The sequence below is a fragment of the Dipodomys merriami genome, unplaced genomic scaffold (assembly GCF_024711535.1).
Source record: "Dipodomys merriami isolate MVZ:Mamm:240054 unplaced genomic scaffold, mDipMer1.0.p SCAF_249, whole genome shotgun sequence".
Lineage (NCBI taxonomy): Eukaryota > Metazoa > Chordata > Mammalia > Rodentia > Heteromyidae > Dipodomys > Dipodomys merriami.
In genome coordinates this window covers 671,324-743,412 of record NW_027203926.1, presented here as the reverse complement: position 1 = coordinate 743,412, position 72,089 = coordinate 671,324, and the positions used below count along the sequence as shown (strand labels likewise).

The window sequence follows — 72,089 nt, the reverse complement described above, 5'->3', positions numbered from 1 at the left end:
TGCAGGTCACATAGACTATTATACTCTAGGCTGTATCAATGTTGAAAAATTAATGGAATTCTAAATGAACAAAAATCGAATGATTCCATGTCATGGACTAAAACACTAATTTTATCTCATATGCTATCATCATGCAGGAGAAGTTAATACTACTAAGTTAAATAAAAGAGAAGAGAGTCTGTCATGAACAGATCTACCATACAAGAAGTCCTAAGGGGAATCAGCTTTCAAGTAGAAACTAAAGCATATTCAACAATAAATTCACACCAAGTCAAGAAATACATATCCTTGTTAAGTATAACCAAACAGAAAATATGAATGTTAATTATACTATTTTTTTAGTCAACCTATTTTTAGATTATATACATTTTTGGGGGGTTCTGTTGTGGGGCTTGAACTCTGGGCTTGGGCGCTGTCCTTGTGCTCTTCAGCTCAAGGCGAGCGATCTACCGCTTGAGCCACAGCACCACTTCTGGTTTTCTAGCGGTTTATTGGAGATAGGAGTCTCACAAACTTTCCAGCCTGGGCTGCCTTTGAACTTCGGTCCTCAGATCTCAGCCTCCTGAGTAGCTAGGATTACAGGGGTGATCCACTGGCGCCCAACTACATATTTTTTAAGGGAAATTTAGGAGGCAATAATCATAGATCAATTCTGTGGATGCCCAATATATTAAAGATGTAATCTGTGACAAAAACAACCAGAGAAGGATGCAATTGGAGGGGGGAGGATTAAAATTATAGTCAGTCAATAATGCACTCTAATTTCACACTAGACTGTCATAAGTGTGTTATAATAATCCAATGGTACATTATAAGGATTCAAACTTTGCTTAGTTGATTGCAGTATATTATATGTATATGATATCTATATTATCTATGCATTATCTATATGTATTTTATATATATGTTACATATATAACATACTCATTATATGTTTATGTGATGAAACATAAGGAAAACCTCTAAAATCTACATAAAGAAGATGAATTAGTAAACAAACAGAAGAGGTGAATTTGATTAAATTACATTATATGCATCTGTTACATATCACAATAGAAGCCTTTGCACAATAAATTTGTTAATAAAAATGTGAAAAGCATAATAAAATGATATTGTGATATATATTTTTTAAATACCACAACTGAAAATCCTTTATAAGGAAGATTAACTATGACCAATTAAGGATAATTCCAGAATTATTTCTTCAAAACCAATTCTGACTTACAGAAATTACAAAATATTCACATATTCTATTCTATACATTATATAATAATGAAACCCATCTTTACATAATGACACATATTTAGCAGGAAAATTGTTTCTATTCACCTGCCATGTGCATTCTGCTTCTCTTTATTATATTATTTTATATAAAAAGAGTAAATGTATCCTAATTATTTGAGAAATTAATTTTAAGTTTCCCAGGATGCTTAGTGTAGCTTTCTTTATATATAAACGGATAATTTACTTTTTCAAGCACTGCTGCTCTGTTTAAACATCTCCAGTAACAAAGACTAATTAATATTTCACAGAATGCTCAAGGATTCAAATAAATGCGATTTTTATCATTTTACCTGTTTCTTTTTAATAAGGAAACAATCAATCAAGTCTCTTGGATTGTTAACATCCAATGATTCTTCATGGTCATTTATTTTCTTCAAAATGTAATTATTTATATCATCAAAATTTTTTAGTAATGTTTTGTGACTTCCTGGTAGATAATCAATGAGACCAGGGAAAAGGTTGTAGATCTAAAAGCAAAAGTAATAACTTATTAAATATATTTGCATATACATACTATATACATATCATAGAAAACTTGGCTGCAAATAAAAATGACACATGCCTTCCATCTTGAAGGGAAATTCAAATGGAACATATAAATCAGAGGGGTTAAAGGATACCCTAAAATTCAGTCTCATGATAGAGTATCTAACCTCTCTGTGATCATATAGTTATTAACTTTTACAGAGTTTAAGCCATGCCAACTCTATAAAACATTCTGAAGAATTTTATAGTTCAATTTTGTCATTTCTCCCCAGGCTACTTCATCATCTAGGATCACAGTGGAATCAGCAAACACTCTGACTCTACTCAGTGATTCCTAGTAGTTCCTATTGTTGCAAATATGCTTCCTTTCTGAGGAAAAATACTTTGGCTCAGTAATAGCATGAATATGAGATGACTGATTGGAAAACAAACCTGTAGGAAATGTAAGCTTTCAGTAAGCACCAGGATATCCCCTGATCCACTGGGCATCTATCAGGACCTGAACAAAGCAATTTATAGGAAAATCCGTTTGGCATTTAATGGGAAATATCAAATTAATTGCTTGAGTTCATTAGCTTGAGTAAATCCTAAAGATTTAAACATCTTTCTCAGCTGATTACTTTATATTGTTTTTCTTCCATTTCTATTATTGTAGGTTAGCTGTCAAAGGTCTCATTTTGACATGTCCCTATATAAATAAAATGCATTTTTCCTTTTGGTGCCAGGAGCAGGGTTTGAACTCAGAGCCCCAGTCTTTTGCTTGGTTTTCTTGGTCATGACTGATTTTTGCTGACTATTTGGAAGATGGATTCTGTCAGACTTCTCTGCCCTGGCTGGCTCAAATCCTTGATCTTCCAGGTCTCACTCTCCTGAGTAACTAATGTTTATCTATGAGCCAACAAGGCCCAGCTATACAAAACATCTAGATGAGACAATAAATCTAGACTCCTCTGCTATTCTCTCATCATTTCCTTCCCTGCTTCCAAAACCAATTTCAACATGCTTCATTTTGGAACTGCAGAAAATGAACTAGACCTTATCTATTTTCCTGAAGTAATATCAATTGCAAATTGATCAAGGACCTTAATATAAAACCAGAAACTTTGGAGTTACTACAAAAATAGAGTAGAGAAAATGCTAGAATATGTGGCCATGGCAGTAACTACCTGAATGGCACTCTACCATTCTTTAGGTAGCATTGTTGGGTCCAAGTATTCACCTTACTAGTGGCTCTTTATTTAATTTGGGTCTGTTGAAAAAAAAAAAAAGACAAGTGTTTTCTTAGGAAGAAAAGATCTTGGCTTCACCTGTATCCATGGTGAACTCGCAATCCCAACATTGTCATTGAATTTGTCCATCAAGTTCATGAAGTTCTGGTCTTTATATTCAAAACGATTCTGGAAAACAATGGAGCAGATGACATTGCAGGGGGCACAGCCCAGGATGAAGGTCGGGTCACAGGGTGAGCCTGAAGAGTTAGAAACAAATGAAATATACATATGAAATACTGTACTCAGCCTTTGTCATCTTTACCATTTTATTACTATTTTACTTGTAAATTCCTCTAACAACCTAATATCCCATTTGTCTTAAACCTGCTTATCTTTTACCTGGAGCTTGAGTTGGCCAGTACCCCAATTATAGCATAAAACAAACAAACAAAAAAAACAAAAACCCTACAGTCCTGATTTTTGATTGGAAAACATCCCATTTCTGAAACAGAAGGGACTTAATGGAGCCTTTAATATCCCCCTCTAAAATTGTGATATAGGGCTGGGAAAGTGGCTCAGTGGTAGAGTGCTTGCCTTGCATGCCTGAGGCCCTGGGTTCGATTCCTCAGCACCACATAAACAAAAAGAAAAAAGCCGAAAGTGGCACTGTGGCTCAAGTGGTAGAGCGCTGGCCTTGAGCTGAAGAGCTGAGGGACAGAGCCCAGGCCCAGAGTTCAGGCCCCACTACCGGACCCAAAAAATATATAAACAAATAAATAAAAATAGTGATATACAGCAGCTCCCACCCTTGGTTTTCCTCAACTCCTCCACGAGGCAGCATGCTTCCTCTTGAACACGCTCTTCAATGCTCCTCTTCCCCATCCCCAAATTCCGCAAGGTCATGAGTGAGAAGCGCCTCATCTCTCTCCATCTGTGTCCATTGCTGAAAACAATTCCTAAATGAAGGGAAGCAGAAACATGGATAAAGTCAAGCAAGGAAAAGGAAGCTGACAGATGGCAGGTACAGGGATGGCCAAGCTTTGGCTCTTTTCCCATCCTACTTATCTACACATCCTCTGCCCACACACAAATATACACACACATGGATATGTACACTTACCAAGGCCTCTGTTAGCTTTTTCAGCCCATGGGAGCCTGCCTCTTCCAGAGAACTCCTCCCCATGGTCAATCAGAGCTTCCTTCACTGCTTCATAGCCATACAACACCACAGTGGGCTTCATGCCCAAATACAGAGTGAACACAGGGCCATAGACTTTTGAGAACTGGAAAATGAAAAGAAAAAAAAATACTAGTGAAAGAAGTCATTATTTGTTCCTCAGAGTGAGCCTGAGCAAAACTGATATCATCTTTGTATTTTTTATGCTTCTTTATTTTGGCAAATACTGTTATACCCAAGTCCCAGAGACCCTCCGACGACCACCGAGAGACCAGGGAACCCAAACTGCAAAATGCAAGGCTTATTTAACAAGCCAAGGCTCAGGCCTCCTCCCGTACCCCCGACACAGCAGAGGAAGGAAGGGGGCCCCGAGTAACAGTATAGCTGTGCTTATAAAGGAAAAAACCCACAAAATTACAGCAATGATATGATTAAGGACAAGTTCGATTCTAATTGGTCAGGAACCAGATGTCTGCTTGAGCCATCAAGGCTGACATCTCCTGTGGTTAATCTTCTACTGACTGGGTTTCGAAACCATCTTGTTCTGGGGTGTTCTGCAAACTTTAAATAAAAGTTCCCAAAAATATTGCACAGACATGTTATTGTTTCACTCATTTTTGCAACCTTTGCAACATTAACTTAGAACAGGAATTAGGGACTGACACAAGTTAACTTTTAGAAGCTGTCATAAATTGGCTTTAGTTTGGTTCTTACAACATAACTTAAAATATTGCAAAGATCATATGTTATAAAGGAGGTTTATTATAGCTGTCACTTAGAAATGGCCTATAATTGGCCATGCAATGGATGAGGCAGTTGATGCACCATTGTCATTCATCCTCACATCAAAACACACAGAAGGCTTGTCATGATTCACAAAGAACAAAACAAAGGTCTGTGGATTCTAAATTCATTTCTAGGGCCCCATTGATAAGGCTTATTGGACATTCCATGCTTAAGATATGTTTAATTCTCATTTGTACTCCTAACCAGTGTCAGATTACTGCTTTCAGATAGCCTCTGAAGCTCTTACTGGTGAGAATATTACTTCCTTTGACAAACAAGAGAAACTGCAGTTTTAAGTCATCACAGGTGTTTCTATAGGCAAGTGCAGTTTGGGATCTACCGGTATTAGAAGCAGAGGGTGGGCCCCGCAGAGGCTGCCCTAGTACATGAAACATCCTCCCAAACAATTTCTCACCCAGCAGCATTTTTTACTCCAGACAAAGTTTTATGCAAAAATCCAGGTGGACTCTGATACCATCAGTATCCCCTAAATGGTCTCGTGTCTTTATGTTCTCAAATCCTAACAGATAGTTCCTTTCATTCACTCACAGCTTCTCAGAGAAGTTAGTTTTCATGATTTAAAAAAAAATCAATGTCTAATATGCTATCTGAGTTTTTCAATCGAACTTTTATTCACAGAACTTTCCTAACCATGTAACTTCAGAAAAAAAAAACATCATAAATTTGACTGTCTAACTGAGATGGGGAGAACCATCCATAACATTTGCAACTTTGTAGCTGAGATTAAAATAGACAGTAACCCACTCACATAATACATTACTTTATTCCATGATTAATATACAAACTGGAAAAGTCAGAAGCATGTTACAATTTTTACAAGAATTTTGTTTTATGATAACAAATCATGCTATTCTACTTTCAGCTACATTTAAAATATGGTTTCATTCATATCTGTCAGAGAACACTGGCCAAACATGAAGAGTACTTACTTTGGTTAAAGATTTAGTGATGTCTTTAATATCAACCTGCAGTATATTTCCAATAATTGGGAAAGGAGTGGGACCTGGAGGGAGCTTCCTTCTCCCAGAGTTCTGTCTCCATACTGAAAAGAGAAGCAGACAGGAGAGACCCAGCACCAAGACAACTACTGGACCCATTGAGGTCTTCTCTTCTTCTGAGAGTACTGTGAGCTTGCACGGCAGACATTTTATAATGCTCCCTGAGACTGTAGGTGTGCCTCTTCAATGTTTTAGTCATGATTAGGTAGAAGTTTACTTTAACCTCTCTTCTGATTAGACTTTGTCCTGATGATAGACATAAAAGTAGAATGACCCGAGGGCACATAGGCAATTGTGATTTGGTTGCACTTGTTAGTGATCAAATACTGGTACTTAAAATACAAACCTCCCTGCTTTCAATGTTCAGTTATGGTTAAGAAGTATTAAAGTCAACAACTTAAACATTTTTCAAATATGGCATTCCTTTTTTATAAAAATTGTTGCTATTCTAAGGTAGATGTACAGAAGGGTTACAATTACATAAGTCAAAGAAAGAGTATTTTTCTTGATTCTCAGATTAGTGACACGTTGGGAAGTTTTGGAAATTAGGGTATTCTGTATTTTCCAGGAAATGTGTATTTAAACTTGTTTTTTTTTTTTTTTTGCTCTATACAACACTTCCAGATGTACTGTCACTACTGAGACTCTTCAACAAGTTGGTAGACTTGTCCATTGTTATTTCTAACTCAATGTAAAATACCTAGCATCAGTCATGAATTTTGAAAAGCCAAATATATATTGAGTACTGACCAAAAGTTGCAGGTCCTTGACCATTATACAACGGAAAAATGGAAAGCTAAGATCTTTATTATTTTTCTTTTTCTAGTGAGGTAAGGGAGGAGCAGGAGTACAGAACTGTAGATGCCACATGGCTCATAGGTGGAAGAGCAAGGGTTTCAGGGAGATGTCTCATGGCCATTGCCATGCACCATGGCTTCCTGAAGAACAGTCCTGGAATTCTCTTCCCACCACTGCAGCATTGAAACTTGCTCAGTAAACTGAAGGGAAAGCCTTTGTCATGTGATTTAGTGGTGCGGTAAGAGGAATGACAACTTTTCTATTTTTCATTCAAAACCAGAAAAGCTGTTATGCTGATTTTGTTCTTTTTAAGGAAAAGAAAATAAAACAAGATACAATGTTTGCATAAATGAACATGTCAATATGAAAGTCTCTTGTATAACTCATTGATGCCAATAAATAATACACAGTAAAGAAGGGACAGTATAGAGAGTAATAGTTACTGAATTATGTGGATATAATTGAGTCATCATGGATCATAAGGACATCTAAACTCAAGTAAAATACAACCACAGGATGCAACACTGAAAGACTCAAATACTACTAAATTAACATATAATGTTCCAAAAGTAATGCTTAAGTAAAGGTATGTTTGTAAGGATATCATATTTGTTCTAAATTGACTAGAGCAGGTAGTTTTAATTTTAATTTTTGGTGGCACTGCGATTGAAACTCAGGCCTTGCACTTACAAGTACAAAGTGCTATAACACTTAAGACACACCTCTATCCTTGCTTTAGTTATTTATTTTAAATATAGAATATTATATTTATGCTCACTCAAGCTATCCTGGACTATAATCTTCCTACCTAGCCCTCCACCAAAGCTAAAACTACAAGCACACACCCCCATGCCTGAGGCAGGGTTTTGCTATTTGTGCAAGTTGGCTCATTGCAGTCCTCTGAATCTTTGCTTCCTAAATGGCAGTTGCGCCTAATGGGATTACAGGCCTGAGCCACTGTACTTGGTCTCTTATCTTCCTTTGTATGGAAAATTAAAACTTGTTAAAATCCAGATGCCTATCATTTTTTCAGCCTTGTATATAGGGATTTTGAGATCTTACGTAGTTATCATAACCATTTTTATTGTCTCATTTTTCCTAGCCTGCCATTAAATTGTTCCCTTTTAGTGCTTAGACACTGAATATTAGATATTGAGGACATTGGTCAAAGTCATAAATACCAGTTAGTTGAACTGAGCCTAAAACACACATTTCCTTAGATTCTATTTCTGTCTTACATTAGCTATGATGTCTACATTCCCTTCCTCCAGAGGAAGACATTCAGTTCAATTGTGTTTACAAAAAATTCTTGACTTTGTTCTTAATCAGTGACATTCCAATAAATACACCTTTAGTTAATAATTAACAGAGTTCAGAAAAGTACGCATTTATAACCTTTAAAGTTTGAGTGACACCAGAGGCTGGAAAGCATGTTATGTAGAAAGACGAAGTGGTACTTGCTTGAACTACATAGCTATGGAAGAAAAAAGTATCACACCACCTTATTCTACATAAAACAAGCTCAAAAGTTTTGATGCATCTTTTTATACTGTGAGAAATAGATGCCCCTTCTTTGTTTGGTCTTCTTTCTGGTGAAATGAGGATCCCACATGACCCTTTTCCTCTTACAATAATATGAACAATCTTTGAGACCAACTAGTCAGAATTTTATTTTAAAAAAAAACATTTTTTTTTCCCAAAGATTGAGCACATGGTGACAAGGTAAGAATAGAACCAAATATCTGGGGCTGAGAAGGTGGCTTAGTGGTAGAGGGCTTGCCTTGTATGCCTGAGACCCTGGGTTTGATTTCTCAGCACCACATAAGCAGAAAAAAAAAGCTGGTAGTGGTGCTATGGCTCAAGTGGTAGCAGGCTAGCCTTGAGCTGAAGAGCTGAGGGGCAGCGCCCAGACCCAGAGTTCAGGCCCCATGACCAGACCAGAAAAAAAAAAAGAACCAAATGACTGGGTGGCTTTGCCACAGATCACTTTCACCTATTTGTGAAAATCTTCTCTTGGCCTTTATTCATTAACACTTCTCTATTCTACCATTATGACAAATACTTGAGTATGGTATATAAGACTTGAAGATAATTCCAGCCCTCTGACTTTCCTCTCCCTCAGTACACACACTCTGCCAGCCACAGGCTCAGTGCTTTGGATCTACTGTGACTTAGGGCTTCTGACCACTGCACCCTTCACTACTTGAGCCACTGAAACTTCACTATGGGTCCATGTCAGGCCTTCTTCCTGTCCACCACCAACTCTTGTATTCATATTTCACCTAAACACTGTTGCAAGCTATCCCAGGATTCCCTGAGCTATGACTGTTTTCAAGCTTGCAACAAACTCATTCTCAGCAGATTGCCCTTTGCTAGAAACCCCTGAGACAAGATTAGCAATGACACATTTTTCTTTAGAGAGGCCAGCCTTATACCTCAAGGTAGTCATTATTTCCTTAAATCCCCACCCTGGCTTTAAGGTTTGTGGAAGAGGTGTATTTAGTATGCTGGTAGAATTGTCAGTCTTGCCAGTGCCATCTGACTTACCTTGTGATTGTTTCTTGGGATTCATCTAACCCTCCTTTTGGATTGTTAACAGTTTCCAGAACTGTTTTCTAATTGTTTCTATTGAGACTGCCTCTCTGTGCTTCTCTTTTGTCAGTGAAAATGTGAACTCATGCCCCTAGTCTTCTACTTTTTATTTTCTCTCTTTGACTTGATCTTCCCTATTGGTAGGGCTTTCAACCAAGTATTTTCTTTTATTTGATCTATTGTTCTCTTCGCTTTTCAAACCCCCAATTAATTTTTTACCAGATTGCATCTCTTGAGTCATTCTTTGTGTCATAAATTGGCTTCTTAATATTATGTAGCTGCCTATTTTATTCTGTTTGATCTCATTCAAGTATTCCTAGTCCCTTGGATTTCATTGACAATAGTTACAATCATTTTCATTATGTTCAAATAGTTGTACAAAGGAGTTTTCATGAAACCTGTCCCTCTATGTATGTGATGCATTTGATCAGCTACCCATTCCTTCATTCTATCTCTCTTATCTGTCCAATTCCCATGATTCTTCTCCATCTTCCTGGTTCGACTCTCAGTGAATGATGTGACTTCATTCACTGGACATTCCTCTCTCCACATGACTGCTCCTCCACTTAGATTGTACCCTGGCTCAGACCAGCCAGGTTTCAGGTTCCTAGTATTCACTTCATTGAACTATTAAATGTGTTCAAGGAGTTAAACCATGAAAACCAGGTTTTTTCAGTTTGACTGTGTATATACTCCTGTGTGTGCCGTAATATATGTTTATATTTTAAATGTAACTTCCATATATTAGATAAGTCATGCATTCCATCTCTCTCAGGCTGATTTAACTCAATATGAATTTTTTCTAGCTCCATCCATTTCTCTGTAAATGATGCAGTAGTATTATTCCTGATAGATTAATAATACATATATAATACATATGTGTGTCTATGTAAAGTGTACGTGTATGTTACATTAAGTCATTGTGGGCTCTTATGTATGCATTGTCTATTTTCTGCTGATTCTCTTGCTGGTTTCTGTACTGATTTAGAGGTGTCCAGGCTTGGAATGTTCTCAGGCTTCAGTGTCCACTGTGAGTTCCTTGGGCTTCTACTTCTACAGTCTATGGATCTGCATTTCCCTCAGTTTGCCCTCACCACTCTTGATGAAATCAAAATTACTTTTCCATCGCACTCACTTTCATAGCAGTTTTGTCTAGAATTAGGTGTGAGAATATAGAGCGTATATTGAGTGTGTCTCTAGGAAGAATAGTTAGCAATCACCCATCATCATCTTATCTCTTTTTTCTATATTTATCTTGTGCTAGCTCTGGGGCTGTAACTAGGACTTGCATGCTGTCACTGACTAATTGTGATCAAGGTTAGTGCCCTACCTGAAGACAAAGCTCTAGTTCCATTTTTTATTAGGAGATAGAGATAAGAGTCTAAGAGAATTTCCTTCCTAAGTTTTGAACAATAATTCTCAGATCTCAGCCTCCTAAGATATATATATATATATGTATATAGATAGATAGATAGATAGATAGATAGATAGATAGATAGATAGATAGATAGATAGATAGATGTATATATATACTAACACTGGCTAGTGATCCATATACTCAATCCTCTTTAGATTTAGTTTTGAAACTAGGTCCTATAAGAGCTAATCCAAACAACAAAGATAATACCTTATCCTCCACCTAAGAATTGTTGATCACAATCAGAAAATAGATAACAAATGCTGGTGGTACTGTGGGTTAACTAGAGCTCTTGTGCATACTGGTGTAAATCTGAAGTAGTATAGACATTATGGAATATTGTCTGTGAGCTCTGCAAATTTTTTTTTAAAAACTATAGTAGGATCAATCAATACCAATGCTCCTAAATTTCCACAGAAAATTTAAACATTATGTTGATGACAAAACTGTAGCACATTTTACTACACCTAAGGCACAGACATGTTGCACAAGCACCCAAAAGGTAAAAAGGTAAACAATAGGCTACATGTTTACACTATAATACTAAACAGATACACAAATATAATCTTTTTTGTAAAACATGTTAAAGTAGAAATATTACACTATTGAAATAGTCCAACTATAAACATAATTATTGGATTATTGAACTCCTTGAAATTGAGCATAGAACAGATATTATCAGGCTTTGAGAAGAGTTTTGTCTAATGAGAATTTGGGAAGTTTGATTGATGCTATTAAGTTACAATTAGAGAGGAATCAAAGTATATGATGCTATCTGGGAGCCAGTGGTTCATACCTGTAATCCTAGCTACTCAGGATGTTGAGATCTGAGCATCATGGTTTCAAGTTAGCACAGGCAGGAAAGTCTGTCAGACTATTAACTGCAATTAACTACCAAAATCCCAGAAGTGGGCTCTGGTTCAAGTGGTAGAGCACTATCTGTGAGGAAAAAAATAAACTCCAGAAAAGCACCTAGGCCCTGAGTTCAAGCCCCTGGACCAGTACCAAAACAGAACAGATAAAACCCCATAATGTCTAATGTATAGAAGAGGAACTGGGTTATGATAATGTGTTATGCCAAGGTCGCAGGACTCCCTGCAAGATGACCACCGAGAGTCAGACTCTACAGCTGTTTTATTTAAACAGGCTTCAGTTCGGGCCTCATCCTACACTTTGACACAGCGGAGCCCAGGAGGAGAGCCCTGAGCTAGGATTTGTAGGTCTTATATAGGCACACAATCAACCAGGTGTTTTGATTACCACCACATGTTGCTTTGCTAGACAGAAACAAACAACAAGTGGTGGTCACTGCTTCAAACTTTAACCTTTCATTTTCCCCCCTTGACTTATGGTCCTGAGCCACAATCTTGTGGCTCTGGCCCAAAACTAAACTCCTACAGTTCTTGATGTTGAACAAGTATACCAATAACAATCAGTCCATTTTTCTTTTCTTGAGGCATATGCGGAGTGGTTGGGTTGGGTAGGATGCTTGGAGACTTCCCATGTTTCCCCACAGTCATCCAGGGCAAAGGGGTCAGCTGGTCTGGTGTGGGAGCAGTGGATCCAAGCAGCAATGCCATCCATCTTAAGGGCAGTGGGTGTAGCCAGTAGCACCATGTAAGATTCCTTCCACCGTGGTTCCAGAGATCTCAAGTTGTGCCTTCAAACGTAACACCCCGTCCCCTGGTTGAAACAAATGGGGGGTAGGAATAGAAGCTGGGGCCACATACTCTTATGTACCAGCTGTAAATAGTAAAGCTTACACAGAAATTCAGTATCATCCAAATCAGCAAGCAATTTAGTCTGAAGGCTAGGGATAATGGGTGGAGGATGTCCATACATTATTTCAAAAGGAGTAAAGCCAAGCTGATAGGGTGAATTTCTTACTCTAAACAAGGCAAAAGGAAGGAGTGATACCCAGTCTGCGCCAGTCTCCAAGGCCAATTTAGTTAAGGTCTCTTTTAGAGCCTGATTCATTCTTTTGACCTGCCCTGAACGATGGGGTCTATAAGTACAGTGCAATTTCCAATCCATCCCAGTGCTGTGGCTATTCCCTGACTTACTTTTGAGACAAAGGCCGGTCCATTGTTCGACCCGATGGTGGATGGGAAGCCATACCTGGGTAGGATTTCTTCCAGGAGCTTCTTAGCCACAACGTTCGTGGTCTCATGCTTTGTTGGGTAGGCTTCAACCCATCCTGAAAAAGTGTCTACAATAACTAGCAAATATTTATATCCAAATTTTCCAGTTTTAATTTCTGTGAAGTGTACTTCCCAATACATACCTGGCCTATCTCTACAGAGTCAAGCTCCTTTTGTCACTGGTTGATTGGGGCATTGGTGAGGTGACAGGCTTTACAATTTTTAACAATGTCCTCAATGAGTTGATTTCCTTGCCTAATTTTTACTTCTGAGTGTGGGAGCAAGTCTTGCATTCTTCGGATTCCCATGTGAGAGACCCAGTGGATTCTCTTAAGAATCCCCTTGCCCAATCTTTGTGGCAAGATAAGTTTCCCCTCACCAGTTTTCTACCAGTCTTTGTTTCCTTCTCTGTCCAGGGGTTTATAGGCCATGGGAATTTTCTTTATCCACTCCAAGTCTTCTTGGGAGTACTGAGGCTTAGGAGGCAAAGCTCCAGAGCTGTTTTACCTTTGGAGTCTGAGGTCTCGGGGGGTCTTTGGGGGGTATCCCGGATGAGCCCCCACTAATATGTTATCCAAAGTCGCAGGAACCCCACAAAAGGACCACCAAGAGTCAGAGAGTACAGCTGTTTTATTTAAATGGGCTGCAGCTTGGGCCTCGTCTTACAATCCGACACAGGGGAGCCTAGGAGGAGAGCCCTGAGTTAAACATTTGCAGGACTTATATAGGCACACAATCAACCAGGTGTATTGATTACCACCAGAAACAAGCAACAAGTGGCGGTCACTGCTTCAAACTTTCACCTTTCAAATAGTGTACACTATCATGGGATAATGACTTTAGATTCTTGCTATACTCATTTAGATTGAATGTAAAACTACATGGAAGGTAGAAAAATAATAGGAAAGGAGATGTTTTCTAGGACTTTTGTCTTGGGGAGAAAGAAGAAGACTCAACTCATATGAATAACACCCACAAATATGGAAACACACATTCCCACATGGATCTAGGTAGTCTAAATAGTATTTTAAGTTTTCTTATTTGTTCACAGTAACATCAAAACAAGATCATGATTTTTAACCTTAATTTATTTTCCTAAGTATGATTCATTCCCATTCTATTTCCCTATAGGCCAGATATGCTTTTAAGAATTGCCCATCTGTTTTTTGAAATAAAAGCTCTAGAAACACGGAGTGACACTCAGTTGACTCTGTTTTCTACCATCCTCCCCTTAAATTCTTTAGTTTTACATTGAGTGGAAAAGGAGCCTCTTTGCATTTCTGTTTTCTTTCATCTTACTTGACACAGAAAAGGAGATATAAGAATGGTCAGAACAATCAAGAATATTTGTATCAAGAACATACAGAGGAGAAATGGCTCCAAAATATCATCTGTGAATCATTTTGTCATTTTTCAGTGATAGCGTATGAACCACACAGATGCAGCTGTGCACTAGAAATTGGCATGGTCAAAACAACTGCAATAAAACACAAGGAATAGCAGGTGTGTTTGTGCAATGACACCCTTCCTCCCCACCCCCCCACTCTCACCCCCACCTTCCACTCAATGTACAAAGTGATGAATGTGTTTCCTGGATCTTGAGCACAGCAGGTGAAATGAGCATTGAGTGGAGGGAAGGCATCCTGCACAGGGAAAGAAGGAGCCAGGGTCTCAGAAGAAGTGCTGTCACAGTGCATCTACTCAGACAAGAATGAATCAGAGCTGGTAAGTGGGTGGAAAGACAGCAAATACATTGTCCCCTCACTGACATGATTGTCATACTATGCCATCTTCATTATGAATTATATCTGGAATCTAAACCATCAAAAACAATGACACAAAATCACCCTTTGGAACTTTGGAAATGCTGCTAGTTTGCTTCTTTGGGAAGGTCGAGATACCGAAAGAAACACTGAAAGATTCCTAATTTAGGAAAATAAAAAGTAGAAACATCAATCGGGGGCTGATGGCTCCTGCCTGTAATCCTAGCTACTCAGGGAGCTGAGATGTGAGGATGCCAGTTCAAAGCCAGATATTGAAGGAAAGTCTGTATATACTTTTCTCCCATAAGCTATCAAAAGAAAAGTCACATGTAGAGCTATGGCTCAAGTGGTAAAGCACAAGCTTTACTAAAAGAAGCTCAGGGATAGAGCCCAAAACCTGAGCTCCAACCCCATGGCTGGCACACAAACACAGAAACAAACAAACAAGTAAAGATATCTATAGTCAGTCAAAGATGGAAGCCTATAAAGTGTCTGAGGCAAGAGGACAGCTACTGGGGATCTGCTGGAATGAAGACTTTTGCATCACCCTTCTGTCAACTCCTTCCCAGATAGTTACATTACAAGCATGAGCCACCATTTTAATGACAAAATAACCCACAAATTTATCTCACATATTCCAGGCACCAGTGGCGCATGACTGTAATCCTAGCTACTCAGGAGGCTGAGATGTGAAGATCCAGGTTCAAAGCCAGCCCAGGTAGGAAAGTCGCTCAGACTCTTCAGCTAACCACCAGAAACCCAGAAGTGGCACTGTGGCTCAAGTGGTAGAGTGCTAGCCTTGAGCTGAAGAGGTCAGGGATAGTGCCCAGGCCCAGAGTTCAAACCCCACAACTGAGAAAAATACAAATTATCTGACTTTCATTTTCTGTCCTTAACCATTTTTCATAATTATTTGTGTCATATAGTAAATGATTTCTTACTTAGCCCTTGATACAAGGTTCACAAAGAAGTGAGATCATTCACATTCTAACACATCAACTTTTTTGACCTTTATTTTTGGACTTCAACTGTTTCTATAATTATATGAGTGATGCTGCAATTTACTGCTTACTTTGCCCTATAATCAAGGCTCAAAAATACTTGGGATTACTCAAGCTCTAATCTTATCAAACAAAACTTTCCTGACCTCCATTTTACTCACTGCTTCTATAACTATTAACTATGCTCATGTTTTTGCTAATTCACTGGTGAAGATGAATCACAAAATGTCGAACAACAATATTAAAGTTTATTTATTATTTGCAGCAAAGAATAGTGAATATGGAAGAAATTATTCTTTCAGGAGATGCTTCCTTTCCTGAGGCTGCCTGGGGGGGAGGGACACTTCCGTGTTTGTCATATCATTATACTCCAAAATTATCTGGGCAGTAAAAGTCACCTGTTGTAGCAAGCCTTGAGCAAAAAGAAGTCAGGGAGGTTGCCCAGGCACAAAGCTGAAGCACAAGACCCTCCCCCTACCCTCCCAAAAAGAATACAATCAAAACACTCAGTATTTTGAAAAAGTGTATGAAAATGGTCAGTAGTGGGAAATCTGAGACTCTTGGCCATGTCTCCTTCATTCTCAGTGTCTCCTCTGCCTCCTTGCATCACTGGTTTCTGCTTTGTTTTGATGTGGGTGTTTCCTAAGTTGAGTTTCTAGCAGCCTCAGTGACAGTCTCAGAGAACCCCATGACTTTTCTGTCCCTGTTTCTGGAGTCCATAATTTTCTTTGTCTTGGCTTTAGCTAACTGAATGAAATATGTTATATGGTATTTTGTGAAAAAAGAGAAAATGGGGTATGACTATTGTGTCTGATGTGGAAGTCTAATTCTTCCACCTTTTCTCACCAATACATAGGTAGTGGTTACGCTTAAGAATTCTGATGCAGTCTCCATCTTCTCTTTACATATGACTTAATTGTGTCTTTCTGGAAGTGGTGATGATCTTTCTTATCCTGGTATTCTGGAATGGTACAACCTTATAATGAGTGAATGTTCTTATTCCATCTATTCTTCTGGGTACTTGGAGAAAATTTTCTATCAAACTGGTAAAACATGAAGGTTCTTAATGTTCTTCACTCTGGAAGAATTCCAGGAAACAAGAGAGATAGAAAGCTGTGCATCACAAACAACGAGAGGGTTTTTTCTGACCTCTCTTTTTGTACTTCACTGTCTTTACTCAAATTTTCTGAGTACAGAGTTTTCCAGGTTCAAATTTCTCTGTAGAGAGAGCCTTTCTTTTCACCTGATGAGTGGAGGTGTGGGGAGAATTTGTGCATAGAGAATCTGTTTGCTAAGTTCTTTTTCTATCTTCTTTCACACTTGCTATTTCTAAATAGTAAACTCTATGGGAGCTTGGGAGACATAGCTTGTTTTTTCTTCCTTCAGAATTTTTTCTGTTGCCACATTTAGGTGAAAACATCATGTGTCTGGTTCCGTTATTTTTTTTTTTATCACAAGTATATCTAATCTGAGGGTCGGATTTTTGGTAAACAATTCTTATCTGTTTACTATTCTCTCCTTTTTTCCCTTAGAGGACTAATTCTCATTTAAAATTATTTTATCATTATTTATTAAATCTTAACACAGTGTTTTCAAAAGTACAACTCTTTAAATATAAAATAACATTGTAAAGGATAAAAATTATGACTGTCCTTGTAAAATTCTTTTTTTTATTGTGAAAATACGATACAAATGGGTTACAAACACCTGGGCAAGATAAGCAGGGGGAAAAATAGCCAGAAGTGGCTCTGTGACTTCTGTGGTAGAGCGCTAGCCTTGAGCTGAAGAGCTGAGGGACAACACCCTGCCAGAGTTCAGGCCCCACGACCTGACCCCGCCCCCCCCCAAAAAATCACAAACATATTGTGATTATCATGGTCTATACAGTTTGTGAATTCTATGAGCTTTCACAATACAAATTATTTTTTCTACATCAGGTGATGTTTACCTTTCTTTCCTCTTGCTTAGTGTAAGCTGTTCCCTCTTTCCCTCTTCTTCCTTCCTTCCCATGGCTGTCTTTTGGTTGCTTAGTCCTTTTTCTTCTATGTCCGGTGCAGCTGATGGGCCCCTTTGAGTATGTTGTTCCCTTTCCCACTTATTCAGTGACCTCATCCCGGCTTCCCTCCATTGGGTGCATATATCTACCATATATATTTTCAAAAACATGGGGTCATTTAGTAATGATATGACAAAATGAGTGGCTGTCCTTTGTTTCTCAAATCCTGTTTACTTTGTCATATCCTCTTGCATTTGGCTTTACCACCACATATCAGGGAGACTGTGAGCCATTTGTCTCTTTGTTGTTGTCTTAACTCACTCAAAATAATTTCCTTTAGTTCCATCCATTTCCCTGCAAATGCCATTATTTTGTCCTTTCTAATGTCAGCCATTATTTCTTCAAATATATTCTGCCCTTTGCCTTCTCTCTGTCTGGCACTCTAGTGACAAGATATTGTTGTCCTTCTGTTCTGTCATATATTTGTTGCTAGTGTCTGCTGGTAATTTTTCTCCTTTCATTTATTCTATTTTTGTTGGCAAGCCATACATCCATGCATTCCTAGGAAAAAGACAATAAACAGTCACAATTTACTTATGAAAACTTGGTAATCTGTGCTACTGATCTGTTTGCAGCTGGCACAGAGACCACAAGCATGGCCCTCAGGTACGGTCTGCTACTCCTGATGAAACACCTGCAGGTTGCAGGTACAACCACAGATGAGAATTAAGTGATTTCCAGAAAACAAATGTTGTCAAGACACTGCTAATATCCTTCATTTTATTTGTTAACAACAGCTTACTGTTTAACCATCTGTGCCACCAACTAAAGATAACTGGGGAAGACAGCTGAGAGAAGGAAGGATAGCAGGGCGGTAAGAAAGGCAGGGCAATACACTCTGTTGCTGTAACTGTTTTTCTTGGAAGGTGATTTTTGGCAGGAGTTGTGACAAACTGGATCACATACTGGTCTTAATACCAAAAGCCAAGTTGAGGATGCATATAAAGTCTCACCCCTGTAATTCTAGTTACTAAGGACTTGGAGATCAGGAGGTTGATAGTTCAAGACCAGCCCAGGCAGAAAATTTGCAAAATGCCATCTGATGGACAGGCCATCAGATGTCATGTTACAAATCTATAATTATAGCTAACCAGATGGCTATGATGAGGAAGATGGCAGTGTTTGCCCAACTGCCAAAATTGCAAGATGCTACCTGTAAAATAAAAAGTAAATAAGAATGGGAGCCAAGGCTTGAGTGGAAGAGCAGCTGTCAAGCTATAGCAAGGCTCTGAGTTCCAAACACAGTACCACAAAAAGTAAAATTCATTTGAATAATAAGTCTATTGTGGATTGATATCTTTTCAGATAATTCTAATGAGGAGAAAGAGAGGGAGACAGAGATAGGCGATCTGTTTTCCTTCAAGATCTAACAAATTTTTGTTTTTACATAACAGATGTCAGAGAAGATACGGCACAAGGCTGACAATGGAGGCTGCCCTTCCCAACCTTCCTCCGTGTCTCCATTCATCAGGGAACTGGTTTTCCTCCACAAGGAGAGGGTCACTTAGGAGAGGACCTGAGCCTGAAAAGTCCTGCACACTAGATTTTGGCTAGCAGAGAAAGTTGTACATTGGGCTATATAGGAATGTTTGTTACTTACCTTCAATTTTGACAAATCATCTCTTTTTCCCTCACTCCTAACTCCTGAATGTAGCAACCAGATATATTTCTATATAGTTTAAAAAAACAAGCAGGAATCCCTCTATATTTTTATCGTCTAACTTAAAACTTTTCTCCAAGAATGAGGGAGAGTAACAGAGGAGGTGAGTCTCATCTAGATATATTGCACAGCTGGGCCCTGTTGGCTCATGCCTAAAATGCTAGTTACCCGGGAGACAGACCTGGAAGATCAAGGATTGGAGCTAGGCAGGACAGAGAAGTCTGACATAATCCATCTCCCAAATAGTCACCAAAATCAGGGCAGGAAATATGGCTCAAATAGCAGAGCACCAGCCATGAGCAAGAAAGCCAAGCAAGAGCCTGAAGCCTTGAGTTCAAACCCCAGTACTGGCACTAATAGGAAAAAAGCATTCCATTTGTATGTGGACATGTCATAATGAAAGCCTTTGAGAGCTAACTGATGCTAATAGAAAGGATAGAAACCAAGTATACAGTAATCAGCTGAGAAAGATATCTAAGCCTATAGGATTGACTCAAGCTAATGAACTCAAGCAACTACTTTGATATTTCCCATTAAATCCCAAAGGATTTGCTTCTAAATTGCATTGTTCAGTTCCAGAGAGATGCCTAATGGATCAGTGGATATCCAGGTCCTTAGTGAAGCTTTACATTTCCCACAGGTTTGTTTTCCACTAAGACATCTCATATTCATGCTATTCTGAGTAGAAGTATTTTTTCTTACAGAAGAAGCATATTTGGGACAATGGAAGCTGCTAGAAATCACTGAGTAGAGTCAGTGTGTTTGCTGATTCCACTGTGATCCTAGATGATGAAGTATCCTGGGGAGAAATGAGAAAACTGAACTATAAAAGTTCCTCAAAATGTCTTCCTTTGTACTAATTTGGCAAGCCCTAAACTCTATAAAAAGTAATAATTATGTGATCATGGAGAAGTCAGTTAGATGGTCTGGCCTGAGGCTGAGTGTTAGAGCATCCTTGAACCCCTCCCACTTTTTATGTTCTATCAAACTTCCCTTCAAACTGGGCACCAGTGACTTATGCCTGTAATCCTAGCTACTTAGGAGGTGAAGATCTGGGGCTTCCAGTTCAAAGATAGCCCAGGCATAAAATTTTGTGAAACTATGATCTCCTAAAGAAACTACTCAGAAAAAGCCAGAAGTGGACTGTGGCTCAAGTGGTAGAGCACTAGACTTGAGCACAGAGAGGCTCAGAGACAGAGGCTAGGCCATGAGTTCAAGCCCCAGGAAAGGCCAAAGAAAAAAATTTTCCTTCAAGATGGTTGCCATATAACATTGCTATTTACAGCCTACTTTTATATAATATGTATAGTATCACTATACAAATGAAATTTCTTTAGTAAATTATTGTTTTTACTTTTAGATCTATAATATATCCCCTGATCTCACTTATTATGTACCAGGGAGTCATAACACAGCAATGAAAAATGTTGCTTATATACAAAATTATTTTTTGGAGAACGTAAAAGACCATGAAGTATCACTGGGTGTTAAAAATCCAAGAGATTAAACGAAACAGGTAAAATGTTAAAATATCTGCACAGTTATTGAATCCTTGAGCATTTTATGATACAATGAGTAGTTGGTGTTATGAGAGATGTTTAAACTATCAGACCAGCAGTGCTTGAAAAACTAAATAGCAATTAAGTAAACTACACTATTCATCCTAGGAAACTTAAAATTAATTTATTAAATAATTAGAATACATATGTTGTTTTTCTTCATATAAAAATCTAATTAAGGGGGCTGGGAAAGTGGCTCAGTGGTAGAGTGCTTGCCTTGCATCCATGAGGCCTTGGGTTTGATTCCTCAGCACCACATAAGCAGAAGAGGCTGGAAGTGGGGCTGTGGCTCAAGTGGTAGAGTGTTAGCCTTGAGCTGAAGAGCTGAGGGACACATCCAGGCCCAGAGTTCAGGCCCTACAACCGACAAAAAAAATCTAATTAAGGAGAAGCAGAATCTGAGGGCAGGTGAAATAAAAACAATTGCCATGCAAACAATAGTGTCATTATATAAAGATGTGTGTCATTATTTCACATTGTATAGAATAGAAGACCTAATCAGTGTGCATTTATCATCTTTTACAATGATTTATTGTGATATTTTATAGATGCACATAATTTATTTCAGTCAATTTCACCTCTTATATTATGTTTCCTAATCCCTCTTCTCTCCTTGTATATAAATTTCAGTGGGTTTAATTATGATGCATTCACATGAATATATACCTAATATATATGTAGCATATATGTTCAATAAACATAGATAATGCATAGATTATATATGTATATATAATTTATAATGTGCTGCAATCAACTAAGCATAGTTGACTCCTTATAGGGTACCATTGGGATTACTGTAACAAACATATGGCAGTCTAGTGTGAAATTACAGCAAATTAGCTTCTGACTACACATTTAATCCTCCTCCCCTCCAATTACATCCTACTTCAGTTGTTTTGGTTACAAAGTACATCTTTAATATATTGGTACCCATAGCATTCATCCATGATTATTGCCTCATGTATTATCTTTAAAAAGTGCATATAAACTAAATAGAGGTTGCATATAAAAATATAGTATTAACATTCCTGTTCATCTGTAGGGTGATATATAACAAGGATATGTATTTCTTCATATGGCATGGATTTGTTGTTCAATATGTTTTAGTTTCTACTCAAAACCTGATTCAGCTTAGCACTTCTTGTATTATAAATCTATTCGTGACAGACTCTGTTTTGTTTATCTTAGGATTATTAATTTCTCTTGCATGATAGCAGGATATGATATGAAATTGTTTTAGTCCATGACATGGAATCATTTCCACCTCTTAGATTTTTATTAATTTTTTCAACATTTATACAGCTTTGATTATAATAGGCTATTTGCTCTGTGACTATTAAATCTTCAAATTCATTTAAACAAATGGAAATTTTAGTATTGGTGTTTGAGCACACTATCTAGAGTAATTTTACCGTAAGAGTAGAGTAATTGTAATTTGATGATCATAGAAAGGTACATAAAGTGGATATTACTTAGGTTGGTTTCACTTGATGAGCTTAGAAAGCACATGAAGTTGATATAGTCAAAGGAAATAGCTCTTTTCCTAGCAAGTACAAATGTTGAGAGGTTTTGTATATTTTAATTATTTTAATTACATATTATTAGACACATTACAAGTCATCTGTAGAATATAAAAGCGTAATGGATTTAATGTTGGCCCAAGACCAGCTAGAATATGATGTATTTTAACCACTTAATGATTTCCTCATTCAACATTTAAAACTACAACCTTGTTGACAACTTAGTTTCGCACCATCTTCTCAATCCTTGGCACTGCTTTATGCATCCTCTCTCCTTCGTACCAATGACAAGTTAATGTGAACACTTTTTGTCTTCATGATTACTGTCTCTTCACCTCATGCATTCCTAATCATTCCTTCTCAGGTTCCCTAGACCACCTGACTTGGTGCTTCCCATCTGCTGGACCATCTTGTTTTGATGAACCCATTCTGAATCCTTGTGACTCCTAAGTTTTGCTGCCTTTTAGCATTTTCACATGAAATATTTAGCATGTGCAAATTTTTGATACAAGAAGTTAAATTGGAACAAGAAGCTCAGTCCTATAATCCTACTACTCATGAGAATGTGATCTGAGGATCGAAGTTTGAAGCCAGCCTGGGCACAAAAGGCTTTGAGACTTTTATATCCACTTACCAGCAAAAGTGGGAAGTGGAGTTCTGGTTCTAGTGGTATCACACTAGTCTTGAGCAAAAATGCTCAATGACCACACCCAGGCCCTGAGTTCAAGCCCTAGGACCAACAACAGCATCAATAAGAAAGAAGATTGCAGAATTTTCTTTGGACTTGTAATAGCCATGTCCCTAATTTTCCTACTTGTTTTGTTGTTGTTGTTATTGTTGTTGTTGGACATAGGGCTTGAACTCTGGGCCTTGGCATGATCCCTGAGCTCTTCAGCTCAAGACAAACAGACTTCCACTTGAGCCACAGCAACATTAACAGTTTTCTTGTGGTTAATTGGAATCTCATGGACTTTCCCACCCAGCCTGGCTTCAAACTGCACTCCTCAGATCTCAGCCTCAAGATTAGGTAGGATTAAAGTTGTGAGCCACCAGCGCCTGGCTAATTTTCCTACTTCTATTACTCAATTTTCTTACCCATTAAAAAATTAGAGAAAATATAGTTATTAGTGGCTTAAATGAGTGGTGAGTTTCATGGTTTCAAATACAGAGTCACAGTATCATATCAGTTGGAGTAGAGACAACACAGTAGCCCTAAAGCCTTGGACTCAACTAGGGTCACCCCTGCAATGACATTGTGCTCTTAGTGCTTTACTCTCCAGGTTTATGTAAGATAGTGTAGATTCACTACAATCACTTCTACTGGTAAATAATGTATCAGATAATTATAATAATCCTAAGAGCAGGAAAATCAGAAGTAGCCGCTGGAACTTAGTAATGAAAGTTTGATTGCATACTGAAAGTTGCATCTGCTTTATTTGGTGCTGAGACAGAAATGAAAAACAAAACACTGAGATACTCCCTGCTACTTCTGATGAATCACTCCTACATCACAAGTAGTCACATTTCAGGAAAACATGGGTAAGATGCTGCTAGAGATTTGCAGATATGTCTCACAATTCAGCATCCTGTGCCACCAACTGTAATCAAAGAGAAATGATGAGAAAAAGCAGTAGGAAAAGCAAAGAGATTCTCCTCTGGTGTCTGGATTTTATGGAATGTAATTATTGGAAAACTGCCCCAGCACGATATACAATTTTACGTGAATTTTACACCAAAAATGCCAGTTTTTATAATAGGTAAGTTCTTCTATATACCTTTCCTCATTCTAACGCTGCCATAAGCCAAGATAATTCTTGTCATCAATGCATAAATAGAAGACCTAGAAATTAATGAGGATGTCTGAGATAAAGTCCATTCTTGGACATGTTCTAAAAACAGAGACTCATTAGAAAGGTACTATTGAGGCAGGAGGCATACATGAAGGAATTATAAAATTTCAGAAGTCAATTTCCATAAAACTTACATTGGATAAAGTGAGAATTTTATGGAAAGACATAGAAAAAATTATATTAGGTGAAGTCATCCAGGCCCAAAGAAACATAGGCCCATGGTTTCCCTTATTTGTAATAACTGGTATATGTCTGAGACAAGCAGAAAAAGTCAGATAAGTTGATGTTAGGTGAAATGAACCCCAAGATAAGTATTCAAATGTTCTTGCTTTCATGCAATTGTTTCTAACATATATATATATATATATATATATATATATATATATATATATGATGATTTCTTTGTTGCTTTGTATGTCCCTCCCCCACAGTTTAACCCCTGCTTTCACTGTATGTGATGTTGGTATAATTTGTAGAGGGGAAGGGAAGAACAAATCATTTAAATAGGGATAGAGGTGGACCCATTGCAACAATGAGATGTACAAATCATTATGTGGAAAAACGAACTTTACTACTTTTGAGGGGCCTTTGCACAGCCGGTGGTGAGAGAACAGACTTTCATTCAATAAGATCCTGCTGACAGCTGAGAGCAGAACAGTGAATTATGTACCCTTAAGATAATATAATTTCTGAGATGCAATTGGTCTTACTTTCTATGGTGGTAATCAATCTGTGATTGGCATGTCTACTTAGAAGTCTTGGTATGTACAACATGATAGCATTCTATCACAGCATTATAGCCTAAAATAATTTTTAGCAACAGTAAAAGAGAAACATAATATTTTTATAGATAATTCAATTTACCTTGCTGCCAGTATTCCTTGCATGAAGGAATGGTATTATTCGGGGTAGAATATCACCGCTGGATGTATGAATATACTGCTCTATTGGTTTTATGGTATCTCCCAAGACCTCAGTATTTCTGCTGTAATTATTTGATGATTTTTCAAATTGGTAAAGATAGATTATTGTTTGTGTATATTTTTATTATATTCATTACACCATGTATTTTAAGCAGACAGATTTATGTTTTGATGAAAACATTTTTTTCTGCTCCTTTTTCCAACAGAGGTAATTCATAATGAGATAGAATAATCAGAAAACCAGGCTGGGAAGGGGCTCAGTGGTAGAGCACTTGCCATGGGCAGATTTATTTCTACAAATAAGTATCAAATATGTCTGTCTGTAGCCATTAGAGTGTCCGTGGGAACCCTGAAAGCAGCTCTCCTGGATTTCTGTCAGAAATCCTCCAGAAAGTCAGGCAGCTGTAAAGATGGAGGCTTCAGCGACCTTAATAACCCGCTCCATGCCCCATTCTGAGGCCTAGCTATAGGCTGTGGCTACAGTAGGCTTCTGGAACGTGGTGCTGCTCTCAAAGTAACTGCTCTGTTCAGGTCATCTGTCCTAGACTCAGGTGTATCTTTTACATTTTGAGTTGTATGCAGCAACTCCAAATCAACTTCCACCAGACTTGGGTCTGCCCCGTAGGACAAGGCTGGGAGCGAAGCATTTCTTTGCATGGTGCTTTTGCTGTGTTCCACAGGAAGGCCTTATTGCTTTGACTTGGAATGAGGCCTTTTGACCGTGCACATTAGAACTGTGACCTGTCGGCGAATTCGCCAGTCTCGAATGGAACCAAATAGCCTCCCTACCAAAGGGCGCAGTGCAAGGGGGCGCAGGACGAGGGGGCGCCCTCCTGGAATCTGGACCGAGGTGTGTGGCGCATGCGCTGAAGGAGCTGGCATCTGCATGGAAAGTGCCCGCGTACCCGGGCCTGTCCTGAGCCCTTCAGAGCGGCTCTCTGCCAGTGGCTCTCTGCTCTCTGCTCGTGGCTCGCGGCTCCCTGAAAAGGTTCTGGGTGTTCTGTAGGCACCATGGTTGTCTAACCAGCTCTGCTAACCCCCTTTGCTGAGTCTGCGCCGTGTTCATCAGAGAGTAGGGTGACACATGCAGGGCTTTTGTGCTAATTCTCCTTCTTCTTCCGGACCACACAAGTGTGTATCCAGCTGACTGGATTTCCCTGCGCTTGAGCGGCAAGGCTCCGAAGTGGGGTGTGGATTCAGCATGGCAGGCCTGCAGTGGGACGCCGGGTCCTCCGCCAGCTGGTTGTGATGCATTGCAAGTGCGAGACCTGGCTCCTGGGCTGGCCTCTGGGCAGCAATGCTAGCTTTAGGTGAGATGGTCATTCATGCATTCAGACCAAGTCCCATCTCTCTGTCAAGCACACAGACAAAGCAGCACTAAGAGGGATGGTAATCAATTAGTGGGTACCTGGAACATTTTATGTTCAATTAACGATTCAAAGAATCTTGCTAAAGTGTTCTATGTGATTTTTTTTTTTTGGTTTGATTCTTTTGTGTGTTCTCCTCCCATGTTATAACCCCTGTCTTCACTGTATTTGGTTCTGGTGCCCTGCATCTTGTATATACATTTTTCTGATTGGGGAGGGGAAGGGAAATAACAAAATGCTGAAATAAGGATACTGGTTGACCCATTGTAACAATGAGATTTACAAGACACTATGTTGAAAACGAACTTTACAACTTCTGAGGAGAGGAGTTAGGAGTTGGGGAGGTGGGAGAGGGAAAGGACAGTAGGGGAAAAACAAAGGAGGGGGTAACAATGCTCCATAGGAAATGTACTCATTACCTTACTCATGTAACTGCAAACTCTCTGTACAGTATCCCTACAATAAAAATATATATACAAAAAAGAAAGCTAAAGTGAGAAAAAGTAGGTTAACTTAAGAGTTGGAAGAAATAAAGATGAAAAGCAGAGCACACTTAAACTATGCGAGTTGAAAGAGTAATGTGAAGAATAGAAAATATAATATGGAATTTTTAGTGTAAACAAATAAAAGTTTTTTACTCAAGGTAAAGGAAACAACAGAAGAATTATAAAATGGTGCCTGAGTGTGATGTTTTGTATCCCTAATCTGTATTTAAGAGGCAAAATAGGGTAAAAACAATCCAAGGCCAGATTGGGGCAAAAAAAAGCCCTAAGAGAACAATAATTAATGACATTGGATAGTAGAAAGGAATTAAAAGGAAAGGAAGGAAGGAAGAGAAAGAGAAAGAAGAAATAAAGGAAAAAGAGAAGGAAGGAAAGAAAGAAGGAAAAAGGGAGGATAAAGAAGGAAAATGAGAGAAAGGAAGAAAGAACTAAAAAGAAAAAAGAACGAAAGAAAAGAAAGAAAGAAAGAAAGAGGGAAGGAGGGAGGAAGGAAGGAAAGAATAAAGCTACAAGAGAAAGGAAGGAAAGGGAAAAGAAGGGAAGAGAGGGGAAGAGAAGGCAGACTTTTTTCTCAATGGTTAAAATGGTACATATCCATCCTGAGGGAGTAAATGCACACCAACTCCAATAAAATCCAAATATTAATTAACTTAGACATAGTTGACTTTTGTGGATTTTGGGATACTGTTCTACACAGTTACCAATTGAACAAAATGCTTAGTTTCTGGTGGTTAGTTGAAGAGTCTGATGGACTTTCCTACCTGGGCTGGCTTTGAACCTGGATCCTCACATCTCAGCCTCAAGAGTAGCTAGGATTACAGTCATGAGCCACTGGTGCCTGGCATATGTGAGAGAAATTTGTGGGCTCTTCTGTCATTAAAATTAGAGATTTTATGTAGGTTCTGGTGGCTTATGCCAGTAAGGCAACTATCTTGGGAAGGAGTTGACCGAAGGGTGACACAGAAGTCTTCATTCCAGCAGATCCGAAGTAGCTCTCCTCTTGCATCAGACACTTGATAGGCTTCCATACTTGACTGACTATAGATATCTTTACTTTTTTGTTTGTTTGTTTGTGTGCCAGCCATGGGGTTGGAGCTCAGGTCTTGGGCTCTATCCCTGAGTTTCTTTTAGTAAAGCTTGTGCTTTACCACTTGAGCCATAGCTCTACATGTGACTTTTCTTTTGGTAGCTTATTGGAGAAAACTGTATACAGACTTTCCTCCAAGATCTGGCTTTGAACTGGCATCCTCAGATCTCAGCTCCCTGAGTAGCTACGATTATAGGCAGGAGCCATCAGCCCCCAATTGATGTTTCTACTTTTTATTTTCCTAAATTAGGAATCTTTCAGTGTTTCTTTCAGTATCTCGACCTTCCCAAAGAAGCAAACTAGCAGCATTTCCCAAGTTCCAAAGGGTGATTTTTGTGTCATTGTTTTTGATGGTTTAGATTCCAGAAATAATTCATAATGAAGATGGCTTGGTATGACAATCATGTCAGTGAGGGGGACAATAACTTCACCTAATAAAATACCATGTATGCTGACTCCTTCATTTAATAAGATGGTATCTGTCAGATCCCTCTCTTGTGGATGTTTGCATTTTACATGTTATTATGCAAAATGGCAAAGTACTTAACACTGGATAAAAATAACTAAGTTACCTTCTTTGCTTTTGTTTCCATTAATGACCCTTGCTTGACTCAATGATCCTGACCTGAAAGCCTAAACAGGATGAAATTTCTAATTCTATCCTCACTTTGGTTTTCTCAAAGGTTTACTGTTTCTTAAAGAGTTTTTTGTATTGAAACAAACTGAATTATGACAGGTGTTAGGCCTGCTTTTTGAACTTGTTTTTATTTTAGAAGAACAAACCTGATGTTTTTATTAAAATGTTTTTATTGTTATTATAAAGGTAATATAGAGAGAGGTTACAGTTGCATGTCAGGTAGAGTATATTCCTTTTTGGACAAAGTCTCCCTTTCCCTTTTTCTCTCCAATTTTGTTCCCTCCCATCTTCACCCATAAGATGATTCATTTTCATTCATAATTCATGACTTCATTCATGATTCATTCATAAGATGGTTCATTTTCACCATAGAGTCTAGGGAGTACCATTGCTTTCTTTGTTCACCCTTTTGATGTTTATTTTTAAAATCCTTTAATCCTGTGCTCTGAGAATTCACCCTTAAATCTATCATTTGAATCCTTAATCCACATGAGTTGTTTGGAATGTTCAGTGACAAACTGGAGTGAGAGGTGGGACAGGCACAAGAGCCCACTCTGGAAGAAAGCATGAAAGGCTCAGAAGTTTTTGCAATACTAGAGTGATTGGAACTTCAAATGCTTTTTGAGGGCACATTATTCTTCTCTTTGTCCCTATTCTCAGAAACAGTCCCATTGATTGCAACATCTGTTTCAATGGAAATGTCATTGCTCTTTTTTTGAAAAATAGAACTAATTTGTTCCAAATGGAATTCTCAACTTCATACATTTTTTTATTAGTCTGATGTTCTGTACATGTAATTTCCAGTGCACAACCATTTTGATGTCTGTGCTATATGATAACAAGGAATTCCCTAACACAGAAATGTTTGAACCTGGCCACTTTCTAGATAAGAGTGGCAACTTTAAGAAGAGTGACTACTTCATGCCTTTCTCAACAGGTATCAGTCTACCATTAGTCCATTTGCCTGTGTATCACCCATTCCAAAGTCCATCCAACAAGCATATTCTCTGGGGCAGATGCAAACACAGGGCTTAATATTGTAATAATTACATACCAGGAATAACTACACGCTAGTGGATTTTTTTGTTTCTCTAGGAAAATGGACTGGTGTTGGAGAGGGTTGGGCCCATATGGAGCTGTTTTTATTGCTGACTACCATTTTACAGAACTTTAAACTAAAATCTCTAGTTGACTCAAAGGACATCCATACCATCCCAGCGGCCAATGTATTTGCTGTCTTTCCACCCACTTACCAGCTCTGATTCATTCTTGTCTGAGTAGGTACACTGTGACAGCACTTCTTCTGAGACCCTGGCTCCTTCTTTCCCTGTGCAGGATGCCTTCCCTCCACTCAATGCTCATTTCACCTGCTGTGCTCAAGATCCAGGAAACACATTCATCACTTTGTACAGTGAGTGGAAGGTGGGGTGAGAGTGGGGGGGGTGGGGAGGAAGGGTGTCATTGCACAAACACACCTGATATTCCTTGTATTTTATTGCAGTTGTTTTGACCATGCCAATTTCCAGTGCACAGCTGCATCTATGTGGTTCGTATGCTATCACTGAAAAATGACAAAATGATTCACAGATGATATTTTGGAGCCATTTCTCCTCTGTATGTTCTTGATACAAATATTCTTGATTGTTCTGACCATTCTTATATCTCTGTTTCTGTGTCAAGTAAGATGAAAGAAAACAAATGCAAAGAGGCTCCTTTTCCACTCAATGAAAAACTAAAGAATTTAAGGGGAGGATGGTAAAAAACAGAGTCAACTGAGTGTCACTCAGTGTTTCTAGAGCTTTTATTTTAAAACAGATGGACAATTCTTAAAAGCATATCCGGCCTATAGGGAAATAGAATGGAAATGAATCATAGTTAGGAAACTAATTTAAGGTTAAAAATCATGATCCTGTTTTGATGTTTCTGTGAACATATAAGAAAACTTGAAATACTATTTAGACAACCTAGATCCAGGAGAATAGACACTATTTGAAAGGTTAAAGTTTGAAGCAGTGACCACCACTTGTTGCTTGTTTCTTTCTAGGAAAGCAACACGTGGTGGTCATCAAAACACTTGGCTGATTGAGTGCCTATATAAGACCTGCAAATCTTGGGCTCTCCTCCTGGGCTCCACTGTGTAGGAGTATAAGACGAGGCCCAAGCTGCAGCCCATTTAAATAAAACAGCTGTAGTGTCTGGGGGCTCGACCGGGATACCCCCAAAGACCCCCAAGACCTCAGACTCCAAAGGTAAAACAGCGCTGTCTTTGTTAATTTGTCTTGTCCTGTTGTCTATTTAACTTTCGCTTTCCTTTGTGAGGACAGCTGCTCTGATTCCTAAAGGGTTGTCGAAGCAGACGCGCTTGTATGACAACCCTGGAGGAACTGGGAGACGTCCCAGACCCTCTTGTGGGTTGGGGGTAACCCTGCCATGTGAAGCGGGGGTCTTTGGAACCCCGCCATGTGGGAAGGGGGGTCCTTGGAACCCTGCCGTGTGGGGTGGGGGTCCTTGGAACCCCGCCATGTGGCACTAGGGTCCTTTGAACCCTGCCATGTGGCATGGGGGTCCTTGGAACCCTGCCATGTGGGGTGTGGGTCCTTGGAACCTCGCCCGTGTGAATTGTGGGGAAGGAGTCAGTTCAGTGTTGGTCCAGAACTGACCAAGAGGGCCTCCTAACCGAGGACCAACTCGCCCACTGTGGGTCTGCTCCTTCTGCTGTGGGGCATGGGTGTCCCATTACAGGACTTAGCAGACCAATTTGGGAGATCTCCACTTCGTAAGCTTGTTTTTCATAACTGTCAGGCCTGCATGTGTCTTGTTTGTACTGTTTATTGTTTTTTGGACTGAGTGACTGACAGGACTGGAAACCATGGGCACCACTCCATCTAGCCCCCTAGACTTACAAAAAGAAACTGAGAAAGAGGGGAAAAAAGGTACCCCCTGGTTTTTCAGGGAGATAACTTGGAAGAAGAAATGTTTCCTCCCCCATACTCCCCTTTCCAGGTTCCTTTTGCAGAACCAGAGAATGATCAAGGGGAGGAGGGAGGTATACAACCCTCGGCACCTGCCCTTAATATTTCTGAGGGGTCAGTCACTCGACGACACTGTGGTATCAACCCCCATTCTAGTGCAGCTATTTTTCCTTACGCACTGTAGGTCCTGTAGATGTGAATGGTCAACAGCAGCTCCAATATTGGCCATTTTCTACCAGTGATCTATACAATTGGTGCACCCAAAATGCCCCCTTTTCTGAGAAACCCCAGGATTTAATTCATTTGCTTGAAACTATTCTCTTACTCATCAGCCCTCTTGGGATGATTGCAGTCAGCTTTTACAGGTCCTTTTTACCACTGAAGAGAGAGACCATATTGGAGAGGCGGCCCGTAAACATATCCCTGGCCCCACAGGAGCGCCCATCAAGGATCCTGCCCTGATCGCTGCCTATTTTCCTGAGATCCAACCAACATGGGGCTACAATACAGTTGAAGGTAGGGAGCAACACTTTGTCTACTGCCAGGCTCTGTTGGCAGGTCTCAAGGCAGCGGCTCGCCGACCTACTAATATGGCCAAAGTTTATGATGTTAGACAGGGAGGAAGTGAAAGTCTGGCAGCATATCTTGAGCAGCTCATGGAAACTTTTAGTCAATATACCCCATATGATCTTGACCCCCAAGGGTCGGCTCAGATGATTATGTTTGCCTCACCAGACATAAAGCAAAAGTTGCAGGCTCTAGACAGATTTGGTGAAAAGTCTATTAGGGATCTAATAGCCACGGTGGAAAAAGTTTACAATAAGAGAGAGACAGAGGAGCAAAGACAGGAAAGGAAGGACAGAGGACATGAAATTGAGCGTGAAAAAAGAGACCGGGAAAAGAAAAAGGGGCCAGACTTGTTGGACTTACCACTATCCCATGGTTAGCATACCTGGTTCACAGACAGCAGCAGTTTCATTCGAGATGGAAAAAGGTACGCGGGCACAGCACTCACCACGGACACTGAGATAGTGTGGGCAGAAGCACTCCCCCACGGAACGTCTGCACAAAGAGCAGAACTAGTGGCACTAACAAAAGCCCTACAGATGGGAAAAGGGAAGAGACTAAACATTTACACGGACAGTCGGTATGCTTTTGCCACCATATCCATGGAGCCATTTACCAAGAGAGGGAGCTGCTGACAGCTGAGGGAAAGACTATTAAAAACAAACAAGAAATTTTAAGCCTCATCCGGGCCATATGGGAACCAGCAAATATTGCCATTATGCACTGCCCTGGCCAACAAAAGGGACCTGATTCTATAACCAAAGGAGATAACTTGGCCGATCAGGCAGCTAAGGAGACAGCCCTCCAGCCCAGAGCGGAAGTACTGACCCAGGACCAGGAGCTTTGCCTCTTGAGCCTAGGTACTCCCAAGAAGACTTGGAGTGGATAAAGAAAATTCCCATGGCCTCTAAACCCCCGGACAGAGAAGGAAACAAAGACTGGTAGAAAACTGGTGAGGGGAAACTTATCTTGCCACAAAGATTGGGCAAGGGGATTCTTAAGAGAATCCATTGGGTGTCTCACATGGGAACCCGAAGAATGCAAGACTTGCTCCCACACTCACAAGTAAAAATTAGGCAAGGAAATCAACTCATTGAGGACATTGTTAAAAATTGTAAAGCCTGTCAGCTCACCAATGCCCCCAATCAACGGGTTACAAAAGGAGCTGGACTCTGTGGAGATAGGCCAGGTGTGTATTGGGAAGTAGACGTCACAGAAATTAAAACTGGAAAATTTGGATATAAATATTTGCTAGTTATTGTGGACACTTTTTCAGGATGGGTTGAAGCCTACCCAACAAAGCATGAGACCTCGAATGCTGTGGCTAAGAAGCTCCTGGAAGAAATCCTACCCAGGTATGGCTTCCCATCCACCATCGGGTCGGACAATGGGCCGGCTTTTGTCTCAAAAGTAAGTCAGGGAATAGCCACAGCACTGGGATGGATTGGAAATTGCACTGTGCTTATAGACCCCAGCGTTCAGGGCAGGTAGAAAGAATCAATCGGACTCTAAAAGAGACCTTAACTAAATTGGACTTGGAGACTGGTGCAGACTGGGTATCACTCCTTCCTTTTGCCTTGTTTAGAGTAAGAAATTCACCATATCGGCTTGGCTTTACTCCTTTTGAAATAATGTATGGACATCCTCCACCCATTATCCCTAGCCTTCAGACTAAATTGCTTGCTGATTTGGATGATACTGAATTTCTGTGTAAGCTTTACTATTTACAGCTGGTACATAAGAGTATGTGGCCCCAGCTTAGAGTATTATATGATTCTGCTTCTATTCCTACCCCCCATTTGTTTAAACCAGGGGACTGAGTGTTACATTTGAAGGCACAACTTGCGATCTCTGGAACCACGGTGGAAGGAACCTTACATGGTGCTACTGGCTACACCCACTGCCCTTAAGATAGATGGCATTGCTGCTTGGATCCACTGTTCCCACACCAGAGCAGCTGACCCCTAGCCCTGGATGACTGTGGGGAAACATGGGAAGTCTCCAAGCATCCTACCCAACCACTCCGCATATGCCTCAAGAAAAGAAAAATGAACTGATTGTTATTGGTATATTTGTTCAACATCAAGAACTGTAGGAGTTTAGTTTTGGACCAGAGCCACAAGATTGTGGCTCAGGACCATAAGTCAAGGGGGGGGGGAATGAAAGATTAAAGTTTGAAGCAGTGACCACCACTTGTTGCTTGTTTCTGTCGAGCAAAGCAACATGTGGTTGTAATCAAAACACCTGGTTGATTGTGTGCCTATATAAGACCTACATATCCTAGCTCGGGGCTCTCCTCCTGGGCTCCGCTGTGTCAGAGTGTAGGATGAGGCCCGAACTGAAGCCTGTTTAAATAAAACAGCTGTAGAGTCTGACTCTCAGTGGTCTTCTTGCGGGGGGTCCTGCGACCTTGGCATAACACATTATCATAACCCAGTTCCTCTTCTATACATTAGACATTATGGGGTTTTATCTGTTCTGTTTTGGTACTGGTCCAGGGGCTTGAACTCAGGGCCTAGGTGCTTTTCTGGAGTTTATTTTTTTCCTCACAGATAGTGCTCTACCACTTGAACCAGAGCCCACTTCTGGGATTTTGGTAGTTAATTGCAGTTAATAGTCTGACAGACTTTCCTGCCTGTGCTAACTTGAAACCATGATGCTCAGATCTCAACATCCTGAGTAGCTAGGATTACAGGTATGAACCACTGGCTCCCAGATAGCATCATATACTTTGATTCCTCTCTAATTGTAACTTAATAGCATCAATCAAACTTTCCAAATTCTCATTAGACAAAACTCTCCTCAAAGCCTGATAATATCTGTTCTATGCTCAATTTCAAGGAGTTCAATAATCCAATAATTATGTTTATAGTTGGACTATTTCAATAGTGTGATATTTCTACTTCAACATGTTTTACAAAAAAGATTATATTTGTGTATCTGCTTAGTATTATAGTGTAAACATGTAGCCTATTGTTTACCTTTTTACCTTTTGGGTGCTTGTGCAACATGTCTGTGCCTTAGGTGTAGTAAAATGTGCTACAGTTTTGTCATCAACATAATGTTTAAATTTTCTGTGGAAATTTAGAAGCACTGGGATTGATTGATCCTACTATAGTTTTTTTAAAAAAAAATTTGCAGAGCTCACAGACAATATTCCATAATGTCTATACTACTTCAGATTTACACCAGTATGCACAAGAACTCTAGTTAACCCATCTTACCACCAGCATTTGTTATCTATTTTCTGATTGTGATCAACAATTCTTAGGTGGAGGATAAGGTATTATCTTTGTTGTTTGGATTAGCTCTTATAGGACCTAGTCTCAAAACTAAATCTAAAGAGGGTTGAGTATATGGATCACTAGCCAGTGTGAGTATATATATACATATCTATCTATCTATCTATCTATCTATCTATCTATCTATCTATCTATCTATCTATCTATCTATCTATCTATCTATCTATCTATACACACACACACACACATATATATATATATATATATATATATATATATATATATATATCTTAGGAGGCTGAGATCTGAGAATTATTGTTCAAAACTTAGGAAGGAAATTCTCTGAGACTCTTTTATTTTGTCAGTGGTGGGGCTTGAATTCTGGGCCTGGGCGCTGTCCCTCAGCTCTTCAGCTCAAGGCGAGTGCTCTACCACTTGAGCTACAGTGCCACTTCTGGTTTGCTGGTGGTTTATTGGAGATAGGAGTCTCACAGTCTTTCCTGCCCGGGCTGGCCAGGGGCCACACATTGCACTTACCTCTCCTCAGACCCCGTCCATACAAAGATGGTCGAAGACCCAACATCTGGCGCCCAATATGGGGCATGAAAGGAAAAGATTCCGGCTGAGGCTAAGCGGTCTTTTGGGGTAAGTAAAACCCTAAGTATGGGTAATGCTATATCACAAAAGAAGGAAGAGGAGGAAACATTAGGCCTAGAAAGGGTACAGGAGGACTTGGAAAGTGAGAAGAAATAGGAACAGGTCAAATTTGACCAGGAATGCACTATCTGTGCATGCAGGGGCGGAGGCAGCTACTCAGGTGCCCCTGACTGTCCTAGGACCCCTCCCTATTCCCCTGATTGGAAGGGAGGTAGGGAGCCCAATGAGACCTGCGAGAGGGACTAGCAAGACTCAGACCCTTACCCCATGGAGGGGCCGAGGGCTGGGGAAGTAACCTACTCGGAGACCTCCTCTGGAAAGGAAGGGCCACCCAAGAGCCCAGACTCTCGGCCACAGGATTCGCTTACCCAAGCTTATCGGGTCAATGTGGAACCAGGGGCTAACAGGCCCTCGGAATGATATCCATGGAAAGCTAAGGATCTTAAAGAGCTCCACCAGGAGGTGACGGAGGATGGCCCAAACTCTCCCTGGGCCACAGCACATACAGGAAAAAGGACTAAACATTCACAAGCACACTTTCTTCAATGCTTTGCCACCTTGGGTCTACTAACACAAGTTAAAACCTATAATGGACCTTGTTTTGTCAGTAAAAGAAATGTCAAAGTTTTTGACAAATGGCATATTAATCATACTACAGGAATTCCCTATAATCCCCAAGGCCAAACAATTATTTTAAAAAATCACCAATGTCTTAAGGAGCAATTAAAACAAAAAGAGAGAGTTAGCGTCCTTTATACAGTTAACATTTTCAATTTTTCAAAAGGGGCAATTGATGGGGACAACTAAACCCTAAGCCCCGAGTGAAAGTCAGGTGGAAGGACCCACTGACACAACAATGGAGAGGACCTGACCCCCTAGTTACCATTGTCAGGGGATTTGGATGCATTTTTCCCATAGGGGAGACAGCCCCCATTTGGATTACTGCCAGGAACCTTAAGTTTGTACCCATTTCCTCTATACAGGAGGATGCCTAAGGATAAACTAACCATCCCCCAAGGGCAACCAGCCCTTGAGAAGCTCTTGTGTTCTTTAACAATTGCAGATGGTGATACTCTGGCTGATGGCTGTCCTGACCTTCCCAGTCCTGGCAATGGCTATGGAATCCACATCAACCTCAACGAGTGACCTGGGCAGTGACCAGCACTGGCAATGCAGAAATCATCAATAACATCACAAGAGAAGCTGTCCCTTCGAACTGGTGGCCTGACCTTCATTTTGGTCACCACCCTATGTCATTACATATGGACTGTTTAAAACATATTTTTGTAGAAGCTATATATTTTAATGTTACCTGTTTCAATTGTTCTTTTACTAATTGCATATACAACCATCTTTTCTTATGCGTCCTGTAAATATGTCTAAAACCTGCTCTAGAACAAGCCCCACCTCTGGACTCGAAAGTGGCAAAGACTGCTATCCCATCCCTGACTAAAGTTAAAGGGCTAATGACATTGCTTGGCCTGGGAATCCTTTTGCTGATGCTTTTTCTATGCCTTTCTTACATTATACGTGCACTACAAAACTCTTATGAGCCAGCCAGTTACATAAGATCAAGCTCCAAGTAAATAAATTTCCCCCGAGAGGAACAGCAGCCAGAGACAGGTAAGAGGGGGTGCCAGTCTGACCAACCTAAGACAGGGCCTTCAGCTTTGCTCTGAAGAAGTACCCGATGACCGGTAAGACAGACAAGGCAATCTACCCAACCTAAGACAGGCAGGTTCACTTCTTTAAACAGAGACAGGGTGTTGGGAGCTAACAGTAAAGTTTAAAGGTCATCTTGACCCCTGTGCTTGCTTGAAGACAAGCGAACTGGCTTTACTTGGAACTGGCTTACAAGGAACTGGCTTACTTGAAAGACACCAGGTAGCCGGGATTGCTTTGCTATGTCTACAGAGTTTGTTTTAAATTTTACTGCTTGGGACATTTCTAACTGTGGTGGGGCTAATGTTTATTATTGTGCTAGGTGGGGATGAGAGGTAACTGGGATGGGCTCTTATGCACAAGGGCCTTCCTTCCCCCCAGACTTGCCTCCAAGCCCCTGTGTGGCCAAATGTAATCCTGTTAAAATAACCTTTACAGAGGGGGGAGAAAAGATAACTAACTGGGAGGTGGATCTACTATTAAAACAAAAAGGGTGAATATGTGGGGAAATCTTTGGGGAAGCCAGGTAGCAAAGATGGCCTCTCCTCGGACCCCGTCCATCCAAAGACAGACGAAGACCCAACAACCATGTGCTCAATCTTTGGAAAAAAAACATTTTTTTTAATAAAATTCAGACTACTTGGTCTGAAAGAATGTTCATATCATTGTAAGAGGAAAAGGGTCATGTGGGATCCTCATTTCACCAGAAAGAAGACCAAACAAAGAAGGGGCATCTATTTCTCACAGTATAAAAAGATGCATCAAAACTACTGAGGTTGTTTTATGCAGAATAAGGTGGTGTGATACTTTTTTCGTCTATAGCTATGTAGGTCAAGCAGTGACCACTTCCTCTTTCTACATAACGTGTTTTCCAGCATCTGGGTTCACTCAAACTCTAAAGGTTATAAATGCATACTTTTCTGAACTCTATTAATTATTAACTAAAGGTATATTTATTGGAATGTCACTGATTAAGAACAAAGTCAAGAATTTTTTGTAAACACAATTGAACTGAATGTTTTCATCTGGAGGAAGGGAATGTAGACATCATAGCTAATGTAAGACTAATAGAATCTAAGCAAATGTATGTTTTAGGTTCAGTTCAACTAACTGGTATTTATGACTTTGATCAATGTCCTCAATATCTAATATTCAGTTTCTAAACATTAAAAGGAAACAATTTAATGGCAGGCAAGGAAAAAGGAGAGAATAAAAATGGTTATGAAAACTATGTAAGAACTCAAAATCCCTATATACCAGGCTGAAACAATAGTAGGCGACTGGATTTTAACAAGCATTAATTTTCCATACAAAGGAAGATAAGAGACCAAGTACAGTGGCTCAGGCCTGTAATTCCATTAGGGGCAACTACCATTTAGGAAGCAAAGTTTCAGAAGATTGCAATGAGCCAACTTGCACAAATAGCAAAACCCTGCCTCAGGCATGGGGGTGTGTGCTTGTAGTTTTAGTGTTGGTGGAGGGCTAGGTAGGAAGATTATAGTCCAGGATAGCTTGAGTGAGCATAAATATAAAATTCTATATTTAAAATAAATAACTAAAGCAAGGATGGAGGTGTGTCTTAAGTGTTATAGCACTTTGCACTTGTAAGTGCAAGGCTTGAGTTTCAATCCCAGTACCACTAAAAATTAAAATTAAAACTATCTGCTCTAGTCAACTTAGAACAAATATGATATCCTTACAAACATACCTTTACTTAAGCATTACTTTTGGAACATTATATGTTAATTTAGTAGTATATGAGTCTTTCAGTGTTGCATCCTGTGGTTGTATTTTACTTGAGTTTAGATGTCCTTATGATCCATGATGACTCAATTATGTCCACATAATTCAGTAACTATTACTCTCTACACTGTCCCTTCTTTACTGTGTATTATTTATTGGCATCAATGAGTTATACAAGAAGCTTTCATATTGACATGTTCACTTATGCAAACATTGTATCTTGTTTTATTTTCCTGTCCTTATAAAGAGACCAAAATCAGGGGCTGGGAAGGTGGCTCAGTGGTAGAGCGCTTGCCTTGCATGCTCAAGGCCCTGGGTTCGATTCCTCAGCACCACATAAGCAAAAGGAAAAAAGCCAGAAGTGGCACTGTGGCTCAAGTGGTAGAGCGCTAGCCTTGAGCTGAAGAGCTGAGGGACAGTGCCCAGGCCCAGAGTTCAGGCCCCATGACAGGACCAAAAAAAAAAAAAAAAAAAAAAAAGAGACCAAAATCAGCATAACAGCTTTTCTGGTTTTGAATGAAAAATAGAAAAGATGTCAGTCCTCCTACTGTACAACTAAATCATATGACGAAGGCTTGCTCTTCAGTTATACTGAGCAACTTTCAATGCTGCAGTGATGGGAAGAGAATTCCAGGACAGTTCTTCAAGAAGCCACGGTGCACGGCAATGGCCATGAGACATCTCCCTGAAACCTAGCTCTTCCATCTATGAGCCACGTGGCATCCACAGCTCTGTACTCCTGCTCCTCCCTTACCTCACTAGAAAAAGAAAAATAATAAAGATCTTAGCTATCCATTTTTCTGTTGTGTAATGGTCAAGGACCTGCAACTTTTGCTCAGTACTCAATATATATTTGGCTTTTCAAAATGCATGACTGATGCTAGGTAGTTTACATTGAGTTAGAAATAGCAATGGACAAGTCTACCAACTTGTTGAAGAGTCTCAGTAGTGAAAACACATCTGGAAGTTTTATATAGAGCAAAAAACAAGTTTAAGTACAAATTTTCTGGAAAATACAGAATATCCTGAATTCCAAAACTTCCCAACGTGTCACTAATCTGAGAATCAAGAAATATACTCTTTATTTGACTTATGTAATTGTAACCCCTCTGTACATCTACCTTAGAATAGCAACAAAAATTTTTTAAAAAATGAATACCATGTTTGAATAATGTTCAAGTTGTTGACTTAATACTTCTCAACCATAGCTGAACATTGAGAGCAGGTAGGTTTGTATTTTAAGTAGCAGTATTTGATCGCTAACAAGTGCAACTAAATCACAATTGCCTCTATGGCCTCTGGAAAGAGGGACCATGTGTACAGGTCATTCTACTTTTATCTCTATCATCAGGACAAAGTCTAATCAGAAGAGAGGTTAAAGTAAACTTCTACCTAATCATGACTAAAACATTGAAGAGGCACACCTACAGTCTCAGGGAGCATTATAAAAGGTCTGCCCTGCAAGCTCACAGTACTCTCAGAAGAAGAGAAGGCCTCAATGGGTCCAGTAGTTGTCCTGGTGCTGGGTCTCTCCTGTCTTCTTCTCTTTTCCATATGGAGACAGAACTCTGGGAGAAAGAAGCTCCCTCCAGGTCCCACTCCTATCCCAATTATTGGAAATATACTGCAGGTTGATATTAAAGACATCACTAAATCTTTAACCAAAGTAAGTACTCTTCATGTTTGGCCAATGTTCTCTGACAGATATGAATGAAACCATATTTTAAATGTAGTGCTGAAGGTAGAATAGCATGATTTGTTATCATAAAACAAAATCCTTGTATAAAGTGTAACATGCTTGTGACTTTTCCAGTTTGTATTTTAATCATGGAATGAACTAATGTATTATGTGAGTGGGTTACTGTCTATTTTAGTCTCAGCCACAACATTGCAAAGGTTATGGATGGCTCTCCCAATATATTTAGATAGTCAAATTTATGATGTTTTTATTCCTGAAGCTCCATGGTAAGGAAAGTTCTGTGATTAAAAGTTCATTTGAAAAACTCATATAGTGGGCTGGGAAGGTGGCTCAGTGGTAGAGTGCTAGCCTTGTATGCCTGAGGCCCTGGGTTCGATTCCCCAGCACCACATAAGCAAAAAGAAAAAAGCCAGAAGTGGTGCTATGGCTCAAGTGGTAGAGCACTAGCCTTGAGCTGAAGAGCTGAGTTACAGCGCCCAGGCCCACAGTTCAGGCCCCACGACCGGACCAAAAAAAAAAGGAAAGAAAAACTCATATAGCATATTAGACATTGATTTTTTTTTTAATCATGAAAGCTAACTTCTCTGAGAAGCTGTGATTGATTGAAAGGAACTATCTGTGAGGATGAGAGAACATAAAGACACGAGACCATTTAGGGGATACTGATGGTATCAGAGTCCACCTGGATTTTTGCATAAAACTTTGTCTGGAGCAAAAAATGCTGCTGGGTGAGAAATTGTTTGGGAGGATGTTTCATGTACTAGGGCAGCCTCTGCGGGGCCCACCCTCTGCTTCTAATACCGATAGATCCCAAACTGCACTTGCCTATAGAAACACCTGTGATGACTTAAAACTGCAGTTTCTCTTGTTTGTCAAAGAAGTACTATTCTCATCAGTAAGAGCTTCAAAGGTTATCTGAAAGCAGTAATCTTGGAAGTGGCGCTGTAGCTCAAATGGTAGAGCACTCGCCTTGAGGTGAAGAGCTGAAGGACAGTGCCCAGGGCCAGAGTTCAAGCCCCCGACAGACAAAAAACAAAAAACAAAACAAAACAAAAAAATATCTTCCTCTGAAAGCAGTAATCTGACACTGGTTAGGAGTACAAATGAGAATTAAACATATACCAAGCATGGAATGTCCAATAAGCCTTATCATTGCGGCTCTAGAAATGAATTTAGAATCCACAGACCTTTGTTTTGTTCTTTGTGAATCATGACAAGCCTTCTGTGTGTTTTGATTTGAAGATGAATGATAATGGTGCTTCAACTGCCTTGTCCAATGCATGGCCAATTATAGGCCATTTCTACGTGACAGCTATAATAAACCTCCTTTATAACATATGATCTTTGCAATATCTTAAGTTATGTTGTAAGAACCAAACTAAAGCCAATGTATGACAGCTTCTAAAAGTTAACTTGTGTCAGTCCCTAATTCCTGTTCTAAGTTAATGTTGCGAAGGTTGCAAAAATGTGTTAAACAATAACATGTCTGTGCAAAATGTTTGGGAACTGTTATTTAAAGTTTGCAGAACACCCCAGAACAGGATGGTTTCGAAACCCAGTCAGTAGAAGATTAACCACGGGAGACGTCAGCCTCGATGGTTCAAGCAGACATCGGGTTCCTGACCAATTACAATCAAACTTGTCCTTAATCATATCATTGCTGTAATTTTGTCATTTTTGCCTTTATAAGCCCAGCTATACTGTTACTCGGGGCCCCCTCCCTTCCTCTGCTGTGTCGGGGGGTACCCGACGAGGCCTGAGCCTTGGCTTGTTAAATAAGCCTTACATTTTGCAGTTCGGTTTCCCTGGTCTCTCGGTGGTGGTTGGAGGGTCTCTGGGACTTCGGTATAACAGTGTTTGACAAAATAAAGAAGCATAAAAATATAAAGATGATATCAGTTTTGCTCAGGCTCACTATTAGGAACAAATAATGACTTCTTTCACGAGTATTTGTTTTCTTTTCATTTTCCAGTTCTCAAAAGTCTATGGCCCTGTGTTCACTCTGTATTTGGGCATGAAGCCCACTGTGGTGTTGTATGGCTATGAAGCAGTGAAGGAAGCTCTGATTGACCATGGGGAGGAGTTCTCTGGAAGAGGCAGGCTCCCATGGGCTGAAAAAGCTAACAGAGGCCTTGGTTAGTGTACATATCTATGTACACTTTTGTGTGGGTGGCAGAGGATGTGTCGATAAGGAGGATGGGAAAAGAGCCAAAGCTTGGCCATCCCTGTACCTGCCATCTGTCAGCTTCCTTTTCCTTGCTTGACTTCTCCATCCATGTTTCTGCTTCCCTCCATTTAGGAATTGTTTTCAGCAATGGACACAGATGGAGAGAGATGAGGCGCTTCTCACTCATGACCTTGCGGAATTTTGGGATGGGGAAGAGGAGCATTGAAGAGCGTGTTCAAGAGGAAGCCCGCTGCCTCGTGGAGGAGTTGAGGAAAACCAAGGGTGGGAGCTGCTTTATATCACTATTTTTATTTATTTTTTTTGTGCAGGGGGAGTCCAGTCCTGGGGCCTGAACTCTGGGCCTGGGCGCTGTCCCTCAGCTCTTCAGCTCAAGGCCAGTGCTCTACCACTTGAGCCACAGCGCCACTTTCGGCTTTTTTCTTTTTGCTTATGTGGTGCTGAGGAATCAAACCCAGGGCCTCAGGCATGCAAGGCAAGCACTCTACCACTGAGCCACTTTCCCAGCCCTGTATCACTATTTTAGAGAGGGATATTAAAGGCTCTAATAAGTCCCTTCTGTTTCAGAAATGGGTTGTTTTCCAATCAAAAATTAGGACTGTAGGGGTTTTTTTGCTTGTTTTATGCTATAATTGGGGTACTGGCTAACTCTGGCTCCAGGTAAAAGATATGCAGGTTTAATGCAAATGGGATATTTGGCTGGCTGTTAGAGGAATTTACAAGTAAAATAGTAATAAAATGGTAAAGATGACAAAGGTTAAGTACAGTATTTCATATGTATATTTCATTTGTTTCTAAATCTTCAGGCTCACCCTGTGACCCTACCTTCATCCTGGGCTGTGCCCCCTGCAATGTCATCTGCTCCATTGTTTTCCAGAATCGTTTTGATTATAAAGACCAGAACCTCCTGAACTTGATGGAGAAATTCAATGACAATGTCAAGATTTTGAGCTCACCATGGATGCAGGTGAAGCCAAGATCTTTTCTTCCTAAGAAAACACTTGTCTTTTTTTTTTTTCAACAGACCCAAATTAAATAAAGAGCCAACAGTAAGGTGAACACTTGGACCCAACAGTGCTACCTAAAGAATGGTAGAGTGCCATTCAGGTAGTTACTGACTATGGCCACACAGTCTAGCATTTCGTCTATTCTATTTTTGTAGTAGCTTCAATATTTCTGGTTTTATCTTAAGGTCCTTGATCAACTTGCAATTGATATTACTTCAGGGAAATAGATATGGGTCTAGTTCATTTTCTGCAGTTCCAAAATGAAGCATGTTGAAATTGTTTTTAGAAGCAGGGAAGGAAATGATGAGGGAGAATAGAAGAAGAGTCTAGATATATTATCTCATCTAGATGTATTGTATACCTGGGCCTTGTTGGCTCATAGATAAACGTTAGTTACTCAGGAGAGTGAGACCTGGAAGATCAAGGATTTGAGCCAGCCAGGGCAGAGAAGTATGACAGAATCCATCTCCCAAATAGTCAGCAAAAACCAGTCATGACCAAAAAAGCCAAGCAAGAGTCTGGGGCTCTGAATTCAAACCCTGGTCCTGGCACCAAAAGGAAAAATGCATTTTATTTATATATGGACATGTCAAAATGAGAACCTTTGACAGCTAACCTATAATAATAGAAATGGAAGAAAAACAATATAAAGTAATCAGCTCAGAAAGATGTTTAAATCTTTAGGATTTACTCAAGCTAATGAACTTAAGCAATTAATTTGATATTTCCCAATAAATCCCAAAGGGATTTTCCTATAAATTGCTTTGTTCAGGTCCTGATAGATGCCTGGTGGATCAGTGGATATCCAGGTGCTTACTGAAAGCTTACATTTCCCACAGGTTTGTTTTCCAATCAGACATCTCATATTCATGCTATTACTGAGCAGAAGTATTTTTCCTCAGAAAAGAAGCATATTTGCAACAATAGAAACTACTAGGAATCACTGAGTAACGTCAGAGTGTTTGCTGATTTTACTGTGAACCTAGATGATGAAGTAGAATGGGGAGAAATGACAAAATTGAACTATAAAATTCTTCAGAATGTTTTATAGAGTTTGGCATGGCTTAAACTCTGTAAAATTAATAACTCTATGATCACAGGGAGGCTAGATACTCTATCATGAGACTGAATTTTAGGGTATCCTTGAACCCCTCTGATTTATATGTTCCTTTTGAATTTCCCTTCAAGACAGAAGGCATGTGTCATTTTTATTTGCAGCCAAGTTTTCTATAATATGTATATAGTATGTATATGCAAATATATTTAATAAGTTATTACTTTTGCTTTTAGATCTACAACCTTTTCCCTGGTCTCACTGATTATCTACCAGGAAGTCATAAAACATTATTAAAAAATTTTGATGATATAAATAATTACATTTTGAAGAAAATAAATGACCATGAAGAATCACTGGATGTTAACAATCCAAGAGACTTGATTGATTGTTTCCTTATTAAAAAGAAACAGGTAAAAATGACAAAAATCACATTTATTTGAATCCTTGAGCATTCTGTGACATATCAATTAGTCTGTGTTACTGGAGATGTTTAAACAGAGCAGCAGTGCTTGAAAAGTAAGTTACCAGTTATATAAAGGAAGCTACACTAAGCATCCTGGGAAACTTAAAATTAATTTCTCAAATAATTAGGATACATTTACTCTTTTTACATAAAATAATATAATAAGGAGAAGCAGAATGCACATAGCAGGTGAATAGAAACAATTTTCCTGCTAAATATGTGTCATTATGTAAAGATGGGTTTCATTATTATATAATGTATAGAATACAATATGTGAATATTATGTAATTTCTCTAAGTCAGAATTGGTTTTGAAGAAATAATTCTGGAATTATCCTTAATTGGTCATAGTTAATCTTCCTTATAAAGGATTTTCAGTTGTGGTATTGAAAAAAAAATATATATCACAATATCATTTTATTATGCTTTTCACATTTTTATTAACAAATTTATTGTGCAAAGGCTTCTATTATGATATGTTAAAGATGCATATAATGTAATTTAATCAAATTCACCTCTTCTGTTTACTAATTCATCTTCTTTATATAGATTTTAGAGGTTTTCCTTATGTTTTATCACATAAACATATAATGAGTATGTTATATATGGAATATATATGTAAAGTACATATAGATAATGCATAGATAATATAGATATTATATACATATATAAAATACTGCAATCAACTAAGCAAAGTTTTAATCCTTATAATGTACCATCGGATGACTATAACACACTTACCACAGTTAGTGTGAAATTAGAATGAATTATTGTCTGACTATAATTTTAATCTTCCCCCCTCCAATTGCATCCTTCCCTGGTTGTTTTTGTCATATATTACATATTTAATACATTGGGTATCCACAGAATTCATCTATGATTATTGCCTCCTATATTTCCCTTAAAAAAAAAATATGTAGCGGTGCCGGTGGGTCACGCCTGTAATCCTAGCTACTCAGGAGGCTGAGATCTGAGGACCGAGGTTCAAAGCCAGCTCGAGCTGGAAAGTTCGTGAGACTCTTATCTCCAATAAACCACTAGAAAACCAGAATTGGTGCTGTGGCTCAAGTGCTATATTGCTCGCCTTGAGCTGAAGAGCACAAGGACAGCGCCCAAGCCCAGAGTTCAAGCCCCACAACAGACAAAAAAATGTATATAATCTAAAAATAGGTTGACTAAAAAAATAGTATAATTAACATTCATATTTTCTGTTTGGTTATATTTAACAAGGATATGTATTTCTTGACTTGGTGTGAATTTATTGTTGAATATGCTTTAGTTTCTACTTGAAAGTTGATTCCCCTTAGCACTTCTTGTATGGTAGATCTGTTCATGACAGACTCTCTTCTCTTTTATTTATCATAGTCATATTAACTTTTCCTTAATGATGATAGCATATGAGATAAAATTAGTGCTTTAGTCCATGACATGGAATCATTCGATTTTTGTTCATTTAGAATTCCATTAATTTTTCAACATTGATATAGCCTATAGTATAATAGTCTATGTGACCTGCAACTATTAAATCTCCAAATTTATTGTGACAGATGGAAGCTTTAATATTGGTGTTTGAACATATTATTCTAGAGTAAGTCGACCTCAAGATTTAAGATTACCTGTAGTTTGATGATCATAGAAAAGTACATAAAGTAGATATTACCAAAGTTTGTTTAACTTGACCAGCTTTCAAAGCATGTGATGTTGATATAGTCAAAGGAGATGACTCTTTTCCAAGAAAGTACAAATGTTGAGAGGATCCGTTCATTTTCATTGCTTTAATTACATATTATTAGACATACTGTAAGTTATCTGGAGATTACAAAAGCATGATGGACTTAATGTTGGCCCAGAGACCAGTTAGAAAATGATGTATTTTGACCATTTAATGATTTCCTCATTCAACATCTAAACCTGCAACCTTGTTGACAAGTTGGTTTTGGGCCATCTTCTCAGTCCTTGGCACTGCTTCATCCATCCTCTCTCCTTTGTTCCAATGATAAGTTAATGTGAACACTTTTTGTCTTCATGATTAGTGTCTCTTCAGCTCATGCATTCCTAGTCATTCCTACTCAGGTTCCCTAGACCACCTGACTTGGTGCTTCCCATCTGCTAACTCATCGTATTTTGATGAACCCATTCTCATTCCTTGTGACTCCTAAGTTTTGCTGCCTTTTAGCATTTTCACAAGCAATATTGAGCATATGCAAATGTGTGATACAAGAAGTTAAATTGCAATTAGGAGCCATGCTTGTAAAGCTACTATCAAGGGGCTGAGATCTAAGGATCAAAGTTTGAAGGCAGTCTGGACATAAAAGTCTTTGAGACTCTTATCTCCAAATTAAACAGAAAATAGTGGGAAGTGGAGCTGTGGTTCAAGTGGTATAGCACTAGCCTTGAGAAAAGAAGCTCAAGGACAATGCCCACACACTGTTCAATAACATCAACTACAAAAAAATTTTAATTGCAGATTTTTGCTTCAGGCTTACAACACCTATGTCCCTAACTTTCCTACTTGCAGTATTCAATTTTCTGATCTTTCAATATTTAGAGAAAATTCAGTTATTAGTAGCTTAAATGAATGATGAGTTTCATAACCTCAAATACAGTCACAGCACCAGATCAGTTAGAGTCAGGACAGCCCAGGAAGCCTGAAGCCTTACTTAGTCTAAACTAGTCACCATCCCACTGTCAATTGTGCATTGCCCTTATTCCTTTACTCTCCAACTTCATACCACTGTGAGTTATTGTGAATTCACTGTCATCAAATGTGCTGGAAAATAATATAATTGCATCAAATCTTAGGAGCAGGAAAATCACAAGGAATCATCGGAATTTACTAATGAAAATTTGACGATGGTTGCATCGGATTTATTTGGTGCTGGGACAGAAACGACCAGCACAACACTGAGATACTCCCTGCTGCTCCTGATGAAGCACTCTCACGTCACAGGTAGGAGCACAGGGGGAGACCTAGGTGAAACTTCGGAAAATATAGGAAAGATGCTGCTAGTGATATGCCTTGTCAGATATGTCTCACAGCTCATCATCCTGTGCCACCAGCTGAAATCAGAGACAAGTGATGAGAACAATGTAGTAGGAAAAGCAGCAAGACTGTCTTGTGTCTGGGTTTTTTGGCAGGTAATCATTCGAAAACTGCTCTAGCATAAATTGACATACAATAACATATTGATTTTACACCAAAAACTCCAGCGTTTACAGTGGATTCTTCTATATATTTTTCCTCATTCTGACTATTCTTATGCTGCCATAGGCCCAAGAGATCTCTTGTCACCAACACATAAGTACAAGTCCTAAAAATTAATGAGGATGTATGAGATAAATTCCATTCCTGAATATTTTCTCATTAGAAATGTACAGATGCCATACCAGAAGGTATTTTACAATTACAGAAGTCTAAGTCCATAAAACTTATGTTTGGTAAAGTTAGAATTTTACAAGGGCATCTGTAAATTTTATCTTTTTCAATGTTGTTTTGTATTTATAGAGTTTTAGGTGTAGAAACACTATGTAAAGTTTTAGGAGATATTATAAAATAATTTAAATGAGAATTAGACCTCTCACCACAAAAAAGAGAAGAGAATACTAACTGTATAAGATGTCTTCCAAACTTCTGATACTCAGAGTAGATGTAACTGTGATAAAATAACTGAGCCAGACACATGTTGCTTTCACCTAAATGTGATAACAGGAATAGTTCTGAGGGAAGAAAAACCAAGCTATGTCTCCAAAATTCCCATAAAGTTTTTCCCTTTTTATTTTGCCATTCCTGAGCTTGAACTCAGGGGCTGGGTACTGTCACTGAGCTTCTTTTGCTCAAGGCTGGCACTCTACACTTGAGCCACACCCTACTTCTGCCTTCTTCTGTGTATGTGGTACTGAGGAATAAAACCCAGGGCTTCATGCATGGTAGGCAAGCACTCTACCACTAGGCCACATCCCCAACCTCATAAAGTTTCCTATTTAGACGTAACAATATCAAAGAAAATAGAAAAGAATTTAGCAAACAGACTCTCCGTGTTCAAATTCTTATCACACCTCCACTCTTTAGGTGAAAAGAAAAACTCTCTGCACACCAGGAAGACTCTCTCTCTCTCCCTCCCTCCCTCTCTCTCCCTCTCTCTCCCTCTCTCTCTCTCTCTCTCTCTCTCTCTCTCTCTCTCTCTCTCTCTCTCTCTCTCTCTCTCTCTCTCTCTCTCTCTCTCTCTCTCTCTCTCTCTCTCTCTCTCTCTCTCTCTTCCCTGTACAAAGAACTCTGTACTCAGAAATTGTGGGTAAATACAGTGAAGTATAAAGTTGAGAGGCCTGGCCAAGCCCTCTTGTTTTTGATGCATAATTTTTTGTATATATCTTTTATTGTAAAGGCACAGTTACAGTTACAGTTACATGAAAAAGGTAATGAGTAAATTTCCTATGGAACATTGTTACCTCCTCTTTTGTTTTTCCCCTACCATTCCTTTCCTCCTCACCTCAACTTCCTCCCTCCCCAACCCACAATGTTGTAAAGTTGGTTTCAACATAGTGTCTTGTACATCTCATTGTTACAATGGGTCAACCTGTATCCTATTTCAGCATTTTGTTATTTCCCTTCCCCTCCCCAAATTAGAAAAATGTTTATACAAGATGCAGGGCACTGGAATCAAATACAGTGAAGACAGTGGTTATACTATAGGGGAAGAACATAACAAAGAAATAAAAATATCACATAGTATATTATAAATACGTTGAAAACAACAGCAAAAAAGGTAAAACTTCTTGTGTCTCTATCTTTGGGGTCATTTCACTTAGCATCACCTTGTATGTTCATATGTACATAGCTTTTGACCTTTTGTGCTAGTCATAGACATATACTAGTTTTATGTATATATATTTTATATATATATATATATATATTATATACCAAATGTTCTTGATCCATTCATCTACGGAGGTTCATCTAGGTTGGTTCCATGTCTTTGCTATGGTGAATAATGCTGCGATAAACATAGTTGTGCTGGTAGATTTAGTATAGACTTGTTTGTGATTGTTTGGGTAAATGTCCAAAACGGGGATTGCTTGGTCATAGTGGAGCTCTATGTGTAATCATTTGAGGAACCTCCATACTGCTTTCCAAAGTGGTTGAACAAGTTTATACTCACACCAACAATGCATAGGTTTCCTCTTTGACCACATCCCCTGCAGGTGATGCATAACTTACTATCTGTCTTTTTTCCTGAAATTTGTCCATAATGAAGAACTCTAAGAACCTCCATATTTTACCAATTTGATAGAAAATTCTCTCTAAGTGTCCAGCAGAATAAAGGGGTAAAAGCCTTCACTCAGCATAAAGTTGTAGCATTCCAGAATACCAGGGTTAGAAAGATCATCACAAGTTTCAGAAAGACACAACTAGGTCAGATATCAAGAGATGATGGGATTGCATCATAATTCTTAAGGGTGGGCTGGGAAGGTGGCTCCGTGGTAGAGCACTTGCCTTGCATGCATGAGGCCCTGAGTTTGATTCCTCAGCACCACATAAGCAGGAAAAAAGCCTGAAGTGGCACGTGGCTGAAGTGGTAGAGCACTAGTCTTGAGCTGAAGAGCTGAGGGGCGATGCCCTGGCCCACAGTTCAGGCCCCAATACAGGCCCCCCCCCAAAAAAAATTATTGAGAGTAAAAAGAAAAGATGGGAGAGTAGACTTCCATATCAGCCATAAACTTGATACCCCATTTTCTCTTTTTTCACACAATATGGTATAATATTGTGTAATGCATTTTGTTCAGTTATCTCAAACCAAGTTAAGGAAAAAGGAAATCATGAATTCCAGAAACCAGGACAGAAGGTTATGGTGTAATCTGAAACTCACTGAGGCTGCTCAGATAACACCCACATAAGAACAAACCAGAAACCAATGATGCAAGGAGGGAAGAAAGACACTGAGAATGAAGGAGACATGGACAAGAGTCTCAGAATTCTCAATTACTGATCATGTATTTCTAGGTGTTTTACACACGAATTGCTGCATGAACGGACTGATAAGAAAGAAATGGGAAGTACAATAAATGGAATGCATTTCTAATTTCCACCCAGGGAATAATATTGCTGAGCCAGAATGATTGAAACTGAATACTGGTTCAAAAACTGATGTTTTAAGACCACACTAAAGCTACCAGCATGACTATGTTTATTGCAGCATTATTTACTATAGCTAAGATATGGAACCAACCCAGATGCCCCTCAGTAGATGAATGGATCAAGAAAATGTGGTATATACACACAATGGAATTCTATGCCTCCATCAGAAAGAATCACATTGCCCCATTTGTTAGGAAATGGAAAGGCTTGGAAAAAATTATATGAAGTGAAGTAAGCCAGGCCCAAAGAAACATAGTTCCCATGGTTTCTTTTATTTGCAATACTAGTATATGTCTGAGTCAAGCAGAAAAGGTCAGATAAGGTGATGTTAGGGAAATGAACCCTAAGATATGTATTCAAATGTTTTTTTTTCTTTCATGTGATTGTTTCTAACACATTTATAAGATTATTTCTTTATTGCTATGTATGTCCCTCCCCCACAGTATAACTTCAGTTTTCACTGTATTTGATATCGGTATAATTTGTGGAGGGGAAGGAGAAAAACAAATCATTTAAATAGGGATACAGGTGGTCCCAGTGCAACAATGAGATGTACAAGTCGTTATGTCGAAAATGAACTTCACAACTTTGGTGGGGGGAGGGGTGGCGGGGTGGATTGGGGGATGGCCTCTTGAGGATGGGAAGAGATGGGAAATGGAAACAAAGGAGGAGGATACAATGCTTGATAAGAAATGTACTCATTATCTTGTCCATGTAATTGTAACCCCTCTGTACAGTGTTTTCAAATAAAAAAAACTGATGTTTTATCTAGTATATTGTTGTGAATGAAGTAAAGGGAAACATACATGTTTATCTTTATGTGCCTAGTTGTAGATGTGGGTAAATATATAAGACAGATATGTGAATGCACATTTTACCCTCCCATGCTAGGATATCAATCTCTAAAATGATTAAAAAATCAACTGGGCATCGGGCACCGGTGGCTCACACCTGGCTTCCTATTTACTCAAGAGGCTGAGAACTGAGGATTGATATTTGAAGTCAGGCCAGGTATTAAAGTCGATGAAATTCTTTTCTCCAATAAACTACTCAGAAAAAGCCAGAAGTGGTTGTGTTGGCTCAAGTAGTAGAGCACAAAGTACATATTATTGAGCACAAAGAAGCTCAAGGACTGCAGCCAGGCCCTGATTCAAGCTGCAGGTCCAGTAAAAGAAAAAAGAAAGCATCATTGTTTAGAAAATGAACATAATTTTCCAAAGCAGATTCTACGATGTCCAATATGGATATCATCAGGAAGTGGTTCAATAATGGGAGTAGTACTGTACATTGTACACATGCATACACAAAGATATACACTATTTGTGTTTTTTTGTTTTTGAGTTCGGTCGTGGGCCTGAACTCTGGGCTTAGGCCTTGTCCCTCAGCTTTTCAGCTCAAGGCTAGTGCTCTACCATTTGAGCCACAGCACCACTCCCAGCTTTTTTTTTCTGCTTATGGGGTGCTGAGGAATAGAAAACCCAGGGTCTCATGCATGCAAGGCAAGTGCTCCACTTTGAGCCACCTTCCCAGCCCATACACTGTTTATTTAATGCTTAAATATTAATTATTTGAAAATAAAAATAATGTTTATTTTTGTTTTTCTTTGAGGACTATCATTTCTTCTTCTGCATTTTATTAGTTTACATGTATTGTACAAAAGTATTTAATGCTGACACTTCCATAGATGCATACAAAGGTTTTCATTTTTATTATTAAATAGCTGTACAATTAAATAGCTGTTTCAATTCAGCAAGCCTTTCATGCATTACAATGTGTCTGGACCAAAGTCGATCCCTATAATATACATTCATTCATAGTTTCACTTAATTATGTCCTAGTTTGTGAAATATATTCTTCTCTTCATATCAGCTATAGAAAAAACTAAAGTCCTTTTTAAAAAGACATATTATTTACTTAGTATCCATAAACTAATAGAATTTGAAAGGCATTTTATGTTAAAATTATCTCTTTTATCAACAAAAATATTTCTGAATTTGAACAAAATGGGACTATTTTATTAACATCTTAAAAGTGATAATTAGAACAATTTATGTTGGCTAGGCCATGAATTACCATTCATATTTGTGGAGATTTGTGAAATCCGGAGATATAAGTGAAGATATTAGTGTCCTCAAAATATACTTTTATTGTCAATATTTTATTCCCTTTATTTTAAAAGTTTTAGTATTGCAGTTTTATAAGAATATCATTCCTATGATAATATACTTCTTACATATTAAATAAAGTTGTACTAAATAAATTTTACTTCAATATATAAACAATATTAAATGTACATTAATAGTCTTTTTTGTGTGTTTTTCTTAACAAGAAGCTAACCTCTATGCCTTGATTAACTCATTATAAGGCTACTAAGCAGGAGGATGATGTGTGTACATGCTGAAGTCTTAATACTCCATGGGATATGAATTTTTTTTACTTCAAATCTTGTTAAGATTCACTATCACAATTTATTTAGCACTGACTTACTATAATCAATGTGTCTCTTTCTTCCTGTTTCTGCATTTCTTTTTTTTTGTGTGTGTGAAAATACTGTACAGAGGGGTTACAATTACATGGGCAACATAGTGAGTACATATCTTATCAAGCATTGTAGCCTCCTCCTTTGTTTACCCATCCCATCCTTTCCCAGAATTCCCCCACCCCCTCAACCCAATCCTCCCCACACACCCCCCCACCAAAGTTGTAAAGTTCATTTTCAACATGACAACTTGTACTTCTCATTGTTGCAACGGGTCCACCTGTATCCTTATTTAAATGACTTGTTTTTCCCATTCCCCTCCACAAATTATACCGACATCAAATACAGTGAAAGCAGGAGTTATACTGTGGGGAAAAGACATACAAAGCAACAAAGAAATAATCTTATAAATGCTTTAGAAACAAATGCATGAAAGAAAAAAAAACCATTTAAATACATATCTTAGGGTTCATTTCCCTAACATCACCTTATCTGACCTTTTCTGCTTGACTCATATATATACTAGATATTGCAAATAAGGGAAACCATGGGACCTATGTTTCTTTGGGCTTGGCTTACTTCACTTAATATAATTTTTTCCAAGTCTTTCCATTTCCTCACAAATGGGGCAATGTCATTTTTTCTGATGGAGGCAAAGAATTCCATTGTGTGTATATACCACATTTTCTTGATTCATTCATCTACTGAGGGGCACCTTGTTTGGTTCCAAATCTTAGCTATGGTAAATAATGTTGCAATAAACATAATTGTGCTGGTAGCTTTAGTGTGGTCTTGTTTATAAGCATTTGGGTAAATGCCCAAAAGTGGGATTGCTGGGTTACAGGGGAGCTCTATGTGGAGTCTTTTGAGGAACCTCCATACTGCTTTCCAAAGTGGTTGAACAAGTTTACACTCCCACCAAAACTGAAGTAACCTTACTTCATTGAACCTTACTTCACCATTTCTTATTATGTCTCACCAGCTAAAGTGAAGGAAGAGATTGACCATGTGATTGGCAGGCACCGCAGCCCCTGCATGCAGGACAGGAGCCAAATGCCCTACACAGATGCTGTGCTGCATGAGATCCAGAGATACATTGATCTCCTACCAATGAACGTGCCCCATGCAGTGACCCGTGACATTAAGTTCAGAGACTACATCATTCCCAAGGTGAGCTTGTTTCTTTTCTGCTGAGCCTCCGTAGAAAGCCTGAGTTCTTGAGGTCACTGCAGGATTCCTCTCCTCCGTACCACCTGAGAGAGCTGCAAAAGTCTCACAGTTGGCTGCTCAGGAGAGGTTGTGGTATAGCAAGTTTGGGGTTGTATATACATGCAAAATAATCCCTGGTTTCCCACACTGTGAATCCCAACTTTGTTCTGCCCCTTAAATTCTTTTTGTTTTGGGGACTTCTCCTTGGTCTTGTTGTCTTTTTTTTCTTCTAGTTCCTCCTCCTCATCTTCCTGCTGTTGCTCCTCCTCCTCCTCTTCCTCCTGCTGTTCCTACTGCTGTTCCTCCTCCTCTTCTTCCTACTCCTTCTATTCCTCTTTCTTCTCCTTGTCCTCCTCCTTGATCTTTTGGCTATGCTTAGTTTTTGTATTACCAAATGAGTACATAAACTTATTACTTATCAATTTCCCAAGATGTTGTGCTGGGATATATATTATACCTCCAGTAAAGTTATAGATAACTTTGGGAGAAAATGTTACCTTGATTTCCTCAATTCATGAATGAGTCATGCTTCCAATTTACCTATGCCTTACTTTATTTTCCAAGTAATATTTTATTTTCAATAGAGTCGTTTACAAATATATTCATAGACTTTGTTTAAATGCATAGTGCTTTACCTATTACTACTTTAATTTTTCATTGCCTTGGTGCTTGTTGGCCTGGGCACTGTCCATGAGCTCATTTGCTCAAGCTAGTGCTCTACCAGTTTGCACCACAGTTCCACTTCCAGTTATCTGGTGGTTAACTGGAGATAAGAGACTCATGGACTTTGTTGCCTGGGCTGGCTTTGAACCATGATGCTTAGATCTCAACCTCCTGAGCAGCTAAGATTACAAACATGAGCCACCAGTGCCTGGCTTGATTGTTATTATTTTTATGATGCCTTTGCTATCATTTGTACCTGATATATAGAAACATAATTGCTTTAATCATTCTGATGACCTCATGAAATGTAGACTCATGAAATTTACTAGTCATTGCTAATGAATTCTCTGTAGATTTGTTCGGAAGTGTAGGGTGTGTTACCATAATATCTGGTTTAATAGATTCTACTTGCTTTTCCCATTCTTGTGCCTATAATTGTGCTTTGTTGAATTTTTGTACTGGTAGCCAGGATGGTATAAACAAAATAGATTTTAGTGGTCATCTTTGTTTCATTATGATTGGCAGAAAAGATTTCTAGCTTGGTATTTCACAGTCAATTCTGGTATCTTAAGTAGATTTGTTTTTTTTAAATAACATTAGGGAAGTTTGCCCTGTGTTCTTACATATGTATGAATTTTGAACATAAACATGGTAATATTTTGAATCAGATCTATTCTCTGTAATGATTCTTCTTCTTTGAAAAGTTTTAATTATACAGGTGATGTGCAGAGGGGTTACAGTTACATAATTCAGGTAGAGTAGGTTACTTCTTGGACACTGCCACCCCTTCCTTGGCTCTCTCCCAGTTTTTCCTTCCCATCGCCATCCACAAGTTGTACAGTTCATTTTGAACATAGTGTCTGGTGATTGCCACTGCTGCATTTGTTCACCCTTTGTCCCTCCATTTCTGTGCCTCCCTTTACACTCCCAAAGACAGATAAATGAACAAACAAAACAAAGAGGAAGAAAACAAAAAACAGCAAAAGAAGGAAAAAACCCTCATTTGCATTTCCTGGAGTTCATTCCAATAAATATTTCTTTGTATGATCAGATGCACCTAGGCATTGAACCTTTGTGTTCTCTCCAAAGTATCCTCCTGTGGTCTCACAGTGTGAATGCCTAGGTTTCTTCTTTTTATGTGTTTAAAATTTTAGTGTGGTGCTGTCTTAGGCAGCACATATAATAATAAGAAACAATACAGAGAAGATTAGCACGCCCCTGCTTAAGGGTGACTCTCAAATTTGTGAATCATTCCGTATTTTTATCAAAATGGAAACCAGGCAATGGAAACACTGGAGGAGGGACATTAGGGGCACAGGAATGGAGGAAGGACTGATAAGCAAATGCAGTCATTGTATTCTGGATGGGTAGTTGTTGACCTTCTATTGCTTTATGCCCTTCTTGCTTTTAAGGTTTGTGCTGTTGAGAAATCTGGTATTATGCTGATGGGCCTGACACCATAGATGACTCATTGCTTTTCTTTGGCAGCTGTCAGTACTGTTTACTGTTTCTGAATATTTAATGTATAACTATAATATGTCTTGGAGTGAGTCTTTTTGGATATGATCTCTATTGGCTGTTCTAAAAACCTCGTGTACCTGGATTGTTAAAGATTTAGGAAATAGTCTCACATCGTTTTATTGACTATGTTTTGTATTGTTTTAGCATGGGCCTTTTCTTCAGCCTCTATGTCTATGTTCCATAGGTTTGACCTTTCAAGTTCCTGAGGTGGGCTTGTATAATCTTTTCATACTTTTCACCTAGTTCTTCATCTGACTAATCTATCTACTTTTTCGTTGATCCCTGATATTCTGTTTCAATTTGATTCACTCTTTTCTATGGAGTTGTTTTTATTCAATTATTCTATTGAGTTCTTTTCATTTTCAAAATTTTAGTTTAACTATTTTTAAAATTTCTGTATCTTTATTGAAATCCTCATTTATATATTGCATTGTTTGTCTTACTTCATGTTGCTGTTTATTTGTATCCATTTCAAATTCACTCATTTTTATACTTGTTCTTTTTATTGTATTGAAATCATTTTGTTGTAATAATTTTTTTCTTTTATTTTTAATTTTTATTGTGAAAATATTGTAGAGAGGTGTTACAATTACATGGGCAAGATAATGAGTACATTTCTTATCAAGCATTGTAGCCTCCTCCTTTGTTTCCCCTTCCCATCCCGTCCCATCCTCCCTCCGCCCCCCCATCTAATTTTTCCCCCCACTAAAGTTGTAAATTTCATTTTTCTATATAAAGACTAGTACATCTCCTTGTTGAAAGGGATCCACCTGTATCCCTATTTAAACGATTTGTTTTTTCCCTTCCCCTCCACAAATTATGCCTACATCAAATACAGTGAAAGAAAGGGTTATACCATGTAGGTGGGGGGGTAACATACAAAGCAACAAAGAAATAATCTTATAAATATGTTAAAAACAATTGCCTGAAAGAAAAAAAACATTTGAATACATATCTTAGAGTTCATTTCCCTAACATCAACTTATCGGGGCTTTTCTGCTTGACTCAGACATATACTAGTTATGGCAAATAAGGGAAACCATGGGACCTAAGTTTTTTTGGGTCTGGCTTACTTCACTTAATATAATTTTTTCCAAGTATTTCCATTTCCTAACAAATGTGGCAATGTCATTCTTTCTGATGGAGACATTTTCGTGATCCATTCACCTACTGAGGGGCATCTGTGTTGGTTCCATATCTTAGCTATGGTAAATAATGCTGCAATAAACATAGTGATACTGGTAGCTTTAGTGTGGTCTTGTTTGTGATCATTTAGGTAAATGCCCAAAAGTGGGATTGCTGGGTCATAGGAGAGTTCTATGTGGAGTCTTTTGAGGAACCTCCATACTACTTTCCAAAGTGGTTGAACAAGTTTACACTCCCACCAACATACAGTAAGGTTCCCTTCTGTCCACATCCCCTCCAGCATCTGTTGTTATTAGAGTTCATGGGTGAGGTGGTATCTCAATGTTGTTTGGATTTGCATTTCTTTTATGGCTAGAGAGGTTGAACATTTCTTCATGTGTCTATTGGCCATCTTTCTTTCCTCTTCACAGAAGTTTCCTTTAAGTCTTTAGCCCACTTATTTATTGGTCAGTTTTTTCTTGGAAGATTTGTTGTTGGGGGATTTAAGTTTTTGGGTTCCAGGTATATTTTACATATGAGACCCTTATCCATTGTAAGGCTAGTGAACATCTTCTCCCAATCCTGTGCTTTCTATTAATCTTGCTAGCTATGTCCTTTCGCATAGAGAAGCTCTGCAATTTCATGCAATCCCATTTGTCCAACCTTTCTTTTATTTGTTGTGTTTCTGGGTCTTTATTAAGAAAATTTTGGCCTGTGCCAAGGAGTCCTAGGGTGTCTCCTCTTCCATCCAGTAATGTTTTCAGGGTGTCTGCTTTGACTCCGAGGTCTTTGATCCAATTGGAGTTGATTCTGCTGCAGAGTGATATATAAGGATCTAGCTTTAGTTTTCTGCAAGTAGTTAACCAATTTTGCCAGCACCATTTACTGAAGGGGCTGTCTTTCTTCCATTCTACTTTTTTAGCTCCCGTATTGAAAATTAGATGGCTATAGGTCTGTAGGTTCATTTCTGGGTTTTCAATTCTATTCCATTGGTCCTGAGTTCTGTTCTTGTGCCAGTACCAAGCTGTTTTGATTACTATGGCTTTGTAGTAGAGTTTGAAATTTGGTATTGATATTCCTCCAGCACTGTTCTTTCTGTTGAGGATTGTTTTAGCTATTCGGGGTCTTTTATTTTTCCATATGAATTTTTGGATTGCCTCTTCTATTTCCTTGAGGAATGAGGATGGAATATTGATAGGTATCGCATTGAATTTGTAGATAGCCTTGGGAAGTATTGCCATTTTCACGATGTTGATCTTTCCAATCCAGGAACATAGGAGTTTTTGCCACTTGAAATAATTTTTCTTGCAATCATACATTTGAGTTCTTTGTGCTTTAATCTTTTTCAATATCCTTTGTGTCTATTGCTATAGAATTGTTAAACTTTGGAGATACTTGCCTTTTTCCACACATTCTGTGTTGATATATTTTGGTTCTGAGGCTAGTACATTGGTTGGAAGTCTTCATTACCTATAGACCAGAAGATTGAACTAAGTGATTCTCATTGTATCTGTAACCGTTTTAACTGTTTGTGTTCTGTGTTTTTTTGGTGAGGGTCATGGGAGGGGGAGTCATAAGGCTTGAACTCTGAGCCTGAGCACTGTCCCTGACCTTTTTTGTTCAAGTGGTTTACCACTCTGAGCCACAGTTGCAAATTGGAGATAACAGCATCATGGGCTTTCCTACCTGAACTGTTTTTGAACTGTAGTCCTAAGATCTCAGCCTCCTAAGTATCTAGGATTATAGGTGTGAGCCTCTATTTACATATATATACATATATGTATAGTTTATATATATGCATAGGTTTATACAGATCTAGGTATATATATGTATCAATCTATGTAGATCTATAGTTCTATCTATCTATCTATCTACCTAATTAGCTTATGTTATCTGTGTGTATTGTTCCCAGGGCACATCCATACTGACATCACTGACATCTGTGCTGTATGACCCCAAGGAATTCCCCAATCCAGACAAGTTTGACCCTGGCCACTTTCTGGATGAAAGTGGTAACTTAAAGAAAAGTAACTACTTTATGCCTTTCTCAGCAGGTAATACAATTTCATTTCCATACCTCAGCATAACTTTGGGGGGGATGTCTGTTGGAACTTACATAAAGCCTCCTTGGGGCTGGCGTATTTCCTGGAAGCTCCGGATTAGGAGCAGCACTCTCAATGCCCTAGCACTTTTCTGTTCATGATGCATCTCCACTGTTTGATCATATTAGCGAGACCTCAGTTTCTCTGTGCATTTCTTCCAAGATCAACAAGGTAAAGCAAGCAATTCTGGCTTTCTTTCTTTACATATATCGTAATGATCTCTTCCTAAACAGTAAAACTCATTTAGACTGCCCTCACTCACAATGAAAAAGATGATCTCATCAGAGGCCCTTCCCACATCTTTTTGTGGCATTTGTCACTCCCCAGGCTTCTATATAGAATGAATCTCTCCCATAAGTCACAGAAGTACACCAAAGGGCAGTGAGGGAAGATCATCACAGATGACAAGACATGAGGAATTGTGGGTGGAGTATTAACTCATTTGTCATGTTCTTGAACTTGATTATTAAACAGAAAATAGCATAAGCAACATTTAAGGACATTTAAGGTACTTCAACAGGGACAGATAGTAGATAGAAGACAGAGCAGAACATTAGAAAGAAAGTCAAGAACCACGAGAACAGAACACTTTTTTCAAAACTGTCAGAAACTGTCAAATATTGGTAGATTTCCCACAATGATCACAGAGCACTCAGCTCTTCTTTCAGTCTAAGACATGTGTCTGGATATTGTATCCCCACACCTGCAGTATGTGTGCTATGTGTCTGACCAGGGAGCAGCCTTCCTTCACTGACACTATGACTTTTTGTCTTTTTTGTTTGTTTCTTTATTTGTCTGGTTTTGGGGTTATTTTTATTGTCAGTTGTGGGGCTTGAAATCAGGGTTTGGGCCCTGTTCCTGACCTTTGTTGCTCAATGCTAGCATTCTCCCACTTTGAGCCACAGCAATACTTCTGCTTTTTGGTGGATAATTGCATGTAAGAGTCTCAGGGACTTTCTTTCCCTAGGTTCACTTCTAATCATGATCCTGTGATCTCAGCTTCCCGAATAGTTGAATTGTAGACATGAGCCACTGGCACCCAACTAATGACCTGACCTTTGATATCTGCTTTACATCTGTCATATATATACCATGGGGAAAGGCAGTGATCTCTCTTCAAAAATTCACTTCTTTTTTACACAAAGGGAAACATTTTAAATAATGAGAAAATTATGGTTTCAAATGATTTGAGTGTCAGTGAAAATCTGAATATGATATTTGGGAAGCTGAATGAGGGGAGGATTTTATGGCTTGAAGGGACACAAAGAGCACAAGAAAGGACATGAAATGTGGTCTGTGTCTTGATGTCTGTAGGAAATGTATCATAGCCAAAAGGAATTTCATGATGTAGTACTTAAACTTTGTAATTTAATGTAGGCTGATAAAATGGACAGTTGGGCTGTCAATATTAAAATGCAAAAAGTGTTCATCATTTTTCTGGGGACAGTGCACATGAGCAATATGAATGGGTTTTCTTAGAAAAATATAGATGTCTCTAGAACATACAAAGTGTATCATTGAAACCTGAGACTCAAACTTTTTATAAATAAATAATGAAATTTTGATTAAAATCATAATAAATCCTAATCTATTCTTATTTTAATTTCTCAGCAACATTTCATGAAGGAATTATTAGCATCCCCATTTAATATTAGGAGAAAATAAGGCTCAGATATTTTACTAATGTACCCCACATGGGTGGTTAATGACAGTGTCAAGATTTGACTTCTGTGTTGACTTGGAAAGCAGTATTTCCTACCACTAATTTTACATGTGATGAATTCCACTTAGAGTCATGGATAGGTCTATGTCCTGCACTCCTACATATTTACTATTCTATAGATACAAAGGTTAAGAGGAAATCCCAAAACACATGATCACATTCCTTTCTGATTAGTAGGGATAATACTAAAAGAGAAGGATGGGAGTAGGTCTTAAGGTTGAGGACAGAATGTATTAAATCCTTATCTCAACCACAGGAAAAAGTACAATTGGAAGCCAAAAGATCTTCTGGAATTATGAGCCTTTCCTTTAGCAGGGAACATATTAGAGTAATGACATAATAATTTGGCAACCCACAACCTGGCATAGAGAAAGAGAAAAGAGGGAAGAGAAGACAAAAGTGGTTATCACCTCGAGATTCTTCTGCATTAATCTCCTATGTTAGACTTACAAGTTTGTGTGTGCTTGTGCTACCATTCTCAGATTTTAAAAACAAACAAACAAATGTATTAGTGAAGATTACATATTCCCAGGTGTCTGTACAGATCTCTTGCTCTCTGTGCATTCGGTAATTCACTGAAGGCACATTGACACATTGGTTTTTTTTGCTGGTATCTTTCGTATGGCCTTGTCAATTTTATTTTCCAAGAACAGTTTTTAGATTTATAGAGAAATCGAGAAGGAAGTCCCTAGAGTTCTTACATGCTTACTCCTCTTTTCCCCTAACTGTGCCATATATTAGTATGGTACATTCACTATAATAAGGAAATCAATAATGGCACATTACTATTAACTAAAGTTCAAAGTTTCCCTTCATCCCTCCCTTCCTTCCTTCCTGCCTTCCTTCCTTTCTTCCTTTCCTTCTTTCCCTTCCTTCCTTCCTTCCTTCCTTCCTTCCCTTCTGTCTTTTTGTTACTTCCCTTCCTTTTCTTTCTTTCTTTCTTTCTTTTTTTCTTTCTTTCTTTCTTTCTTTCTTTCATTCTTTTGTTCTTTCTTTTCTTTCTTTCTCTCTCTTTCTTTTCTTTCTTTCTCTCTTTCTTTCTTTTCTTTCTTTCGTCTTTCTCTTTCTATCACCCTCCCTCCTTCCCTCCCTCCCTCCCTCCTTCCTTGATTCCTTCCTTCCTTCCTTCCTTCCTTCCTTCTTTCCTTCCTTCCTTCCTTGCTTCCTTCCTTCCTTTCTACCTTTCTTGGTTGTTGGGCTTGAATTCAGGGCCTGGGCACTGTGCTTGAGCCTATTTGTATTCAAAGCGAGCACTCTACCACTTGAGTCACAGTACTCCTTCCAGTTTGGAGTAGGTAATTAGAGATAAGAGTCTCATGGGCGCTTTCCTGACTGGGCTAGCTTCCAAACGTGATCCTCAGATCTCAGCCTCCTGAGTGGCTAGGATTAAAGGCTTGAGGGACTAGTGCTCAGTCAAAGTTTCTTTTTAAAAAAAAAAGATTTGCATTACTGGAGTTTGAACTCAAGGCGTTCAGTACATTGACACATTCTTTTATCAGTTACAAACACACTCTCACACTTATATACATTAAGTCATTTCTTGCTTTGACTTATTTTTTGTTTTTGGGGGGTTTTCTTACAAAATTTTCAGGGAAACGGATTTGTGTTGGAGAAGGCCTGGCCCGCATGGAGCTGTTTTTATTCCTAACCACCATTTTACAGAACTTCAACCTGAAACCTCTCGTGGATGCACGGGACCTCGATACCACTCCTGTTCTGAATGGGTTTGCCTCTTTGCCACCAGCATACAAGCTCTGCTTTATTCCAGTGTAAAGAAGAGCTCTGCTGTCTGGCTCCAGCTGTGTAGCAATCTGCAGTTCCCTCCTCTGAGCCACCACTCACCTCCTTCTCCTGCCACATCTCCCCTCTCCCTCCAGATCCAGGAAGATCCCTTCTTTATTTTGGAGGGATTGCTGTGTAATTGCACTATGACATCTAAAATCTCTTATGCTTTGTAATAGTTTTATTCACCACTCCACGTGCCAATACTTCTCTAATGCTCTTGACTAATATGCTAGTATGACAAAAGCAAATAACAATTACCGTGTGACAGGTCAGACTGCTTTCTTTGTATATCATCCATAATAAATATTATTTTTCATGCCTTTGGTCATTCTTGGACTGTCCTCCTTTGTTCAAAATTCAGTGAAGCAATGAAACAAACTAGAGTCCCATGTTGACAACATTATAGCAAGCACTGGGAATGGGAAGGGGGAGACTGTAGGAAAACCCTTTAGCTACATCACTTGTCATATCTGGAGATGTGGATTTAACGTACAAAAGCAATGTGCAGAATATCTCCTCCTGGAGGAAAATAGTTGAGACAGACTTGGACAGAATAAACATTAAAGGCTAGTGTTCACATCTTTATTTTGGTGTTAGTGTGAACAAAAAATAAAATCAAAGTATTCTAGTCAATTGATCTTTGCAACTGAAAGCCAGATATTATAATCATTTGCTCTATTATTTGTATTTATGCACATCAATTGTACATTATAAGATGTTTCATAGCTGCATACAATTTAGTTTGAGCATACCAGTTTTTCCTTCACTTTTGGCAGTACTAAGTTTTAAATTCAGGGCTTTGTTCTTCCTACACAAGAACTCTACCGATTGGACCATTTCCTGCATCTATTTTTTCTACTTTGTACACATTGTTTTACACTCAACATCAATGTAATGTCAATTATAATAAGGGCACTGAAATCACTCCTCCCATTTCATTCTTCAAACTTTCACAATTGTGCATTAACACACAATTTTCCCTTCCTTCTACCTTGCCATGTATCACATGAAAAGTACCGTCATTCATTATCTGTGGTGGACTCTTTCCTAAAAGGAAGCCCCTTGATGCAGGATTTTATTTTAAATTTTATTTTATTGTAAAGTTTCTTACAGAGAGGTTACTGTTACATTAGGAAGGTAATGAGACAAGAACAATGTTCTTGTCGACCATTGTTAACCCATTCTTTGATATTTTCCTACTATTCCTTCTCTCTCCCACCTCCCCCAATCCTCCCTTCCACAGAAGTTGTAAAGTTCATTTCCAACAGTGTCTTGTGTCATTGTTGCTGTGGGTTACCCTGTGTCCTCGTTTCAGCATCTTATCATTTCCCATTCCCTCCCAAAATTATATAAAAGTATATACAAGATGCAGGGAACCAAAATCAAATACACTGACAACAGGGGATATATCATAGTGGGAAGAACATACCAAAGAAACAAAAAAATTACAGGTGAACCCATTGCAACAATGAGATGTACAAGTCATTATGTCGAAAAACGAACTTTACAACTTTGGTGGGGGGAGGAGGATCGGGTGTGGGAAGGTGGGGGCAGTATGGGAAGGAAGGGGAAGGGGAAACAAAGAAGAGGCAATAATGCTTGAGAAGAAATGTACACCTTATCTTGCCCATGTAATTGTAACTCATCTGTATGGTATTTTCACAATTAAAAAAATATATATATATTTAAAAAACACAAAAAGAGAAATGTACTCATTACCTTGCTAATGTAATTGTTAAAAAAAAAGCCAAAAAAACAAAAACACCACCAACAAAGAAAAACTTCTTGTGCCCATGTCTTGGGGTTCATTTTGCTTAGCATCATCTTATATGGTCATATGTACATAGCAATTATTAATCTCATATATTTGGGCCTAGATGCATACACAATCTGTACATGTATCAGTGGATCGTTATGCCTGTTTATATATACAAGATGTATTTATACAGGACATAAGCATGCATTATATATGGTTTTCATAAAATTGGCTCAATATAAGGTACTGCTAGTTCATGCCTGTAGTCCTAGTTACTCCGGAGGCTGATATCCGAGGATTGGGGTTCCAAGCCAGCCCAGGCAGGAAAGTCCATGAGAATCTTACCTTCAATTCATCACGAAAATGCCAGAAGTGGTGTTGTGGCTCAACTGATAAAGCAGTATCCTTGAGCAAAAAGCTCAAGGACAGTGCCCAGGTCCCACATTGATCCCCAAGACCTGCTACTCAGCCCCTAATAAAGCATTTTGTACAACTTGCTGTTTTCCTGTTGAAAAATATGCCAGTGCATCTTTCAAGATATGGAAAAATTGGATATGAGTGTTTGATATTTGAAATAAATAATGTATAATATATAAAACTTATATTTATGGAGCCCCATGTTTTAATTTTTGGTGGAGTTGGAGTTTGCACTCAGGATTCCATCCTTGGCTGGCATACTGCCTTTGGTGTTGTTCTACCACTTGAGACATCCCTGTAGCCTGATTTACTAGTAATTTTGGAGATGGAGTATCATGTACATTTCTGCAGGGGCTCGCTTCAAACTGCAATCCTCCAGATCTCAGCCTTCTGAGTAGTTAGTAATAATGGCAGGTGCCACTGGACCCAAGCTCCATGTTAGGTTTTTAATAATTGTATACACTATACAGTATTTAAATCAGGTAACTATACACATTTCTTGGAACATGCAGTATGTCATATATCATTTATCTATTGTAAAACCCTTCAAAACCCTTCTTTGCATCATGACATGAAGAGAAGGTGGGAATAGTCATAGGGAATAAGGTAGATAATCTACAAAATAGCCACCAAATGTAGTTTATCCAAAATAGAAGATTTTCTTCTGTCAATCTTAAAATAAATTGTAATGGTTTGGAGTTCAGAGCTCTGTGAATTACAAACTCTATTTAATGAATGAACTCAAAAATTACAGTTTAGTTTTGTCCTGGAAAAAGAGTTCATTCTTCATAAAGTATTTGCAAGTTCTCAAGATAAAAAACACAAAGGGGTCCTAACCCTCATTTTAATCAATGGATACTGCCATTATGAAACTCTTATTTGTTTTGAAATCAGTGATTAACATGAATATTGAAAAACAGTACAAATAGAGAACTTTTAATTTGTTTTAACTGAAGGTTTTAACTATGGAGTGGCTTATGAGACTTGGTGTGTATGGGTTATATCTTTAGCCTTGCAGTGGCATATCCTTGTCCAAAAAATGAACCTGAAACCTGAGTTATAATGAGGAAATGATTTTTCTTTAGCTAAACATAGATTGAAAGTAGCATTGAAGTTTCTGTAAGTATCATTTGTGTGTGTGTGTGTGTATGTGTGTGTCTGTGTGTGTGAGTGAGTGTGCTGATGGGCAGGGCCTGGGTAGTAACACTGAGCTTTTTTGTTCAAGGCTAGCACTCTACCACCTGAGCCACAGCTTCACTTGTGGCTTTTTTGGTGGAAGATAAGCTTCCAAACTACCAAGGTTAACTAAGGGTCCAAACCATGCCCAGGGCCACCTGCACTTCCCCCCTTCTCTTCCCATAAGAAAGCCCAAAGTATAAAGTTGGAACCATGACACACTAAAGAAGGATCCCCCTACAAATGAGTACCAATTCTTATCAAAACAGAATGAGACAAGAGCAAGACAGAAACAGAAAAACTGAAGCCTGCTCCTTAGACATGATGCAGAGATGTGCCACCCCAGCAATACGCCAGACTTCATAGAGTATAAGAGCCAGATGAGCAGGCCCTGAATTTAAACTTTAGTATTGTGAAAATGAAGGGGAAAAAAAGACATGGTCAAAGTATATTGTACACATGTAGGAAGCACCTCAAATTGTACAATTGATGTATGCCAATAAATATACTAGAACAGGTGATTAGTAATAGAAAAACATAAACTGATATCTGGCTTTCAGTTGGAAACATCAATTGACAAGAATATTTCCAATTTTTATTTTGTGTTCACACTAATGCCAAAGAAAAGACACAAACCCTAGCCTTTAATGTTTATTCCTGTCTATGTCTCTGTCACAGAGTATTTTCCTCCAGGAGGAGCTACTTCTGGTCATTGATTTTGTTCACTAAATCCACATATCCAGATATGACAGGTGACATAGCCAAGGAGTTTTCCTACCATCTTCCCCTTCCCATTCCCAGTGCTTCCCGTAATGTGGACAACATGAGACTCTATTTTGTTTCATTGCTTCACTGAATTGTAAACAAAGGAGGACAGTCCAAGAATTACCCAGGCATGAAAAATAGTACTTCTTATTGATAATATGCAGAGAAATGAGGGACAAAGGATGAGGAAATGCAACAGTGGAATTCAAGAGACACTATGTTGAAAATGAACTGTACAATTTTTGGGTGGGGATGGAAGGGAAAAACTGGGAAGGGAAAAAAAGCCAGGGAAGGAGTGACAATGTTCAAGAAGAAATGTACTCTACCTGACTTATGCAACTGTAACCTTTCTGCACATCACCCTTCTAATACAAATTAAAAAGTAGAATCATTACAGAGAAATTATCTTATTCGAAACATAAATGTAATTATGTCAAAACTCATACATAAATAAAAATATGGAGTAAACTTCCCTAATGCTATATTTTTAAAAATCTGCTGAAATCTACTTAGGATATGAAACTTGACAGTGTAATACCAAGCTTGAACATTTTTTGCCAATCACAAATGAAACAAAGATGACCACCAACACCAGTTTTGTTTTACACCATCCTGGCTGCCAGTGCAAAAATTCAGCAAAGCAAAATTATGGACACAAGAATTGGAAAAGCCGGCAAAAAATATTAACTTAGATATTATGGTAATGCATCTGAGAGGTCCAAATACATCTACAAATAAATCATTAGCAATGAGTAATAAATTTCCTGAGCTTACATATTATAAGAACACCAGATGGTTAAAGGAATTATGTTTCTATATATCATGTAGAAAGTATTGCAAAGGTACCACAAAAACATGAAGAATCAAAAGGGGCAGTGGTTTCTCACATCTGTAATTCTAGCTGCTTAGGAGACTGAGATCTGAGGATCATGGTTACAAGCCAGCCAGGTAGAAAAGTCAATGAGCCCCTTATCTGCAGTTAACTACCAGAAAGCTGGATGTGGTGCTTTGCCTCAAAGTGGTAGAGCATCAGCCTTGAGCAAAAAGAAGTCAGGGACATTGCCCCAGCCCAAAGCTGAAGCCGAAGACCCTCCTCCCCCTACACCCCCCAAAAGAATACAATCAAAACAATCAGTATTTTGAAAAAGTGTATGAAAATGGTCAGTAGTGGGAAATCTGAGACTCTTGGCCATGTCTCCTTCATTCTCAGTGTCTCCTCTCCCTCCTTGCATCACTGGTTTCTGCTTTGTTCTGATGTGGGTGTTTCCTAAGTTGAGTTTCTAGCAGCCTCAGTGACAGTCTCAGAGAACCCCATGACTTTTCTGTCCCTGTTTCTGGAGTCCATAATTTTCTTTGTCTTGGCTTTAGCTAACTGAATGAAATATGCTATATGGTATTTTGTGAAAAAAGAGAAAATGGGGTATGACTATTTTGCCTGATGTGGAAGTCTAATTCTTCCACCTTTTTTCACCAATACATAGGTAGAATTCTGATGCAGTCTCCATCTTCTGTTTACATATGACTTAGTTGTGTCTTTCTGGAAGTTGTGATGATCTTTCTAATCCTGGTATTCTGGAATGGTACAACCTTATAATGAGTGAATGCTTTTATTCCATCTATTCTGCTGGGTACTTGGAGAAAATTTTCTATCAAACTGATAAAATATGTAGGTTCTTATAGTTGTTCACTCTGGAAGAATTCCAGGAAACAAGAGAGATAGAAAGTTGTGCATCACAAACAACAAGAGGGTTTTGCCTGACCTCTCATTTTTATACTTCACTGTCTTTACCCAAATTTTCTGAATACAAAGTTTTCCAGGTTCAAATTTCTCTGGAGAGACAGCCTTTCTTTTCACTTGATGAGGGGAGTGTGGTGAGAATTTGAGCATAGAGAATCTGTTTGCTAAGTTCTTTTTCTATCTTCTTTCACACCCTTGGTATTTCTAAATAGTAAACTCGATGGGAGCTTGGGAGACATAGCTTGTTTTTTCTTCCTTCAGAATTTTTTCTGTTGCCACATTTAGGTGAAAATATCATGTGTCTGGCTCAGTTATTTTTTTTATCACAAATAAATCTACTCTGAGGGTCAGATTTTTGGTCAACAATTCTTATCTGTTTACTATTCTCTCCTTTTTTCCCTGAGAGGACTAATTCTCATTTAAAATTATTTTATCATTATTTATTAAATCTTAACACAGTGTTTTCAAAAGTACAACTCTTTAAATATAAAATAACATTGTAAAGAATAAAAATTATGAGTGTCCTTGTAAAATTCTTTTTTTATTGTGAAAATACCATAAAAGGGGTTACAAATACATGGGCAAGATAAGCAGGGGGAAAAAAAGCCGGAAGTGGCTCTGTGGCTCCAGTGGTAGAGCGCTAGCCTTGAGCTGAAGAGCTGAGGGACAACACCCTGCTGGAATTCAGGCCCCATGACCTGACCCCGCCCCCCCAAAAAAAATCACAAACATATTGTGATTATCATGGTCTATACAGTTTGTGAATTCTATGAGCTTTCACAATACAAATTATTTTTTCTACATCAGGTGATGTTTACCTTTCTTTCCTTTTGCTTCGTGTAAGCTGTTCCCTCTTTCCCTCTTCTTCCTTCCTTCCCATGGCTGTCTTTGGTTGCTTATATCTTTTTCTTCTATGTCCAGTACAGCTGATGGGCCCCTTTGAGTATGTTGTTCCCTTTCCCACTTATTCTGTGACCTCCTCCCGGCTTCCCTCCATTGGGTGCATATATCTACCATATATATTTTCAAAAACATGGGGTCATTTAGTAATGATACGACAAAATGAGTGGCTGTCCTTTGTTTCTCAAGTCCTGTTTACTTTGTCCTATCTTCTTGCATTTTGGTGTTAACATCCACATATCAGGGAGACTATGAGCCATTTGTCTCTTTGTTGTTGTCATAACTCACTCAAAATAATTTGCTCTAGTTCCATCCATTTCCCTGCAAATGCCATTATTTTGTCCTTTCTAATGTCAGCCATTATTTCTTCAAATATATTCTGCCCCTTTGCCTTCTCTCTCGCTGACTCTCTAGTGACAAGATATTGTTGTCCTTCTGTTCTGTCATATATTTGTTGCTAGTTTCTGCTGCTAATTTTTCTCCTTTTATTTATTCTATTTTTGTTGG

At 38.7% G+C, this 72,089-nt stretch overlaps 2 protein-coding genes and 1 non-coding gene across 4 annotated transcripts in view; 2 read left to right on the top strand and 1 right to left on the bottom strand.

The window, feature by feature from the left end:
• LOC138836107 (cytochrome P450 2C5-like) overlaps window positions 1-6,090 on the bottom strand; it is a 23,614-nt gene extending 17,524 nt beyond the window's left edge. The window contains exons 1-5 of one of the 2 annotated variants that reach the window (XM_070034596.1): window positions 5,895-6,090; window positions 4,102-4,264; window positions 3,788-3,937; window positions 3,078-3,238; window positions 1,575-1,751 (exon numbers count right to left, since the gene is read on the bottom strand). In XM_070034596.1, the coding sequence (XP_069890697.1) occupies window positions 1,575-1,751; window positions 3,078-3,238; window positions 3,788-3,937; window positions 4,102-4,264; window positions 5,895-6,062 (819 nt within the window). In that variant the 5' untranslated portion in view covers window positions 6,063-6,090. Of the gene's footprint in view, window positions 1-1,574; window positions 1,752-3,077; window positions 3,239-3,787; window positions 3,938-4,101; window positions 4,265-4,393; window positions 4,524-5,894 lie in introns of those variants that run through there. The other variant, XM_070034597.1, reaches the window with a different exon arrangement.
• A 35,048-nt stretch (window positions 6,091-41,138) lies between these two features.
• LOC138836106 (cytochrome P450 2C5-like) lies at window positions 41,139-65,158 on the top strand. Its single transcript, XM_070034595.1, has 9 exons — window positions 41,139-41,346; window positions 43,352-43,514; window positions 43,679-43,828; window positions 44,371-44,531; window positions 45,862-46,038; window positions 48,893-49,040; window positions 55,685-55,872; window positions 61,133-61,274; window positions 64,637-65,158. The coding sequence occupies exons 1-9, from the start codon at window positions 41,179-41,181 to the stop codon at window positions 64,816-64,818; spliced, it is 1,479 nt and encodes a 492-aa protein (XP_069890696.1). The 5' UTR covers window positions 41,139-41,178; the 3' UTR covers window positions 64,819-65,158.
• On the top strand, window positions 57,735-57,837 carry LOC138836129 (U6 spliceosomal RNA). Its single transcript, XR_011374912.1, has one exon. It is a non-coding gene; the product is annotated as a U6 spliceosomal RNA (small nuclear RNA).
• Window positions 65,159-72,089: the final 6,931 nt, after the last annotated feature.

Bases quoted from the DNA above. Each gene is read 5' to 3' on its own strand.
- LOC138836106 (XM_070034595.1), top strand. From the start codon at position 41,179: ATGGGTCCAGTAGTTGTCCTGGTGCTGGGTCTCTCCTGTCTTCTTCTC. The intron at 43,515-43,678 runs GTTAGTGTACAT...CCCTCCATTTAG, and splicing joins AAAAGCTAACAGAGGCCTTG to GAATTGTTTTCAGCAATGGA. The intron at 49,041-55,684 runs GTAGGAGCACAG...ATGTCTCACCAG, and splicing joins GAAGCACTCTCACGTCACAG to CTAAAGTGAAGGAAGAGATT.